The sequence below is a fragment of the Prosopis cineraria genome, unplaced genomic scaffold (genome assembly GCF_029017545.1).
Source record: "Prosopis cineraria cultivar Desert tree isolate PC_DT_omini unplaced genomic scaffold, ASM2901754v1 PC4, whole genome shotgun sequence".
In the NCBI taxonomy this organism is placed as follows: domain Eukaryota; kingdom Viridiplantae; phylum Streptophyta; class Magnoliopsida; order Fabales; family Fabaceae; genus Prosopis; species Prosopis cineraria.
The window spans coordinates 17,459,404-17,531,492 of record NW_026555335.1 but is presented as its reverse complement, the minus strand read 5'-3'; the positions used below and the strand labels follow the sequence as shown (position 1 = coordinate 17,531,492).

At 32.4% G+C, this 72,089-nt stretch overlaps 3 protein-coding genes across 4 annotated transcripts; 1 reads left to right on the top strand and 2 right to left on the bottom strand.

The window, feature by feature from the left end:
• The first annotated feature begins 30,319 nt into the window (after positions 1 to 30,319).
• Positions 30,320 to 34,642, top strand: LOC129308109 (heparanase-like protein 3). The gene is made up of 9 exons (XM_054949119.1): positions 30,320 to 30,770; positions 31,240 to 31,276; positions 31,390 to 31,573; positions 31,735 to 31,880; positions 32,245 to 32,475; positions 32,654 to 32,843; positions 32,949 to 33,074; positions 33,267 to 33,366; positions 34,070 to 34,642. The coding sequence occupies exons 1-9, from the start codon at positions 30,522 to 30,524 to the stop codon at positions 34,436 to 34,438; spliced, it is 1,632 nt and encodes a 543-aa protein (XP_054805094.1). The 5' UTR covers positions 30,320 to 30,521; the 3' UTR covers positions 34,439 to 34,642.
• Positions 34,643 to 36,594: 1,952 nt separating this feature from the next.
• LOC129308714 (probable anion transporter 6, chloroplastic) lies at positions 36,595 to 50,192 on the bottom strand. Its single transcript, XM_054950042.1, has 15 exons — positions 49,678 to 50,192; positions 49,205 to 49,350; positions 46,944 to 47,043; positions 46,645 to 46,697; positions 45,898 to 45,972; positions 45,738 to 45,818; positions 45,554 to 45,615; positions 44,772 to 44,839; positions 44,106 to 44,221; positions 39,839 to 39,875; positions 39,137 to 39,232; positions 38,673 to 38,814; positions 38,526 to 38,578; positions 37,143 to 37,229; positions 36,595 to 37,058 (listed from the first exon to the last, which is right to left on the bottom strand). The coding sequence occupies exons 1-15, from the start codon at positions 50,044 to 50,046 to the stop codon at positions 36,957 to 36,959; spliced, it is 1,587 nt and encodes a 528-aa protein (XP_054806017.1). The 5' UTR covers positions 50,047 to 50,192; the 3' UTR covers positions 36,595 to 36,956.
• A 7,607-nt stretch (positions 50,193 to 57,799) lies between these two features.
• On the bottom strand, positions 57,800 to 62,524 carry LOC129309186 (protein PHOX1-like). 2 transcript variants are annotated; one of them, XM_054950595.1, is made up of 3 exons: positions 59,572 to 62,522; positions 59,252 to 59,490; positions 57,800 to 58,234 (listed from the first exon to the last, which is right to left on the bottom strand). In XM_054950595.1, the coding sequence occupies exons 1-2, from the start codon at positions 61,607 to 61,609 to the stop codon at positions 59,342 to 59,344; spliced, it is 2,187 nt and encodes a 728-aa protein (XP_054806570.1). In that variant the 5' UTR covers positions 61,610 to 62,522; the 3' UTR covers positions 57,800 to 58,234; positions 59,252 to 59,341. The 2 variants fall into 2 exon arrangements, with proteins under 2 accessions (XP_054806570.1, XP_054806571.1); XM_054950596.1 differs by lacking the exon at positions 57,800 to 58,234 and adding an exon at positions 58,243 to 58,891 and having other exon boundaries at positions 59,572 to 62,524.
• Positions 62,525 to 72,089: the final 9,565 nt, after the last annotated feature.

The following is a 72,089-nucleotide window of genomic DNA, read 5'->3' as shown; positions in this document are numbered from 1 at the left end:
ACCCCTTAACTTCAAAAACAATAGGGGGAGGTAAATAACACTAAATTGCATCATAATTCTTTTACAATCATTCATATGATATATTCATATTTGCACCAATAAAAGTTCTAAATAGATATTTCAATCACAACTCATACAACCTAGGGCCCAAAACACAATCTTTCAACTCATCATTCAATTGTACAAGTATATGCATAAATCAAAATATCAATTCCTAGTTAGCAATATCAATCTCAATTACACATTCAAAATAAAAGCTAGAGGCCTTCTATAAGAAACATGAAGTCTTATGCGTTAGGTGCTTTCCCTCTTTCTTGCTTTGAACTAATGCCTATAAAATGTTAAAAAGAGGGGTGAGTACAACCACTCAGTAATTAGGTTAGTCTAATTAATGTATATGCATGTCAATCAATCATAGAAATGTAAAGTGGCTTACATTAGCAATATAATACATTAAAAACCATAATTCAACCCATTCACAAGACAAGATGTCCTGGTCACAAAATTATTAACCATCTAACTAATAATAATTATATGCATGATCAACACCTCCTTTATAACCTCTTAATACCTTTGACTAAAATTGTGAGCTATTTAATCAAACATGGTTTTGTCTGTGTGAATGAAGTACCCAAACTTATCAATCATTAAAAGCAACCTAACCAAAGGTTATTATACTATACTCACTCTTAGATCACGATTTCTCCCATTCTCTAATCCTTGAGATGTCATAATCCCTAAGCCATTTTCCTTAAAGAATAAGTAAAGAAAGCTAAGTTTAAATCCCTAACAAGTAATGGAACAGTCCCTTAACAAACAGTGAAACAAAGGCTAGTCTTTGGTTACTAAAAGGCGATCCTATTGTATGAATTTACACTACACCTCTCCCTAAGGTGAACTCTCATCAATATAATCGTGCAATGCATCATGTTAATATAAATAGCATGCCATAAATTGTATCATCATGCTCAAACCACAATATAGCATTCAACAAGCCATAATTAACCAATCATCATTTCATATATCTGAGTACATGATCTTATGCCATAAAAATCACCATGTCACAACATAACCATATTTTATCATCTCATTCATATAACCACTACAAACTTTTCTCATTGAAAACCACACTATCAATCACATACATGAATTATCATATAGCTCAAGAAAAAGTCTCAATTAACTTATTGTACTTAGGTTCGCTTCAACATAACTTTCATTACCACACTTGAACATATCACTTTTAAAGTATTATTCATATCATATCAACTATAAAAATAAGTTCATATTTTCAAATTGCATTCACAAGATTATAAAACCAATCAATACGCAAATGCACGATTTGTAATATCCTCCTCCTTCTAATCCATAATTAAACCCAATTCCTAAGTAATTAGGAAAAGAGACAATAGGAATCATCAACACAGAATTTTCATTGGTTAACAAAATGAGAACCCCAAGTTTATAAAACTAAAATCATTTCAAGTCTTGCAATGAGACAAATCAAAGTTCGTAAATATGTGAAAGTAAAGGATCATTGCATAACTGAGTGCATTGGTGCAAGAATTTGAAACAAGCAAAAATTTAAAAAATTTTAAGACATGCGTTACTGCTCTTTGAACATGCATCGCAGCATGTTTGCTCTATGACGTGCACCGTGGCTCGTGACACTATGTGTCACAATGCATTTGCATGAATTTTGACATTAAATTTCTGCTGTCAATTTAACAACTTTATGGCCAATTTCAAACATGCCCCAAAACTCCGTCCGAGTTTCAATTGATGCGAACTAGGAGTCTACAGAAAGCTCTTTCCAGACTCTAACTAATGGCATCGGTCTCAGACTCATATTCTTTTTAAAACAAGAATTGGAAAATCTTTTCAAAAAATTTATGCTATTACAACAAATTTTCATATTCCCAAGTGTCCAAACTAAATACCAAGGACCATATACCACCAACAACAATATGATTACTTACAAATCATCAAAACCAACTCGTGCAATACACCATAACACAAGGAATATTTTCAGATCATATTTCCACTACTTAACCCCTTAAACTCAAAAACATAAGAAGGGAGAGTTTGCCACAATTCTCATCAGGATTTCTAAATCATCACATAATATCTACCCCTTACTTGCATTAGTATTTTGGCCCTATCATTATAACACATAATAATCAACTCTCTCTCTAGGGCCCAAAATACTATTACAATTTACATTTCACTTAATACAAGTAAGTAATAAAAAGAGAAATCTTAGTTGGCAATCAAAATTGTCATACACATAATTACCTAAAATAAGCAAGCCTATTACAAATGGATCACAATCCTAATATAAACAGTCACACCCCCCCGAGCCCACTGCTGCGAGTGGTGGACTGGGCCGCGACCACCTCACGGCGAACCAGCCGGCTTTCCCCCTGGTAGTTCAGGGGTTATTCCCCGCACCCACTGCGCTAAGGGAGCCTTCCCAGGTTCGATCCTCCAACCTCTCCTACATAGCGAAGTTGAGGCTGAACCTGGTACCATTGAGTCACTTGACTCAATGGTACCAGGTTTCAGCCTCAACTTCGCTATGTAGGAGAGGTGTTGGAGGATCGAACCTGGGAGGCTCCCTTAGCGCAGTGGGTGCGGGGAATAACCCCTGAACTACCAGGGGGAAAGCCGGCTGGTTCGCCGTGAGGTGGTCGAGGCCCAGTCCACCACTCGCAGCAGTGGGCTCGGGGGGGTGTGACTGTTACATAAAAGACCTTTTATGTAACAGTCACACCCCCCCGAGCCCACTGCTGCGAGTGGTGGACTGGGCCGCGACCACCTCACGGCGAACCATCCGGCCTTTCCCCCTGGTAGTTCAGGGGTTATTTCCCCGACCCACTGCGCTAAGGGAGCCTTCCCAGGTTCGATCCTCCAACCTCTCCGACATAGCGAAGTTGAGGCTGAACCTTTCCCTGTAATATTGAAGATAAGGGTGAGTACAACTACTTAGTAACCAAGTCCGACTAACCCATACTAATGCATGTCAATTAGTTTAAATGCAAGTGGCAGTTAATATTAATACTTTAACCCATGTAAGACAATTGAAATTAGAAATTCACAATTTAACTCACATAATAGCTTCTACTTGGAAAACAATGCTTTTAGCGCTTTTCATATAAATAGAGTTGATCACGCAAATCATTGACAAGCATAATAGCAGAAATTAATACTCTACTGAAAATGTCATCATTATGGACTCAATATAGACAACAAGTGGCCTTTACTCACTATATGCATGATCATACCTCTATTGTATCATCTTTATTCCTCTAATATAAAACTGTGGGCTATAACTCAATAAGATAGTCTATATTCCTTAACTTTCCTAGCCTAAACACTTGTGAGGCGATTGCTCAGTCAAGGCATACCTAACTCACTTTTGGATCATGGTTTTTCTTATTTCTTACACCATGGAGTGTCATACACACTAAACTAGCTTCCTCATTGAACCGATGGATAGTTAACTAGGTTTGAGTCCTTCATTGAACCATTAGGATAGTCCCTCATTGAACAAGTGGGACAATATGAATAAAATCAATCTAGACAAACCATCACACGGATGGGACCTTACCACATGGATTTTATTGTCTACTCTGCTTCCTAGGCCAACTCCCGCCTCTTAAGATCATGTGATGCACATTCATACCATATTTCATGCATATACAATTTATAGAACCTCTCATTATTAATTTTTATTGAATTTCATCATTAGATAACCATTGGACTTCTCAAATACATTTCATGAAACTTCAAAACCAAATAAGTCGTTGAACTCCCAATTCAGAATCATTGTACCTCACATTTTTAAAATCATTGAACTTCATCATTTTAAGACATCATTAAACTTCCCTTGAACAAAGATTCATTTTACTTCTCAATTTACAAAATGATTGAACTCTCAATAAATATTAATATAAAAATTCATCACTATTGTTCTCAAGGAAAATTTTGGCATTACAAGGCATAAAACTCACAAATTTGATCTAGTAGATTTGTTCACAAAGTAAGCCACACTTGTATTTCTTTTTATTTTATACATTTCAATGATAAATCATAAATCAATAAACTAATAAGCACACACAAGCATAAGATAGAATCTCCCTGGTTATCTCAAATCATTGAGAGGTTAAAGGTTTCACTCCTCAACTATTCACTCCTAAAACTTCCAAAAAGCTAGAATGGTGTCAATGGTAGTTACATTACAAGCATTTACCAAGCAAAATATCAATATTTATTTTGATCTATTTTTCACTAACATTTCATTATTTCTTAATACTCAAAATTTATTCTAGATTCATGTAAAAGTACCTATAAGGTTTATTAGCTTTCTTTAACTCTCATTAATAACATTGAGCTCTTAAATGGGCATTAATGAAGCCACATTATTTCCAACCACCAAATTTATGGGAATTTTGGACATTTATGTCCTCCAAATACCAATTATCATAAAATCATAAATATCAAGTTTACTTAGCTCAATTTACTCTCATTAACTCTGTTTAAGTTAATGGGTTCGGGCCCATAACTTTCATGGACCAAAAATCACTATTAACAATCAAACCCTAACCTCTACCATCAAGAAAATGGAAAAAGAGAGGAATATTTAAGCAAGGAAGCTTACCTTTGGTGTTTATGAGCTCCAATTTACTTCTAATAATCAATTTCTTCAAGCCCTAGCTTAGCTTTTTTTGCGACTCTCTCTTTTTTTTTTGTTTTCTCTTCTTCTTCACTTCAGATTCGCCACTTAATATTGCAAAAATCTAATCATGTGCCGCGGTGGACGCACAATGCACCACGGCACATGCATAGAGAGCTTCTTTCAGGCGTGTTGTCACACATACACCACAGTGGACCAACCATAAGTCGCAGCGCATGGCACAAAATTACTTCCTTTAGAAATTTTTCCTATTCTATTCCTGAGTAACTCGATTCTCCTTTGAACTCATGTTTAGAATTGAAATCAAAACAAACACGCTCGTTAGGCCTCTCTGGTCACACAACTCATAGATACACTTAATTAGTCTATTTAAGCTTAATTAATTGGATTTAAAATTGAGGATGTTACATGATTTAGATTTCTCCTTAGTTACTTCAAACTTTTGAGGGGTCAAATGATTACCCCCCAAAGACAATCGCTTCAAGGCAAATCTCAAGCTCAAACAATGTTCAAAATGATTAATCTAAAATTAATCATGCCAAACACCATTATATCATCATAAATACACTTCTCACTCCCAATTCCAACACTTTGACTATCCAAAATTCACAATAATTAGTGTTTACTCACAAACATTAAGTGTATTAATTTCTTTTAGCTCTATCTAACCTCATTACACTTAATAAATACCATTAATGGCTTTCCAATACTTCAACCATCACATTTATGGCACCCAACTACTCATTTTCATTCATAAATGTGAGCCCAATCTCAAGGGCTTGTAAAATCATTAACGTTAGGTTAAATAACTTAAACAACTCCCATTAGCTCCATTTGAGTTAATGAATTTAGACCTATAGCACACTAGGTTCGAGAATCACTCTCCTAAAGAAAATCTTAACTTAAAATTGGATTAGAGAAGAAGAGGAAAGTTAATGGAAGTTTACCTTAGTGAAATCAAGCTCAAGCCATGCATGACCTTTTAAATCCTCAAGCCCTAGTAGAGGATGAAGTTTTTAGTCAACCCTCTTCTATTTCTACAACCCTTCCTTATATTTTTCTTGCTACTCTCATTTATTATGCAAAACAAAAAATGACGTTCCATCGCGATGCATGTAGCCCGTGCCACAGCGAATGCTACAAAGAGAATGAACTTTGATTTCCCTTCATTCAAGGCCTAGGTGGCCTAACTTCATTTTGGACTAGATCTAAAGGCTATATAACCAAAACCCAATAAGTCCATTAAACCTCTCTAACTATCTTCTAACCTAATTTTACTTAAATTTGCTCAATCATCCTTATTAACTTAATTATTCTAGAATTAAACTTCAAGAACTTACATTGATGATCTCCACATTTATGATATGATATTAAGTTTTATCATGCTTATTATGAGTGAGAAGGGTAATTTAATTTATTTTTGTTGTAATTTTCAATTCATTCAATTTCTATCATGTCTAACAGCCAAACAGAACCTAAATATCTTTCCTTCTTTTTCATGAGATAGTTGGAAGTTTCCTATGTTTAGCATCAAAGAGGGTGTATAATAGTTGATAATATTCCCTCTATTCCAATAAAATTAGTTAATTTATATTTCTTCTACTCTCATATATAAGTCACTTTTTAGAAATAAAATTAATAGTCCCTTTCATAAATCACTTTACATGAAAAGATGTACTGTTAATTTCATTCTTTAAGTTTTATCCATTTGCAATTTTCTAGAAGTAAGGTAAGAAATTGCATGAGAGATGTGAATTTTTAAAAATAATGAATTTAATAAAGATAATTGATAAAAAAATTATTTTGCGGGTGTATAATAGTTGATAATATCCCTCTACCAATAAAATTAGTTAATTTATATTTCTTCTACTCTCATATATAAGTCACTTTTTAGAAATAAAATTAATAGTCCCTTTCATAAATCACTTTACATGAAAAGATGTACTGTTAATTTCATTCTTTAAGTTTTATCCATTTGCAATTTTCTAAAAGTAAGGTAAGAAATTGCATGAGATATGTGAATTTTAAAAAAATAATGAATTTAATAAAGATAAACTGATAAAAAATTATTTTAAACAATATGATGATTCATTATTTTTTTGAAGTTCTAATGAGATAGTTATAAGTAACACAAAGAGAGTGCAGACTAATAAAATTTTTTAATTAATTTATGTTTAAGTTTTTTCATGATCAAGCCACTTGTACCGTCATATATTAACTTACCATTTGTTAAACGTGTGTCAAAGTCTTTTATTCAATATCGGTTAGGGAAATATAAGAAAAAATTATCAACTATTAATTAAAGCTAAAATTTTGTCAATTGTTTCCTACACAACAACACAACACCTTCCAAAAATTTATCTTAAAAATAGAAATAGAGGGAGTGGGAGTGTGGGTGTGTGGGTGTGTGTGTTTTTTTTTTTTTTTTTAAACTAGGATAAGTCATAAGTCCTCCATTTTGTATTAAGTTTGGGACTAGTTGCTGATAAGCACAAAAGCAACTTGTACAACAACACCACCACACAACACACCAAAAAAAGCAAGGCCGGAAATTTTTCCTGAATATAAGGAAAATTGTATTGAAAAGAAAACAAAAATATAAATAAATAAATAAAAATTAAAACTTGATGCGGAAGGAGTCACGTGTCAGAGATTGAGAAGGAAAATGAATCAAAAATTAACAAGGAAAAAGGAAGGGGAAAGGTCAAAAAACACAAGTTGAGCCCTTTGAGAAATATGGTGGGGTTGTGTTGGGGGAAACCAATATCTTTTAAAGTTTATGCGTTTATTGATGAGTTAATGCTTCCCCTCACTTATCATTGTCATTGATTGTCTTAACTCATAAAGTATTATCCAGCTTTTTAGTGGGAGGATGCTTTTCGGACACATTTTCTTAAAAAAAAAAGGTATATATTTAACTTTGTATAATAGAATAATTTATTTATGCTTAAATCAAGAGATGTCAATCCTTTGTATATTATTTATTCAATAACAAATTTTTATTAAATATTATCACATATTAAGCTCTACTTGTTTTGATTTGATAAAAATATTTAGTATATAAAGATAAGTGCATGAGTCTTGCCCAGTAATAGTTTCATATGTTAAAAATAAAGTAATGTATTAATATTATATACTAAATATACTTTTCCAATCAAATCAAGATATATAAAAATTTAATGTGTTAATAATATAAATAATAATAATAATTTGTTATAGAAAAAATAATTTATAAAAAAATACCTATGTCTTGATTTAATTAAAAATAAGCACATTAAAATAATAGACCCAAGTATATAGGTTTTTTCTAATATTATATATTATCTCCACTCAAGCTCTTTCTTTTGTTTTTTGACTTGAATCTCCAGAGCTCCTCTATATAAAGCATATTCATAAATTAATATTAATCAATATTGATTTAATTTAAACTTATAACAAAGTATATTATTCAGATTAAATATACTCCCTTTGTTAAATATATAAGACATTTTTTGAGATTATATATATTAAAAAATATGAGGTATTTTTAGTTTTTTAAAATATAATCTATGAGTCTTTTCAAAAATCTACCCTTGATAAATAAATCAATCAATACTTCATTTTTAAATGAGACCTCCTATTAAATAAGAGAAAATATAAAAAAAAAGGATAGGTCAAAGACAATTATCTAACTCATTAAGAGGCAATTAGTGAAAAAATGTCTCAAATTTTTAATGGAGGGATTGCATAATCTTTTTAAATTTGGGAAAAAATAAAATTACCAAATTCCAAAAAAACTTTACAATCAACCTCCTAAACTTTTATATTTATGTAAATATAAGGAGATTTTAGTGATTACAAATCCATGGTCTACTTTTACATATAAGACTACGCTCATGTGATTGGGACTATTTCAAACTCTCCAAATTTTAAGGATCACCCGATCAGTAGGTCTCACACTCACTCTCGAATCATAAATTCCTTTATCCAAATTCTAAATATGTCATAATGCCCGACCCACACTATTCCCCATAAGAACTGGTGACACTGAACAATACCTAACCTGCCACTTCTTGAAGGACAATGATAATACTGAGCAATTTATTTGTTATTCTGCCAACCACCAGGCCACTCATCGTGGGGGCATACCATGTAGACTTAAAATTTACTACTCTCCTTGAGGCTAATCTCCTACCCACATGATCTTGGGCAAAATTCACTTATTCAACATATGCATTATTTACATTTTCACATGCTTCTCAAAGCAATAGAACATTCAACTTGCTGAGAAGCACATTTATTGCTTAAACCCACTCAATTCACAACTTTGCCATTTCAATCCACTTCACATGATTTTCAAAAACATAATACATCATATTTTCATATCCAAATACATGCTATTCATTTCACAAAATTAAATACTCAAAAATCACAAAAACCAATACATACAAGAATTTAAATTCCCATTCACCTCAACTCTTGATTTAACCAACTCAAGAGTACTCGTGAAAACCAAATAGAGCCTCCAACAAGTACAAAATGCTCTAAGAAACGTTAATCTACAATCTACCATCAAACATCATTAAGGATAATCATCATTAATTAGTATTAATCAAAGTCTGATCACAGATTTCACATTGTAATCATTACTCATAACCAAACCCATTTGTAGGTTCCATAATTTACTTAGACTCCCATTAATATATTAAAGCTCTATCTAGAACCAAAACTTTAAAAAATCCCAGCCTTTAGAAAGTATTAAACCCTCTCTCTCAAATCCTCTTCTCTTCTTAAGTTTTTCATGCCAAAATGCAAATATGGAAACTTCAATTTCTAGCATAAGCCATGGCCAAAAAGGCTATAGGTCACGACCAACGGCCTAAAATAAAGGGTTGAATTTGGTTCGTCTAATTGAGCCTAATTGTGACCCAATACCATCTACAATCTAATTATAATCCCCAATTATGGTCGAACAGACCAATTAACTATCCATATACCATATTAACCTAAATTAACTCTCAATTAACTAATTTATTCTTAATTATCCTATTAATCTTAGTTAAATTTTTTAGGATGTTATAAAATTTGTCTAAGGGAAATCTTCCCTTAATTCTCTCAAAGATAATACAAGGAGTGTTTTCAAAAAAAAAATCTCTCACAAAGAGATAATTGGAACAATGGAGAACACTTAGATAACTCTCTCAAACAATAGATATGAGTATGCTAATAAATGCCTGTAAACTAAAATAGAAAGCTTCTTAAAAAAATTAATGCAAGATGGTAGAAATTAGTTAATGCATCATTAATTTATTATTCACTTAAATGAGGTTCTATATGTAGTGTTTGATCAATATGACTGCTAGACAACTCAAACTAATTGTTTAAATGTCATTGTATTGATTGTTTAAAAGAAGAAAATTATGGAGAAGCACTTTTTTGTGAAGCATATTGAATGCATGTTAGTGCTCTACTTCATGATTATATAAGCTAAAACTCATGTGTATGAATTGATAGAAAGGCTCATGTTAAGGTCATGCTAATTATTATGTGCATGCCTTCTAAAACTTGTGTGTTGGAGCCAACTAGAAGCATAAGCTTCTCTAGAGCTTAGATTATGCAATAATGGGATGGTAGAGATGAATGACCCATTTAAACATTTCATTTTGTGTGTCGGCAAGGTTTCACTACTTGCCAAAAAGGGTTGGATTGGCTTTTTAACACGAGACTTGGAAATTTTAGGTTACTACAAGTGTTCAAGGCTTCAATAGGTGAACTTGAGTGTTAGACTAAAACTTGTGTGTATAAGACTTATACTCATTTCTAAAACTTGTGTGTTGGAGCCAACTAGAAGCATAAGCTTCTCTAGAGCTTTAGATTATGCAATAATGGGATGGTAGAGATGAATGACCCATTTAAACATTTCATTTTGTGTGTCGGCAAGTTTCAATACTTGCCAAAAAGGGTTGGATTGGCTTTTTAACACGAGACTTGGAAATTTTAGGTTACTACAAGTGTTCAAGGCTTCAATAGGTGAACTTGAGTGTTAGACTAAAACTTGTGTGTATAAGACTTATACTCATGAAAATAGTATACTTATTTTCATGTGTATGGATGGAACTAGACTTTGTGTGTATGGGAAGTTTGGAACCCTGATCCTCTTTTTCACTCTAATACTTATGTGTTTCATCTCTAAAACTCATGTGCTTTAAGCAGACTGAACTAATGTTTTCTCTATCACTCTAGAACTGGTATGTTCAAGCAATAGAATAGTGTAGCATTATATAACTCTAATTCACACGAAGAAGCAAGCTAAAACTTATGAAGATGAGTTTAATACACAAAACCTAATCATAGGCATTTCATCTAAAATATGCATGTCTTAACTAGAACTCACAAAAACTAGTTTAAAACATTGAAATGTTTTTTAAGATGCTTTCTAAGTTAAAATCAAAGTGTGTGAGCTCGTAACTTGTCTTTCAAGAAGGTTTTCACCATTGAATGCAAATACATGCTCTCTAAAATGATTTTTAACAATTGAATTAAGATAAATAAAATGTAAAACCTATTCAAACTAATTTTTCTCTTGTTCCTTTTCCTTTACTCTTTTGGATAGTTTTATCATGATATAATTTGCACATAAAACAAAACATTTTCTCGAGTTTTGTAATTATCAAAACAAAGTGTATCCAACCTTGGTGAATTTCTTTTTGAAAATTAATAACTAATGTTAGTAAAATTATGTGTTCATGTAGGTAATAGACTTAGTTTTCATACTACTTGCTTACATAAAGTAGGCACATTACACCTAGCTTTCCAATCATTTATCAAGGATGATTGGAAGATCAAATGCATCCATTCAAGATTAGCCTGTACTATTTACCTTATCAATAGCTGTAAGACTAATTTTACTCAATATCTATAATAGAAGTGTCTATTAGATATGTTTGATCTTATTAGCTTGTAGTGGTAATTAGCTTGTAGTGGTAATTAGGTCACAAGACCCACTGTCACACAAGATCATAAAATGTCTTATATGATAATGGAACAATGGCCAATGAGCTCATGCTTGGAGAGTTGTTATAGCTACTTAAGCTCAGCTTTATCTCAATTCAATACATTGCATGCATGGTTCTTGTTATTAGATTTGCTTTTTGGTCTCTCCTCTCTATATGTTTAAGTGATTACTTCTCCAAGTTATTTATGGGCCCCGTATGTTAGGTACACATTTGATTCTTTCAATCGTGAGATTGCTCATCTCAATTGGAGTTCTTTGACTCATATATTGGTCTGTATTTACCATATTTGTCACAGATGCCGATCCCTGCTAACATGGGATGGCTTTGTGCAACATGTTTAAGAGACAGAAGTATCTCTTGTTTGGTGTAGGTAGCCACATAAACTAGCAATTGTTGTACCCTGTGCGTTAATGGCTTGCTTTTGTGTTGTCATCCATTTCTATAGATGATATGTTCAACTAAACCACTCCACTTGATTGCTTGAGGGGGATGGACGCTATTGCCTACTCATTAGATTTAAAGTCTACCACATATAGGTGGACACTTTAGCTTTCATGTGAGTTAGTGCAATGCCTCTTTGATTGATCATTTGCTTCTTTGATGATCAATTCCACCTTAGGGACAAATGTTTTTGACATAGCATTTGTGGGCTCAACTTCTCATTTTTACAAACTTTACTTATTAATCTGTCATGTTCACTTGTTAGCATATTTGAAAATATAGAAGACTCTTTAGAAACCGTAATTTAACTTGTTATTCTAATAGCTTTTACTTGTTAATACATGAAGTCAAATGAAAAATGAGAGGTTTGAAAATGTAGAACGAAATTTGTTATAACATCAACTAAATATGTCAAGACCTTAATTGAACTTGTTATATTGACAACTTTCACTTGTAGATCAATTTGCAAGAATCAATTGAAGGCATACATGAACATGTAGAAGTGACTTATTAAAATCACAATTAAATGACTAACTTTTATTTGTTAATCTATAAGGCAAGCTATAAATTGAGATATGTGAAATTCAATATGAACTTATGTCAACCTATTATTTCACTAAAATTTAATTTTTAATTTACAAAGGGATCTTATCAAATCATTGAATTTTTGGATCTCTCATTTTGCAATTGATCCATAGATTATCAATTAAACTTAGGCTATATTTGGATAACATCCTAACCTAGGTTAAGATAGCCCAAACTAGGTTGGGATACTAAAAGTCTATAAGCACTTGTTTGGATTTGAAAAAAAAAAGAACAGGCACTTATAAGGGAATAAGCATTCTTATTGAAGCTCATGAGGCAACTTTTCAGCATGCAGTGAGTCTGGCGTTAGATGTGGGGAGCATTTAATATTTTTTAAATTTTTTCTCTATCTTCTCTCTCTTCAATCTTCATTCATAAGTGGTTGATCTCTCCTCCATTTTCTTCACAAGTGTGCTTGTAATGTCTGTCTTGACATTTTCATTAATTTCCACACTTAGCACACAAAAGTAATTAGGAAAAATAAATATTTGAAGATAGTTGGGATCTCAAAAGCCATAGAAAATATGTTTATAACATCAAAATATAAGTATTTATGTACAACAAAGGCATACAGGAATGCATAAATACAACCCAATAGAAAATAAGGGCAAAAGAGTCATTTTGTCCAAATAGACATATGCTACGACATGTTATGTACACCATGACAAATAGTACTAAGAGGACAATTTTATGTCTATACTATGCACTGTGACGCACATTTGTGTGACAAAAAAAAGCTATCATTAACAGCTTTTCTGCACGAATTTCAAATGTATGCTATTTTCACATACAACATCCAATTAGAGTAATTTAAGTGCCCATACATAATTTATTTCATAATCTAACTAATGGCATAAGTTTTACCTCAATTTAATATTTTATTTGAGAATTGAACACCCAAATGAAAAATGACTGTTTTATATCATTTCACTATATCCGAGTGTATTAAACCACAACCTTATGTCATCAGTCACTACTAAAGCCTCAACCACATGTAATAGACCAATATACACCTGATAAAGTAATTATATCAACAATTGTTCACATATATATCAATTTGGTTAGCCAAATGCCTTGATTCACATTAAAATAGGGCTACTTTTTACATATATACACAAGATCATTCTCTAGCCAAATTTCATACACCATCTCATTTTAAATTCATATAGACTTTCACTTATCCTAGTGTAACACTTTCCCTAAATGTTATCCAAAAATCACGTAATTCAAATAAACTAAGTATGGTTAAGGAGTTGATCCTCTAACCAACTTAAGAAATAAATCATTTAAAACCTTAAAAAAATTTATAAATTCTACCTATAGTGTATGGAAGTAAGCTAGACGAAAGTGAAATAAAAAGATGCTATCATGACAGCATTATTGCTGTCATGACAGCCCTCCTAGGCTAACTTTAGGGAGGCACCATTCCGTCATTCGACCTTCGATCGAAGTGATTTTAAAGCTCACATGTCAAATTCAAAGGGTAGTATAAGTGTACTAAATTTTAAAAAGATTCAACGGTCGGATTAAAAATTAAATATGTTAAAAGATTGGCTATTTTTGCTGTCATGACAGCTAAAAAGCTATCATGACAGCACCTTCGAACTAATTTTTGGGGTGCATTATTTCATCATCCGACCTCTGATTGGAGCGATTTCAAAGCCCACATGTCAATTTTGAATAGTACTATTAGCATATCAAATTTTAAAAAGATCTAACAAATGGATTGAATTTCGTGCATGTTGCAACATTATCAAATATTGCTGTCATGACTTTTGCTGTCATGACAACTCCTCTGGACCAAATTTCAGAGTGTGTTGTTTCTCCGTCTGGTATCTAATCAACATGATTTCAAATCCCACACAAAAGCTTATAAAAGGTTTTACTTGTGACCCAAATTTTAGAGAAATCCAACGGTCGAATTAAGATTTAGACACCTGGATGTAAAAGTGCAAGTTTTTAGTAAAAACCATTTTTAAAATTGTCCAAATCTCATCCTAATGGTCACAAACTTGTGAAAACACTTTGGACACGTCAAATAGGACTAAAAACACTTGATAGAACATTTAAATAATAGAAAACCCCTTTATACCAAAATTTAACCACTCGGCTCAAAATGGATCCTAAACCTCCAAAATATACAAATCACACAAGAGTGGCCAAAAACTATTTCAAATATCACATACACATATGAATACACACGCTAAATATTTTCACTTGGCTCAGAGATCTTTGTAGGGCCCACGCACCCACTCTCTTTATCTAAGGTATATGTTTGCCCATATCACACCATTTGCAATGCAACCACTTTGTATTTGCTTGTGAAATCACATATATACCAAAATAAATATTTGCTTGTAGTGAAAACTTGGTCTAATAAATAAATCCATCAAAACCATATACCATAGCCAAGTTTTCTAGTCACAAGTCTACAAGCAAATAAAAATTCATACACAAGCCATACAATCCACACATACTCACGCACATATACATAATCATATCCTACTGGCACCTTAATTCTAAATACATTACAATAGATTTGCTCAAAGGAAGGGGTTGCAGTTTTTCACAATTCACAAACAACCCCTAGCTCTGCTCCTTTCCCCATCCTCTACTGGTTCCTTCGCCTGGACCTGAAAATATTGAAAAGAAAGGGGTGAGACAACCACAGTCTTAATAACAGAGAAATCTACATTGATTGTTACAAAGCAAGCCATAATTGAATAAATAAATAATAAATTCAACATAGTATAATTTAGACATTTAAAATGCATGAATGCGTGACCTAGGCCGGTATGGCCTTTCATGACCAGCAGAATGCCCTTTGGCACTCTTTAACTTGCAAGTAAACCTTATACCTCCTTATACCTCCACAAGCACAAAACATAATCTAAGGCATGATCTAATCCACCGAACCGCCTATGCCTCTTCGACGTGAATCCTGAGCAATCAAAGCTAACTCCCTCCCAGAGCCAGCCCGACTTACTCTCCATGTAAGGGCTACTTTGGCCTAAGCACTCAATCTCACACTTCATATATCGGATTCCCTCTCCCACTGAGAGGTGTCAAATACTCAATACACTAACTACTTTGGTGCACTGAGCCCACAATACGTAAAGCAACACTGAGTACTGGTAGTGTGCCACAGAATATTAAAAGTCCACACTTTCTCATTGGTGAACTCCCACCGAGATCATGTCTTTTATTCGTGTCAACCTTTCTCGAGTATTGACCACTTCAACACTCTAAGGTAGTATAACATTTATAAACCTCCCTTAAACGGTTCCTTAGCCTATCTAAGGTACCTTATTTAGTTACACTTCCTTAAGTATGACTTCTATTCTTTATGATTACAATACATGCAACAAATCTTATTTCCATAAAAATATTGTTATTAAACAATTAGAAAATATATTTGCACTATAATCAAAGTAGTACCCCATAACCCCTTATAAAGCATATTTAATCTTTTAAAACATGTAATGCATGATAGCTAGTAATATTTATTCAAAAATAACTAAAACAAAGTAATAAGAAATATAAATTCTCCTGTTACCTCAACCCTTTGATACCAAAAGGGTTCTTCGTGTACAAAATAGGATTCGGCTTATTCCTTAACTTTTGAACAAATTCTACCAACAATCCTACAATATATAAGTGATCCACATCACTTATCATGACAAATAGCATTAATGAAGACTAAAACTCATAACACATAACTTGAGTCAATAAGTCATAATCCATCGTAATAGCCCATATATTAAACTAACCATTCACATAATACTACTTAACCACTAAAACCATTTATTAGCCATCACTAGACTAATTTTCAATTTATATAATTTTTAATTAATTAAAAACCTTCAATTAGTGTCACCAACTTTCACCATTAGCCCTTACAATGAAAACCAAACCTTAATTTAAATCTTATTGGGCTCAAATAGCAAAATTATAACTAAATCAATAAGCTTAAACCATTGGGGAGCAAAACCCAATCTCTCAGAGTTTAATTTATGCCCAAAACACCTCTTTTCATCCAATTATCTACTCAAAACATTATATCACTATATAGAAACTCAAAACATCCTCCCTAGAATCCAAAGAAACAAAAGCTTACAAGAATAAAGCTTTTGGGATCAAAATCCAGAAATTATCTCTTCTAAAAATTTAAGAAAACAAAGAGGGAGGGAAAAGAATTGAAGTAGGGAGTTTATCTATCGCGTAGCCGAGCTCGCAACGGCTGCAAAATCTCCTAGATCTGAGCCTAACTCCCTCTCTTTCTCCTCTCTTCTTCCTCTCTCTCTCTCTCTCTCTCTCTCTTGTGCATTTCCTTTTTTTCCTTATTCAATTTCATTTCTACGTTCATTTGGCTCTTTAAATTGCTGATATAAAACTTTGGAGACAATTACAATAAAGAGCCCAATATTTTTTTATTATAATACAAAAGCCCGGGTCAACTTTGATAATTTTTCTCATAGTTAAAAATTAAATAAAACTAAACTTTTGCTGAGAAAAATTCAAACTCTGGACCTTTATTAAATTATTTTAAAATTTAATTTAATTATAGATATTTTATTTTATTTTTTAAAAATAAATTCGAGTCTTAAAATTTTTGAGATATTACAATTAGTATCTCAACCATCATAACACGTTTATCACATTTTCTCATCTTAAGGCTAAGACACAAATAAATAGTCATACAAGTGTAACCAAACATGTATATGCATTCCTATGATAACTTATAAACACACACACACAATACAAATTCATTACACAAATGTAAAGAAGGGGGAATTGTAGTAATCCTATTACTTTTGGACCCAATCTTTTCCTCTACTCATATTAGCATCTAAATTTATAAAATAGTAACCATAGGGTGAGACAAAGTCCTAGTAACCAAAAAAATCTAAAACTAACTATTAATAAGTAAAATCATAAATAAGTAAATAAATCATTATCCATTTACAAGCTAATACCTAAGCATGTAGTTATAGAGTATCACAAGCATAATCATATTAGCTAACTGAACCTCCACATCTATCTCTGATTGAATTCGTGGGCTACACATTAGACCAAGTTTGTATAAATTAATTCGAGCTCACTTTCCATGGTAGAACTACCTAACCAAAAGTGTTCTATCTCACTTATGAACAATGGATTCCTCCTATTACACACACAATAAGGGTGTCATTTACTTCATCACTGGATCTCATAGATGCTTAAGAACATAAGCTCCAAAACCGCACCCTTTTGAGCACTAAGAAGAATATAAGTTGCACCTAGCATCTCAAAATGTCAATAATGCCATATGGACTTTTACACTACTTCACCTGGGGTGAACTCCCACTCTCTAATATGATCATGACTTACACACATGCATATCACTATAAAACTACTATACTAACTTTAATTACATTTTATTTTCAATAAACCTGTAAAAATCACTAAAGTAATAATCATGTTTTACATTTCAAAACTATTTTTCACTTGTTAATTCAAAACCATATACTTTCTGATTCACACAACATGTAATATTATATTTACTTTTGAAAACAACTTGCAAATAGTTAAACAAGTTAATAAATAGAATTTGATTATTTCAATCCTTCTATTTCTAAAAAAAAGTCACCCATGGTACTTTTTTCCCTTTTTACTATCAGCTGCTCAGATAATAGTGAACCACATCAATCTACTTAATTAAGTACCATGTGTCAACTTCAAATTGAACATAAGTACATGCTAGTACAAATTAAACTAGCTTAAGCTTCTCATCACTTCATTAAGTAACTTTAAGTCTTATTCACCTTTCATAACCTTTCTATAACTTTCATCAACTTTCTTATTACCCATATAAGATTTTTACGCTTTAAACCTTTAAATTAAGGATAAGATTAAGCTCAAAGCTTCAAAGCTCAATTAATCACCAAACTAATTACAAATCCTTAATTTAACTTCCAATAGCCTTTTCACGACTATTGAGCTATAAAACAACCCCTCAAAACTCTCCAACTCAATTTCTCTGTATATCTCAAAACAAGAGAAAATAGAGTAGAATAGGAGAGTAGGGAGGTACAAAGCTTACCCGATAAGCAACAAGTCAGAATCAATTCCCAAGTACCCAAGGTCACAAGCCTTAACATAGCTGCCTTCCTCTCCCTTGCCTTATTTCTCCTCTAGTCCACAGGCTGATCCACCTAATTAATATTCAAATTCACATGCTATATCACAGATTGATCTACTTCCTTTGAATTCTGATCATGCAATTATCCAATAACCCAAAAATGTCAACTCACCATCCTAATTTATGATTAACATAATTAATTCACTAATTTATCCTTAACTAGCAGTTAATTTCTGAATTGAAAATTTAAGATGTTATAGTGCTTATCTATCATGTTGATATTATCTAATCCCTCATCACAAATCTAACTAGAGATTGTGCTCGCTGCCATTATCACTGTCCAATCTTCCATCAACTGTGTGTTGGTCATGTATCGTGTTTCATGTTGCCCGTTGTCATCCCTTCTTTCTTCTTGCATCAAAATAGTTGCGTCTATTCTTCCGTGTCTATATTGCTTGTCTACCATATCTATTTTTGACTTTGATCTTATATGTTTTTCTTTTATCTATTTTCATCATTGATGTTTTCAACGTCGAATCTATTTTTGTTATATGGATTTGTTTCATCTCTCTATTATGTGTCTAAGCATGTAATGCGATGTTTATTCTCTATGGATGAACTAATGCAAATTTGTTGCTCTAGTGTTTTAATGACTAAATAATAAAGATGGATTAGATGTTGATAATTGACACAGATATGGTGCTTAACTTAAAGCTCTGAAGGTTGTGGCAAGTCATGAGGATACATACATATATACATACATACATACATACATATATATAAAAGCTCTTTGATTGTCTTTTCTTTTTCATTTGACGTTGGTTATATGTGGGAGTGTGAAACTCATCAATTTATCTTCAAAATATTTTTGTTTCTTTTTTTTTCTGGGAGTAATTGAAAAGTGGTTCATTTTCACTTCTGGTTGAAATGAAATGAAATGAAAATGATAGTACTATAGAAAGTGGTTCATCTTTCATTATTACCATTCAACTTTGAGATACACTAAAGAAAAGACTTTTAGGATATGGAATAATAGGTTGGCAATTCTATAAAATACGTACAAATTTTGGTATAAAACACAAGTTGAAATAGTTTGTGCATCAATGACTATACATAACTTTATCACAAGAAATTCAATTACTAATGCACAACTCATACAACTTGGAGATGAAATTATACATTGATGTCATAAGTAGGATACATATACTAGCAAGGCATCCTTGTCAAATATATCTAGATCGTCAAAATAGATATATTGTCTTTGTGATATAATCATTGATCAAATTGTATATCATATGAATTGAATATTTTGTAATTTATGAATTTAGTTTAGCTTTTCATGATTGAATATTTTGAGTTTTATCATTTAATTCCATCATTTTTAAGATTTTTAATTTTAAGTTTTATATATTTTCCTAAAATATAAAATTAGTCACAAAATATACACAATAAAAACTCATGTTTGTTTTTATCATTATACATTTCAACTAGCTTTTAATTAGATCATTCAAACAAATTTCATCTTATTCAACTGACTTCTAAAAAATAGATATCCATAAATAAATTATGTTACAGTCATAGGCTTTTCTCCTAATCTTAATGTTAAACTTAGCTATGAATTTTTTAATCTAAACACACACTTAATAAAATGACAGGTTGAGTTAAGGGTATGATATGTCTATTTCGGGCCCATTTGAATTTCAATTAGGTATAATTGATTATAAAAATAATTAATTAATATAATTTATTTTAATTATAATTGATTATGTTATAACACAATCTATTTAGAAAATGAAATTGATTTTAGCTATACAAATAACCATAAAAGACATTATTTTTTAAAATTAAATTATTGACAAAATTGTATTTAATATTATTAATTTGTTAAACTTTATTTAAGAAGTAAAGTATATTATTTAACAGTAAAATTAAATATATAAAAAATATTTCAAAACTTATTTCAAAATGTAATTTTAGCTCAATAATTAATTATTAACTTAGGTGGCTGCTTGAATAAATTTTGCAAAAATTGATTATTTTGGCTCAATAATCGATTTGTGGCCGACTTCAAACTGGCTATTCATGCTGTAACAAGCAAGTAGTTTAGAAATTAAGTTTATTACAAATATTAATTACTTTTGCATTTTATAACTAAAGTCGTTTTGGTGGCTTGATAATCACTATTTTACCGGTAAGAATCATAGGTTAAAACCGCCTCAAGCACCTTGAGGATTAAATGGTCGCCTCGGTTCGATGGCCAATGATTGTGGCCAGAGGACCATTTTTTGTTTAAAAAAAAACATAATTTTAACTTCGTGTTCTTTGTTTACATTTTATTTTTAATTTTTATATTTTTTTTAATATTTTAGGTTCCTGTATTTTTATTTTTTTATTATTTTAGGCTTTCCAAAATCCTTACATTCTGTTTATGAAGTGATCTAAAATAATAAAAAAAATTGTAAAGATTTAGAATACCTAAAAAATATATATAAACCAATTACAAAATGCAAGAAAAATACAGGAATTAAAAATTATATTTTTTTAAAAAAAAGCAATTATACTTTTGTTGTTTCACATAATTTTAATTTTAGTTTTTTAAGTCCTGTAGCATAAATTTAAAATCTTTTAATCCCTTTTTCTGTACGTGAAAAAGTGCTTCGAGGGCCGTATAGTGTGATTTTTTTTTTAAACGACGAATCACTATAAAAGAAAACTCTTAAAAATAACATAGTTTAACCAATGAAAGTTAGGTCTAATAAAATGAATTAATTTCTCATAATATAATAAATTAAGATTTAAATTTTTATTGAAAGAGATGCTCAGATTTAATGCTTAACTGTAACTCCAATAAAGGGATACATGTAATCAATAAGGGAAAAAATAAAATACAGTTTAGAGCTTTTGTGAATTAACCAAATAAAACAAGTAATAAAAACAACTATGAATTTTTTAATGTTAACTTCTTTTAAGGAAAAAAATGAAAATTTTAATAAATCTAATCGACCGACCCCTAAGATTTATTATTCCATGTAACGTTTGGGTTAGAAATAAAACTGTTTTCTGCTGGCAAACAAAAAAATAAAAATAAAATAAAACTGTTTCCCAGATAAAAACGATTCCAAACAATGACAAAGCCGTATTCTCATTTCTTAACTTGTGAGTTTTTCTATTTCTTTAGTTTTTCTTGGTATGCGAAACAAAGTGTGGAAAAGTTCCTTCCTTTGTTGGGTAAGCAAGGTTTTGTACTTTTGCTTGATGAAAATATTCTTGTAAGTTGCAACCCCACTACCACCAACCTTCCTTCCTTATTCCTCAATTTGAAAAAGAAAAAAAAAAAGAAAAAAGTTAGAACCCCGCATCACTTTGAGAACTTAGTTTTGTCTTTTTATTGACCGTAAAGCTGATTGAATTAGATGCATTAATATACTCTGATTTGTCTTTGATAATTTTATTGTGTGAGATTTTCACTGCTTGTTTAAATCAGATAAAGTCAGTAAGCATTTTAAATTTTAAACTATTACGTAAAAGATATTTTGAACTATAAACTCTTGAGATGTGTAAAAATTTCTCTCAACTTTTTTATAATTGTAAGACCCGATCGCACGCTAACGTGTCACTCATTTTGACCCTTAAAAATAAGGGTTGTTTTTCTTCAACTTAATGATGAAGTTTCACATGCTTGGAATTTAAAAGTTGTCTATGATCCATAATTTTTGTTAGAAGCTTTTTTTTAATTTCTGATAAAATTTTCGTGAGAAAAAATACATTATTAAAATAAATTTAATAAATTTTAATAGAAATAAATTTAAAAACTTACTGGGCGGCTGATATCCTTGCTAATGCAACTCGTGAGCAGATGTCCAAGTTAGTGGTTCTGCAATCGCCACCGGAAGCATTGTCTTGTGTGGATGCTAATGGTAGTGTTTGACTGCTTACCAGTAGTGCTCTCATCTCATTTTGTTATTAGAGGGAGGAGGATTTTCTCATATTTCCTTTTCATCTTTTTAAATTTTTTTATTTTTAAATTATTAGATCAAGATTTGGATGATAAGAAAAGGCAAATAATGAAATTCAAAATATTAAAATTTAATTTAAATAGTTCAAAACTATAATAAAGACCAAGTTAAATTAAATATTTTATAAAGGATTAAATTTAAACCATTCAAATTATAAATATTAAATGTTATTAAACAGGATGAGGGGAAGATGATGTGAAGGAAAGAAGAAAGAACTTTTCTTTCATTTTGTAAAATATAGTAAAAGTGATTTTTGAATAGGATTGAACTGAATAATATTTTTTTAATTTTGTATAACACACACACACATGTGTGTAATGTAACTCATCAAATAAAAATTACTAGCATCAGTATCAATATAATTTTAAAATATAAAATATTTTTTTTATTTTAAATTATAAAATATTTTTGAAGGAGGATCGATGACTCAAAATATAAAGTATTTTAAAAAATTAATATTTTATTAAATAAACTTATTTTAATATTATCATTTATATCTTTCTATTTAATTTCATTCTTCTCTCTTTTCAATATATTAAATAAAAAATATTTTTATAAATTTATTTTTTATTTTATTAAATATATTTAATGAGATTTATTAGTATATAGAATTTTATTAAAAAATATTTTATAATTTTAGGAAAACAATAAAGTATTATATTGTTCATAAATTATGATCCCACGCCCATGAATACTGGGACCCATCCAAGTCAAATGATTAATGACAAACATAAAAAAGCATTAACAGGGGAATCACTCATTCAATTCATTAAATATACTAATTTAAATTTAAATAATGTCATTTTTGTTCGGTGGAATTAAGCATCATAATAGTTACATTAAAATTTACACCGAAACCATGAAGCGATTTTGAGTTTTCTATCTCTCTTTTTAAAATTTTTTTCTGTTTCTAAGTATAAAAAATTGTTAACATATTTTTTAATAAGTAAACTATTATAACCTTATTAAATTGAAAAATAATAATAAGTACTCTCATTAATTTATTTTAAAAAAAATTCATTTCTTATTTACAATAATTAAGGACAAAATTAAAATATTATTATATTTTTAATTAAATAACTAACTTTTATTAATTTGTATAATTCAATTAAAAATATTTTATATATAGGAATGGAGGAATCCGAATCAGCTGTAGTGAAACTGGGCAATGACTGAAAAATGAAAAATCCTCACTGAGAATTTTTATCCAATGGTTGATAAGAAATAGGTGTATAAAAAGACTTTTTATTTGTAATCACATAATCACATTTTATCTAAAATAAAAATTTATAAAAATATAATATTTTTATTAAATATGTTAATTACTAATTTAGACAATACAGATTTTATTTAGATGATTCAGTTTAATATTATTTTTTATTTTTTATAAGTTGACTATCTAGATATACTCTAAATAGTTTACATTTAATTTTGATTTATATTTAAAATTTTTAGTTTGTAAATTTTTTTAAAAATATTTTTTGGAAAGTGCAAGAAATATTATCTTTATTTTTAATATTGTATTTACCAAAATAAAAATTTATAAAGATTATAAAAAATTTAATATTAACTATGCACCATCCAAAGTGTATCTTGATGGTCAATTTATAAAAAATAAAAAATAATATTAAACTGGATCATTTAGATAAAATTTATATGGTCCAAATTAGTAAATAACAAATTTATTAAAAATGTTATATTTTTTTATAAATTTTTATTTTGGATAAAACATGATTGTGTGTTTGTAAATGAGAAGCTTTTTAATACACTTATTTTTGATCAGTCATTAGATAAAAATTCATGGTAAAAACTTTTCACTTTTCAGTTACTACATGATTTCCTAGTGCACTTGATCCGTATCTAGGGATGGATGGAGTGTATAGGGCTATTTGAAACTGTTTTTATTTTATTATTTTAAAAATTAATATTTTGTGAAACATGTTTTGAGAATAAAAAAATAATAAAAATAAGCATTTTTTTTATTCTTTTTTATTTTTCAGAACAATAATTTTAAAATACCTGAAAGTTGTTTTTCTTTTTCCATTCTTTAGAATAATATTTTATTTTTTTATTTTTTAAAATACTTTTTAAAAATACATTATTAAATAAATTTTTTTATTTTAAAGGGTAAAAAATTATTTTTAAAATAAGTTGTCAAAAGAGCCTTATAAGTCCGTTCCATTCAGTGCCTCCCCAGTAAGCAACTGTACAGTCATAGACGTACCTTTACTGCAAAGAAAATTTTCTCTCGTTAAGTTGTAACCTCACTGCCACCAAGCTTCCTTCATTATTCCTCAATTTGGAATAATAATTAAAAAAAAAAAAGTTAGAACCCCGCATCACTTTGAGAACTTAGTTTTGTCTTTTTATTGACCATAAACTTGATGGAATTAGATGCATTAATATGCTCTGATTTGTCTTTGCTAATTTTATTGTATGAGATTTTCAATACTTTTTTAAAATCAAGTTCTTATTTTAAAGAAGAGTTGGTGAGCTTTTTATACCCTAAACTATTATGCAAATAACATATTAGATTTTAAACATTGAAATGTGCAAAAAATATTATCAACTTCTAAATTCTAAGCACCTGAAACATCGACGTTAACTTAGAGAAAATGATTGTTACTTTTGTAATTGTGTGAAGCCTAGTTGTACATTGATATATTACTTATCTTGACCCTTAAAAATAATGGCTATTTTCTTCAGCTTAATGATAAGGTTTTATACACTTGAAATGTAAAAGTTGAAAAAAATTTATATACATTTTAAAAGTTTAGGGTTAAAGATGATATTCGTGTAATAGTTTAGAATGGATATTCATTGAATCTTTAAAGAATTTTGAGCTGGATAAACAAAATTTCAGTAATCATTTTTTATATTGTTTAATGTTTTAATAAATTTAAATTTTTCCTTATATATTGTATGCATTGAAATGTATAGTCTTTTGTTTTGAGAAAATATTATTCGAATTATTATATATAAAGGTATCATTTAAAAATATTATACAATTTTTATGGTATCAAATATCATAATTAACCTGTTCCTATCATGCAAGTAGCATAAAAAGATAAGGCTTTTTATGAATGAGGGGTGATGCTATAAATTTAGGATAGGACCATTATGTTCTTTAATTACGACAAAATTACTATGAGATTATTCGTAAATGTAAAATTATTTTTTAGTTTTAAAAGTAAAATTATTATTTTTAGTTTTAATATTATTATAACATGTTATTTACACAAAAAGCTAGAGTTTAAATTGGTTTAGACTGTAATATTGAAATGATCATTTAACAAAATATCAATCTTGAATAGACAATTTATACACCCCACTACCTACCTATGGTCGACAAGGGAACCAAATTTTTCCCCTTAAAATGCTACCAATAAAAAAAATCCCCTAAAAAGGGATATTTTAAAATAAGCCGAGTAAATAGTACTTAAAATCCTTTAATTTGATATTATTCTTGTCAATGTACTGAAAATTGGACAAACCAATTAGGGCACCAGTTTAATTCTAAGTATCAACGTCTTAGTTAAAATCATTGGTACAAATAATTAATTGATAAAATAAAATTTATAACAAATCATATTATTAAAAATTCCTCCATTTCTTATTTATAAAGCAAAGAAAAGGAAATTTTTTATTTCTATTTACAAGGCATGTTATTAAATTTTTATTACAAAATTTTTCTAATTTCTTATAAAGTGTTGGTGAAAAAAAATAATTTATTAAAATAAGTTTAATAAATTTTAATAAAAATAAAATAAAAAATTTATTAAAATTTTGGACAAATGTAATCAGAAAACAACTCGACAGGCGAATTTGGGGGCCGACATTGTCATGTGAGCATTGTCGTGTATAGATGCTAATAGTAGCGCTTGCTGGTAGTGGTCTCATTTTGTTATTAAAAAAAAAAGTTTTGAAGTTTTTTTTTTTCTTCTGAGGAGGATTCTCTCATATTTCCTTTTCATCTTTTTCTATTTTTTTCCTCTTTTTTAATTATTAGATTAAAATTTAGATGACTCAAAATTAATTTCCTACAAAACTCTTATTAAATTGTTAAATGACAAGAAAAGATAAATAATTAAATTCAAAATGCCAAAATTTAATTTGAATAGTTCAAAATTATAATAAAAAATCAAATAAAATGATATATTTTATAAAAAATTAAATCCAAACCGTTTAAAATATTAATTTTCAAGGTTATTAAAGAAAGATGAGGCCAAGGTGATGTGAAGAAAAGAAGACAAAATTCTCTCCCCTTTTCTTTTATTTTTGTAAAATATATTAGAAGTGATTTTTAAATAGGATTGAATAGAATAATATTTTTTTATTTTTATATAATATATGCAATGTAACTCATCAAATTAATATTGCTATCATCAATATCAATATAATTTTAAAATATAAATTATTCTATCTATTATAAGTTATAAAACACTTTTGAGAGAGATTTAATATCTCAAAATATAAAATACTTTGGGAAAATTAATATTTCATTAAATAAAATTATTTCAATATTCTATCTTTCTATTTAATTTTCATTCCTATTTATTTTTAATATATTAAATGAAATATCTTTTTCAAAATTTATATTTTTATTTAAAATAAATAAAATTATTAAGTAAATGGGTATATGTAAAATTTTGTTCAAAAATATTTCGACAGAAAGTGTATAATAATTTAAATTTAAATAATGTCATTGTTGTTCGGTGGATGAAGCAACATAATAGTTACATTAAAATTTATACTGAAATGATGAAGCGATTTTGAGTTTATATAAGTCAGTCTCCTGTAGTGCCTTCCCAGTAAGCAACTGTACAGTCACAGACATACCTTTACTGCAAAGAAAATTTTCTCATTAAGTTGTAACCCGACAACCACTGACCTCCCTTCCATTACTCCTCAATTTGGAAAATCACTTTGAGAACTTAGTTTTGTTTTTTATTGACCATAAACTTGATTGAATTGGATGCATTAATATACTCTGATTTGTCTATGATAATTTTACTGTATGAGATTTTCACTGCTCGTTTAAAATCAGGTTCTTATATTAAAGAAGGGTTAGTGAGCTTCATATACTCTAAATTATTACGCAAATAGTATTTTGGATACCAAACTTTTGAAATGTATAAAAACTTTCATTAATTTTAAATTTTGAGCATTTCAAACCTTGTTGATAAGTTGAAAAAATTGTTGTTGCTTTTATAATTGTGGAGCCTAATCACATGTGATGTATTATCTATCTTAACTCTTAAAAATAATGATTGTTTTCTCCATCTTGATTGTGGGATTTCACGCACTTAAAATTTAAAAATTGAAGATTGCTTTTTCATATTTTAAAATTTGTAGTAAAAGATGCTATTCGTATAATAGTTTAAAGATGATGTTCATTAACTCTTTAAAGAATTTTGAGCTAGATAAACAAAATTTCAGTAATCATTTTTTATATTATTTAAAATTTTCCTCATATCGAAATGTATAAACTTTTGTTTTGAGAAATATTATTCAAATTTTGTTGCATAAACGTATCATTTTAAAAATGCTATACAATTTTTATGATACCAAATATCAAAATTAACCTGTTCCTATCATACACGTAGCATAAAAAGATTAGACTTTTTATGAATGTGGGGTGATGCTATAAACTTAGGATAGGAACATTATGTTCTGTAATTATGACAAAAATATTATGAGATTATTAATAAATGTAAGATTATTTTTTAGTTTTAATATTATTATAACATATTATTTACACAAAAAGCTAGAGTTTTATTGGTTTAGACTATAATATTGAAATGATCATTTAATAAAATATCAATATTAAATAGTTAATTTACACACACCCCCCCTACTTGCTGATAGCTAACAATGCAACTAAATTTTTTCCCTTAAAATGTTACCCGAAAAAAATTCCTCTTAAAAGTGATATTTAAAAATTAAGCCGAGTAGATAGTACTTAAAATCCTTTAATTTTATATTATTCTCATCAATGTACTGAAAATTGAACAACCAGTTAAGGCACTATTTAATACTATGCATCAATGTCTTAGTTAAAATCATTGGTACAAATAATTAATTAATAAAATAAAATTTATAACAAATCATACTATTAAAAATTCCTCCGTTTTTTATTTATAAAGCAAAGAAAAGGAATTTTTTATTTCTATTTATAAGTGATGTTATTAAATTTTTATTACAATTTTTTATTTCTTATAAAATGTTAGTGAAAAAAATATATTATTAAAATAATTTTTATAAATTTTAATGGAAATAAAATTAAAAAATTATTAAAAGTTTAGACAAAATTAATCAGAAAACTACCAGAGGTGAATTGGGCGGCTGACATTGTCATGTAAGCATTGTCATGTATGGATGCTAATGGTAGTGCTTGCTAGTAGTGGTCTCATTTTGTTATTAAAAATAATAAGTTTTAAGTTTTTTTTTTGAGTGGATTCTCTCAAATTTCCTTTTCGTCCTTTTCTATCTTTTGTCATTTTTTTATTATTAGATCAAGATTTGGATGATTCAAATTTAATTTTCTATAAAACTATTATTAAAATATTAAATGATAAGAAAAGATAAATAATCAAATTCAAAATGCTAAAATTTAATTTGAATAGTTGAAAACTATAATAAAAACCAAATAAAATGATATATTTTATCAAAGAAATTCAAATATTAATATTAAATGTTATTAAAGGAAGATGGGGAAAGATGATGTGAAGGAAAGAAGAGAGAATTCTCTCCCCTTTTCTTTGTTCTTATAAAATATATTAGGATTGATTTTTAAATAGGATTAAATGGAATAATAATTTTTTAATTTTATATAATATATGAAATGTAACTCATCAAATTAATATTACTATCATCAATATCAATATAATTTTAAAATATAAATTATTTCTTCTCGCCCAAATTTGTGAGACAATTTTGAAGGAAATTTCACATCTAAATATAAAATATTTTAAGAAAGATTAATGTTTAATTAAATAAATTTATTCTAATATTATCTTTCTCTCTTTCTATTTAATTTTTATCCCTTCTTTTCAATATATTAAATTAATAATATTTTTAAAAATTTATATTTTTATTTTAAATAAATAAAATTGTTAAGTATATTTAATAAGATTTATTAGTACATGAAATTTTATTCAAAAATATTTTATAATTTTTTTAAAAAAATGGAGTACTATATCATCATAAATTATTATCCCACACCCATGAATACTGGGACCCATCCTAGTCAAATGATTAATGCCAAACATTAAAAAGCTTTAATGGGGGAATCACTCATTCAGTTCATTAAATATACTAATTTAAATTTAAATATTGTCATTGTTGTTCGGTGGAATGAAGCATCATAATAGTTACATTAAAATTGATACCGAAACTATGAAGCGATTTCGAGCTTATATAAGGAAGTCCCATGAAGTGCCTTCCCAGTAAGCAATTGTACAGTCACAGACGTACCTTTACTGTAAAGAAAATTTTCTCTCGTTAATTAATTACCAACTTACTCACTTTATATATAATTATATCTCCTCCCTCTCTCTCTCTCTCTCGTGAAACCTTACCTCTCTGCATTTCCTTCCATGGCTTCCTTGGCCGTTCAATAAAGCAAAAGCCTTTAAAGATATTATTAGCTTTTGCAGGTTCTGAGAATGGGTTGGCTGATTAAGCTTTTGGGTTTCTGCATATGGGTGTTCTTCGTGACCTTCAGAATCAACACTGTCAATACACTGAACGAAGAAAGAGGACATGAAGCTTCACAAGGCATGGTTTTTATCAATGGGAAATCTTCAATCGGTAATATCGATGAGGATTTTGTCTGTGCCACTCTGGATTGGTGGCCTCCTGAGAAATGTGATTATGGAAGATGTAGTTGGGATCATGCTTCTCTGCTTAATCTGGTATTCATTCTTCTTCCTCTTCAAGATTTCAAATGGTTTTTGAATGAATCTCTGTATCAGAACTTGTCTGGTTCATGCTGCATTTTGCAGTGCCGTTTTTCCATTTCTCGATGTCGTCGGACTTTGTGTCTATCTAGGATCTCGTAGCTCAGCTCCAAAACGATTCCAGTCAACTTTTTTTCTGTTTCTTGTTTCAGTTTTGCTTTTAAAAGTAACAATGTCATTTTCTTCTCATTGCTAAGTAACGTATTAATAACTTTCTGACCTCGTAATGTTGAAACATTGTATCGATTACTTTCTTTTCAGTTTTTTTTCTGTCTTTCTCATTGCAATAATCTAAGACCCACCATCATCCCTAGATTCTGTTTCAGTAGGATTTAATGAAATCAATATATCAGTACATGATCTAAACTTTCTCTGTAAATTGCTTCGGATTCTAAATTCTCATCTCCTTCATTTTCTTGTGCAGGACCTTAATAACAGCATTTTCTTAAATGCCGTAAGAGGTACGGATGAATTTTTCATCTCATCATTCTCATAAATTGCAACATCTTCTCTTAAATTCTGTACTGAAGACATTGTACTCTTGTTTGAACCATTGTTTATGATTGTTCAACAGCATTTTCGCCGTTGAAAATAAGATTAGGAGGCACTTTGCAAGACAAGGTCATATATGATACTCCAGATAATCGACGACCTTGTACTCATTTTGTTAGAAACACTTCTGAGATGTTTGGTTTCACTCAAGGGTGCCTTCCAATGCCCAGATGGGATGAGTTGAACAGCTTCTTCAAGAAATCTGGGTAACAATCACTTCTTATTCCTATAAAATTGTTTCCTCTGTTTTTTTTTCCCCTTCTTTTTCTTGCTCATTTTCTTGGGGCTAAATAGAAAATGATTTTGTTTACTAGGGAACCTTTTTTTTAACAATTTAACTTTATTAATAATAGTAGGCTTATTTCAGGGCTAAGATTATATTTGGATTGAATGCTCTACAAGGAAAGTCATTAAAATCTAATCCTGCCAAAGGACCTTGGAATTACACAAATGCTGAATCCTTTATCCGTTACACTGTCAGCAAGAACTACACCATTCATGGCTGGGAGCTTGGTAAGTATTCACAGTTTTCTGTAATGCTTGTGTTATAGAAGAATTTCTTTCTTTCTTTTTTGTTTAATAAATCAAGTGTTGGTGAGTTGGATCATAGCTGCTCACAAGGGCTAAAGCAGGCCTCAATACTTACAGATTACTAACCAACAAGGTCTTTTTATAAACAGTAAGACTTGAAGTCTTGAACCAACAAGGCATATGGAATTGTTCTTTTACATGCTAGGAAACACCGATTCAGATACCATGACATAACATAATCTCAAGTGTTCATGTATCCAACACGTGTTTGATATTGACACGATGGCTTCTTCTGGTCGAAGGGATAATTTAAAAGAAGGAACACATTTTCTTTTTCTTTTGCCAGGCAATGAACTGAGTGGGAATGGAGTAGGGATAGGCATTGATGCAGATCAATATGCATCTGACACAGCCTCTTTAAGAGACATAGTTCAAAGGGCTTACAAAGATATTGAGCCTAAGCCACTGGTCATTGCACCTGGAGGTTTCTTTGATGCACATTGGTTCAAAGAATTTATTTCCAAATCAGGCAAATCTCTGGATGTTGTCACCCACCACATTTATAACCTTGGTCCAGGTACTTCTCACCTCATCAATCATTATCAAACATTTAGAAATTGTTTGTTCATAAGTTTTATCTTAATGCATCATTGGCCAGTGATTTGTTGACTGCTTTCAAGTCCATCGAATTTTTATGTGAAGGGATGTGCTAGAGATTATACTAAACTATTTATGGCTCTCCATTGATCATACAGGTGTTGATGATCACCTTATAGAGAAGATTCTGAATCCTTCATATCTTGATGGAGAGGCTAAGACCTTCAGCGGCCTCAAAGATGTACTGAGTAGCTCTGAAACCTCTGCTACTGCATGGGTTGGGGAAGCAGGAGGAGCTTACAATAGTGGCCATCATCTTGTGTCTGATTCATTTGTGTACAGTTTCTGGTAATTAATTCCTCATCACACACGTGCTTGTGCGTGCATACACTTTTTATACTACCTGGGGTTAGTTATGAATTTCTTGTTAATGTTACAACATCTTACTTGCAGGTATTTGGATCAGATGGGCATGTCAGCTTCTTACAACACTAAAACATACTGCAGACAGAGTTTGATTGGAGGGAATTATGGTTTACTCAATACTTCTAACTTCATTCCCAATCCAGATTACTATAGGTATTAAATTTTGCAGATCATACCTTTTTCCTTTCTATTTTTACATGTATTTCTCCTGGTTTCTTATTTATTATTCAGAGAATAAATTATCATGAATCTTAAAATGTTAAGATGCATCTAATATTAAAAAAAAAAATGTCAGTTTCAAATTTAGAATGTTTTTCAGTGGCTATGTGTTTTTCTTACTTACAGTGCTCTGCTATGGCACCGACTCATGGGAAGACGAGTACTGTCAACTAGCTTCTTGGGGACTAAGTTTGTAAGAGCTTATGCCCACTGTGCAAAGCAATCTGTGAGTGAAATTTCTTCATCAGTATGATTATGAAGTTGATTTTCTCCTTACTGAAAGAAAATTTCATAATCCCTATTTACAATAATTAAATACCACCTAACTGTAATGAAATAATTCAGTATACTCACTAAGTGTACATGGCTTTGTTGGAACTCACTTGTGGTTATTCTTAGGTTTCAAATCATGATTAGCTCGATTGTCATCAATTCTGAGAGACATAGAATTGAAAGAGACAATGGATGTAGAGATGAGGTGTGGGCTTAACGCCAAGTCACATTCTATTATATCATTTTCTCTCTAAATGCATAATTGAATGAATGTAGAAGACCCGACATATATTTACACCTGATGGTGACTTGGTGATAGTATGGAAGATACCAAGTCTCACACTAAGTAGTACAGTATGGGATATCTAATGGGATATTTAACTAGGTTGGTTTTCCTACCTCAACAGCCAGCTTTTGGGAAAGCTCAACATATATTATATCTGAATAATTTTTTAACTTTTACAAAACACCAATCATATTAGTGATTGGCTTCGTTATAGAACGAATCATCTACAAATCAGGAAGTTTGTCTTTCTCTCTCTATATGGGGAGAGAGAAAATTTTATTTAAATTTTAAATTTATCAAGAAAACTGAATCTTCAGGTTAGATATGTAGATGACTTGCAGAACTTACTTGAAACTACATTGTGCTGCAGAAAGGGATCACAATACTGCTAATGAACCTGAACAGCACTGCAGTTGAAGCTGAAGTGGGCTTGAACAAGACAGTGAGTTTATGGCACAGAAAGAGTAGTCAAGTTCAAGTTGAAAGATCAAGATTCATTAAGGTGCATCACAATAAACAAAATGGAGCAGCAAGAGAAGAGTACCATCTGACAGCACAAGATGGGAATATACAGAGCCAAAGCTTGGTGCTAAATGGCAACATTCTAAGTATAAATGAAGATGGGGCCATTCCTGGTTTGAACCCTCTTTATGTAAACACTTCAACACCAATAAGGGTTGCTCCTTTCTCCATTGTATTTGCCCATTTACCATATCTTATTCTTCCTGCTTGCAACTAACTTGCTTTCTGTAGGGAAACCAAGAATTTGGTTCCTCTTGCATTGCCCATTGATTCAAATTTCGAGATAGAAACGAATGGAAAATAACTTGTTTTTCATTTTTCTTGGAGAAGAGTAGAGGGTTTAGTTTTTTTTTTTAATTTTTAAAAAATATTCTACTTTTGAGTGAACTGTAGGGACTACCCTATGGATTTTTTTTTTTTTTTAATGCCTCCCATTGTATGATTTCAGTTCATTCAGTTTCTATATTTAACTTCATGCTTCTTTGCTTCTAACAGTTATCTTTTCTGCGGTTAAAGTTGTGAAATTCTAGAACTTGAGTGAATTCATAAGCACGAAACAACGTCATATATAAAATTCTTACTTTCTCTTAATCACAATATAAATCATTATTAATTAATTTATGTTTCTCAACAAATATTGATTAAAATCTTGATTTTATAAAAGTTTCTACATTTTTCCAATCGTGCCTGAATATAATAGATATAACACATTTGATTTATGTAAAACATCCTCATTAATTACTCAATAAAATAAGGATATAATTAATATATATATATATATAAAACACCTACTTAATACCCCATATTGTGGATAGAACAAAGCTTCTAGAAAACGACATATATTATTGTCCAAAGTGATTATATATTTAATTTTTATACTTAAAAGTGCTTGTTTCCTTCAAGATATGCAGATTTTTATATATTATATAATATTAATAGTCAATGACCTTGAAATCTAGTGGCATGTAAGCTCTTCCATAAGTGGAGGATCGTAGTTCAATACTGTTTATAATCTCAAGTTGTTAGTGCCTGCTTCTCTAATTAAAAAAAAATATTATTAATATATTAAAATTTACTTATTTTGATTTGATTAGATAAAATTATAAAAGTCTTTCCAAATATAATCATGCCATTCATATAATTCAAGGTAAGAATATAATTAACATGATTTTGATTATAATAATTGAAAAAATTACTTGTCTCATTTTATAATTCATGACATTCAAGATAAAATTTTTCATAAAATTCATATATAAGTAGTTTTTAAATATAATCAAGTAACTAGTATATGTATATTTTGTTTTATAAATTATCATAGGCTACTTTTATTTGAGATAATATTTACTATAATGTTTATTTAAGTATTTTAGGAAATTCCTAAAGGTTCCAGATTTATACAAAGTTTTTCAAGTATATGATAGAAAAGTTGTGGTGAAATTCTTTTAAAAAGAAAAGAAAATATCATTAAATCAATATGTATGAAGCGCATTTATTTTTGAAATAATCTGCAATATTAAATTTAAAAAAAAAAACCCTTTGATTTAGAAACAGTACTTACTTCTATATCCAAAAATAAAGTACTTCATCAAAACACATATAGCATCAATATATCAATATATCATGCAAAATTTATATCAAACCACATCATTTATGCTATTATAATTTATAACCACTTTTCAAACACTGAAAGAAACATTAAAAAAAAAAAACCGTCTCAATTATATGATAATTATGTAATAGGAAGTTTTACTTTAAATTGTTCACGATCTTTTTAATACACTTCCATAAAACAACTCAAGTAAGAGGGTGTTTGGACTTTGAACCAAACCACATTTCTCTTGCATCAAAACGCAAAAGCAACTTGTGTTTAATTAAGTCTCTTTGATTTGTAAACCTGTCTAATTATATGATAATTATGTAATAGGAAGTTTTACTTTCAATTTCTTAGTGTTGATTGAAATTATATTTCATATAATCGTTTTAATACACTCCCTCAAAACCACTCAAGTAAGAGCATGTTTTGGACTATGAACCAAACGACATTGCTCTTGCATCAAAACGCAAAAGCAACTTGTGTTTAATTAATCAAATTCATTAAAAAGAGAAACATAAATAAATTCAATTTGGCCGCATCAGATTCCCACCCTTCAAAAAGAAGAAGAAGAAGAAAAAGAAAAGAAGGGCCGTTTAGCGAAACCTTTTCACATGTCCCTCTGTTATTGCCAGTTTGTCACTGGCTTAACGTACGTACACAGAATCTAACGTCTACCCTAAGCTACGGCGTTCCACTCGTAATTTCCTATTAATATATAAATAAATATTTATTTATTTCATCAACCTTGAAACCTAAAACACACCAAATGGAAAGCCCGGTTGATGAAGAATAACACCTAACATTGATAAGAAAATCACAATATATCTTTGACTTTCCAGAGATTTGCAACACCTAACACAAGATTTGGTGGCCAAATCATCGTCATCATTCATCTATTCAAATGCTGCTACAAGCTTAAAGCCGGGGAAAAAAAAATCATTCACCAAGGGAAAAAAAAATACACCTATATATATATATTAATGCCATTTCCCTTTTCCGCCATTTCTACTGGACGAAAATCAGATGACCCATTTGTACAAAAAGCAATATACGCCTTCTCCATTGCCAAAAGCTCAGGGAAGATTGAGATTTGCTCTATTTCTGAAGCTGTATTCAGAACTATGAAAGAATGAAAGAAGTATCATTCTTGCTCTGAAAAATTCTGAGGCTTACTGCTGGCAAACACCAACCATATTAACGTGCCAGTCAAGTAGAAGAAGATTGATGGCGCAAATAGTGATATCTACAAGATGAACTTTAGATCAAACACAGAATATATTAACACAACACAGTAAGGGGAAAAAAAATCTAGTGAGGGGAGACTCACACTCCATGAATGAGTTGAATCTAAAAGATAACCAGTGAGGGCCACACCCACAATTCCAGGTATTGCCCCAACAGTGTTAGTGATACCCTGAGGAACAGACAAAAGGAATGATTAAGGAAATCAGATATTAATCTCAAACCAAATGTTCAGTTATTTTACTAATGAAAAGAATGAATTAATCTTTAGTAGTACGCAGTAGTTTAGATGTAGCAACATGCATATGCCAAAACCTTTCAAGGGGTTGCTGTTAATTGATCCCAGGTTTGAAACTAATTATGTTATGGTTGGCCTATAACTGAAAGTAGAAGAGTTGAAGTGGAACGTTGTCAGCTGGAAAAAGTAGACACCACCAATAGGTGTTGGTCCTAGTGGAAGAGGTTATAGTTGCTTAAATACGAGTTTGTGTGAATGCATAAAACGCCCTTGGAGAGCTATCTCTAATTGGGCCCAACGATGCTCACATTTGACCCAGTCAAATGGCTATATTCAAAATACATATACATATATATAAACCCCTCAATCTTGCAATTGGAGCAAAACTTCATCTAACAGGTAGTTACAAACCATCACTACCAAGGCCTTCATGTAGTTAGCTAAAACAGATGTTGCTTCCCTGCAGGAGCTGCACGGTGTTGCAATGTGGGGGGAAAATTTTGATGGGCATGGGTGGGCTCCACAGCCCATCTTTCTCTCACCATTGCACCGTGCAGCTGCTACAGACAATCAATTCGTAGCTAAATCGTTTGATATGCTTCACAAAGGAGGGAAATTTGTTGTGTTTTCATGATTACGTGATACGTTTTCATTACTTCTTAAAGTAGGGACAAAGTGTCATTCCACACCCCACCAACCTACGATGCCACCCCCCCCAAAACATTCCTTTCCACCATATGAAGGATGTTAGGAGATGTTTGATACATGAAATGAAAAGGAGAATGAACTGACTAAAAGTAATTTGATGAAAAGTTACGTTTGTGTCCCTACTTTTAAAAGCATTAAAAAAGATATAACAGTTCAGTAATAATATCAAGTACATAATAATTAAAAAAACTTTTCCTTCCCCATCTTCTTTTCCATTGTCAAACGAAAGTACCCTCAAGTAATATGAGAACCTAGAGAAGGCAATTTTAAAAAGGAAGAGAATCATATCGCGTCTCTTGACAGCATATGGTCTCTAGTTAAAAAAAAAAAAAATTTACAGGGCAGCATCTTGCTAACAATTCAAGAATAAGGATGGATGCGCGTAGACTAATGAGTATAAGAACTTGAGATAGCATTGCCAGAAAAGATATTTATTTTTAGGAATAGGGATCATTCACTGAAAGCACCATCTCATATCCATTAATTTTTTGGTACAAGAGATGAAGAAGTGTACGGACATACCAGAAGAATACTCGCATATTCAGGTGACATGTCTTGATGGGTACAATAAAGTCCTGCATAAGCGCACATATTTAAACAGTCCAAAACTAAACGGAGAGAGACGATCAGACTAGTTATATGAAATAAATTTGCAGGATTCTTGGGTACCTGACAAGGCAAAGCTTGAGAGGGCTAGGCCAACCGTTAGAATGCCCACAATCTCCCAAGGTGGTAACCCTAGATCCAGTGAGGACAGAGTCATGCAGATTGCAGGAGACAAAAATGCAATTGATTGGCAGATCTTTCGAACCTTTTATTTAGAAATTCAGACAGCCAGGAAATTATTATTGAAGTCAAAATCTAAATACTACTAAGTTGTCGCTGACATGTCTGCAAATCAAGTAATAAGTCACAACAAATGCTATTGAGAAGTGCTTGGTCAGTATGGCCAAAGCTAAGTAATTTCTCCACAATAAATGAAATTGCACTTCTGTTAAATTTATGCTGTCAAGCATATATTGAGGAAATATATTGATATGAGAAATGTGATTTCTAGTTCTATACCAATCAACTATCGAAGTTTTAGAAGATAAACAAGAAGTAAACTAATAATCTTGTAATCCCTCTCATACCGTTGTAGTTTCAACTCCTCTAGAAATCAAATTGTCAGCTAACTGAGCTGCAGCATTAGTCACAAATATTGAAGCTAATGGTGGAAGAATAGACACCTGAAATGATCAAGAACTCAAAATTGTTGGAAACCAAGTGATAAACAATGGTACCAAATGGAAAATTATGTCCCTAATGATGGGAAATAACTATGTTACAACTGCAACACTATTAAGATTGAATTCTCATTACGGCATTTGTTTAACATAAACTAGCCTGCCTTCTGATATGTTTCGTAATTCTATAATCTTTAGCTCCCTAAATTGTCTTTTACAGGTAGATCATTAACCTCTAAAACGCTAATTATATCTCTGATGGCTAGATATAGCTCAGGAAGTGCCTCTTGTGCTCTCTCCCTTCCTCCCCCCCTCTCTCTCCTCACCACTTCGTCATCAAACTGGCAGTTTTCTGCCAAGGGCATTATTAAACGGCAGCCATCTAAGCAGTACAAATAAACATAGTTTCAATTGAACTTTTCACATTTCAAACTGTATACCAACAGAATCATGATCTTCTTTGATCTCTATTTCAAATTTGATTTACCTATTTCAAACTGTATACCAACAGAATCAAATCCCAAGAATAAAAACTGAATTTTTTTCTTCGTGAATGCTTGAGGTGATTGTGTTGGCAGAGAGAAAAATAAAAATTCCAATCAGTCTTACCCATGCAGCTTCGGTAAGGTTTAGATTCAGCTCCTCACTGCATCACATATAGATAGTAGAATTAAAACTTCCATGGAGGAAAAGTCGAAAAAAATAGAACTAAAACGCTCTGCACCAGTTTAAAATTATAAAATTTATGTGTGAAAACGATGATCATGTTTTAAACCATAAAATGTAAAATCTCTAGAAGGATTCTTTCTTCATTAATTACTAAGCAAAAGAAATGGCAAACAAATAAAAACAAAATTAAGCTTAAAAGTGTTTGTCAGTTATTTGGATCAGTGCCATATCTTCAAGCATACATTAGACCTTTCCCAAGGCCCTTGGGTGGGGGGAGCCAAGTAGGCACAAACAGGTAGTTCCAGCTCTTGCCAAGGCAACAACGATTAGCAGTGCAACTAGAAAGCAGTTTGGAACTGACGCATTTTATATCACAGCCCCATCAAAGCACCACAGTGATTGTCAACTTAACACTTCTTTCACATGGAGTTTTTAACAAAAAATCAATAACAACAACAACAACAAGCCTTTATCCCACTAGGTGGGGTCGGCTACATGGATTGCAAGACGCCATTGTGCTCTATCATTTATCAAGCTTTTAGAAATATTATTAATTAAGAGATCACGTTCAACAACTTCCAAGAGTGTTCTCTTAGGCCTTCCTCTACCTCTCTTAATCGGACTCAAAGTTATATGTTCCACTCTTCTCACTGGTGCCTCCCTTGGTCTTCTTTGTACATGCCCAAACCATCTCAATCGATTTTCTACCATTTTTTCCTCAATAGGTGCCACCCTCACTTTTTCACGTATGTGCTCATTTCGAATTTTATCTTTACGTGTATGTCCGCACATCCATCGTAACATTCTCATCTCTGCTACTCCAACTTTATGCTCTTGCTGTCCCGTTAGAGCCCAGCATTCACTACTATATAACATTGCCGGTCTGATAGCAGTACGATAAAACTTTCCTTTAAGTTTATTAGGCACCTTACGGTCACAAATAACTCCTTTAGCTTTTCTCCAATTAAACCACCCAGCTTGAATTCTATGTGAAATATCTCCACTGATTTCGCCATCATTTTGAATAATGGCCCCCAAATATCTAAACTTTTCCACTTGAGGTATAATTTGATCTCCCAATTTCATTTCCAAATTATTTTCGAATAGTCCTTTACCAAATTTACAATATAAATATTCCGTCTTACTTCTACTCAGACGAAAACCTTTCGACTCCAATGTCCTCCTCCATAACTCAAGTTTGCAATTAACCTCTTCTCTTGTCTCTGCTATAAGAACTATATCATCCGCGAAGAACATACATTTCGGGATTTCCTCTTGAATATGTTCCGTCAAAACATTTAAAATCAAGTTGAACAAATAAGGACTCAGAGATGATCCCTGATGTAGTCCAATCTTTATAGGAAAATTTTTTGTTTGACCACTAGGTGTTCTTATACTAGTTTTTACCCCCTCATACATATCTTGTATGGCTTTAATATAAGCAATCCGTACTCCCTTTTTTTCCAACGCTTTCCAAAGCACTTCTCTTGGTATACGGTCATAAGCTTTTTCCAAATCAATAAAAACCATGTGTAGATCTTTATCTTTACAACGATACTTTTCCATTAATCCCCTTAGTAGATAAATCGCCTCTGTAGTTGATCTACCTGGCATAAAACCAAATTGATTCTCAGAAATACTTGTCTCCAATCTCAACCTGTGCTCAATTACTTTCTCCCACAATTTCATTGTGTGGCTCATGAGTTTAATCCCTCTTTAGTTAGTACAATTCTGAATATCTCCTTTATTTTTATAAATAGGAATTAATGTACTTCTCCTCCACTCATCAGGCATTTTCTTGGACCGTAAAATCATATTAAATAACTTAGTTAACCATCTCACCCCTTCTTCACCTAAACATTTCCATGCTTTGATAGATATACAATCAGGTCCGTTGGCTCTACCATTTGTCATTTTCTTAAGAGCTTCCTTTACCTCCTTATCACGTATTTTTCGATAGAATGACAAATTTTGTTCTCCTTCACCAGTTACTAAATCCTCCAAGTTACTAGATGAATCCTCTCCATCATTGAAAAGTTTAGAAAAATAAATCTCCCATCTATTTTTAATTTCATCATCTATAACTAAAATTCTTCCCTCTTCATCCTTAATACACCTTACCTGTTCTAGATCTCTTGATTTTCTTTCCCTACTCTTGGCAATCTTATAAATATTTTGCTCTCCTTCCTTCGTCTTAAGGTTCTTATAAAATTCTTCAAAAGCTTTAGAACGAGCTTCACCCACAGCTCTCTTAGTTTCCTTCTTAGCCATACGGTACCTCTCCCAATTTTCCTCATTGTTACACAAATGTATGGCTTTAAAACAGTTCTTCTTATACTTGATTTTGTCCTGTACACTATTATTCCACCACCAAGACTCCTTATCTCTCGGACCAGAACCTTTCGATTCTCCCAAAACTACTTTTGCAACCTCCCGTATCTTTTTAGCCATATTCTCCCATATGATGTTAGCACTTCCTTGAGAATCCCAAATTCCTTTATCCAAAAGATTTCGCTTGAAAATATCTTGCTTCTCACCTTTTAATTGCCACCACCTAATCCTTGGTGTTACTACTTGTCGACGTTTTTGGATTTTACTCATAATACACACATCAAGGACTAGGACCCTATGTTGTGTCGTTACAGCATCTCCGAGGATCACCTTACAATTTTTACAAAGTTTTCTATCTGTGTTCCTAACCAAAAGAAAATCAATCTGCGACCTTGAGGCTCCACTTTTGTAAGTGATGAGATGCTCATCTCTCTTCTTGAAACAAGTGTTGGCAATCTTAAAATCATACGCCAATGAGAAATCAAGAAGAGTTTGTCCTTCATTGTTTAGCTCTCCAAAACCAAAACCACCATGCACCCTCGCATACTGACCAGCTTCCCTCCCGACATGCCCATTAAAGTCTCCTCCAATAAAAATCTTTTCACTCTGTGGTATGTGTCGAATCAACCCCTCCAGATCCTCCCAAAATAATTCCTTAAGACTGGCTTCTGTCCCGACTTGCGGCGCATAAGCGCTAACAATATTAACAGTCTCACGTCCAATTATCATTTTTAAAGAAATAATTCTATCTCCAATTCTGCTAACTTCTACAACGTTCTTCTTCCACTCCTTATCTATAATGATGCCTACTCCATTGCGTGCACTTACTTTTCCTGTATACCAAAGTTTGAAACCTTGAATATCCTTAGCTTCTTCTCCACGCCATTTTGTTTCTTGCAAGCAAAGGATATTGATTTTCCTTTGAATCATAACCCCTACAACCTCTACAGATTTACAATTTAATGTCCCAACATTCCAAGTACCAAATCTAATTTTGCTCTTATGGACTAACTTCTTTAGCCGCGTGCGTCCAGAATGACGCGGTAGCCCTTGCTCATTTAACACTACATCCGGGCGCCGATGCTGCGGCTCTAACTCACTTATCAATGTACTCGAGCCATGCAGCGCGTTACTTACGGGCAACGACCTAGCATTAACATTATAACGTCTATTATCCATGTTCATGATAGATTCAACAAATTTTTACATTGGCTGTTGATGGCCTAACACAACCCTCCTCCTTTACCCGGGCTTGGGACCGGCTATAAAAATAGGCGGAGTTTTAACAAAAAATCAATACTAAGCTGAAATCGGTGCAGTCTAAGAAAAGGAGGAACCTAAAAATTAAATTAAAAAAAAAAACTTTATCATTAAAAATATACAGAGGACAGCTACAGGAACTCCTAATTGAGAGAAGTAGATTCCATAGCATTTTTCATCATTTATTATTCACCAAGTCACCTTATTATCCATTCAAAATTTAAAACAAATGAAAAGGAAATTAAAAAATGATTAAATAACCAACACTTATTAAAAGCAACAGGACTCAATTGCAAAGCCCTGCAAGTTTTAAGATGTAAAATACAAAATGCCATCAAGTAGCTTACTCATTTACATAACTTAGGTAAAGAATATGCAATTCCAACTTCTTATATTGATTATTACTATATTAAAGATATTCAGCAAAGCTCCTGAAAATGAAAGATATCAATGATCAATTTTAAGATAAAAAGAAAAAAAAAAGTAAAAAAGAATATAAATAAATCAAATACTTATTGCGGAAAATCTCCAATATCTCTCTAACAACTATTGACAGTAATTCTGAGACATAGGAAACAGGTAGAGAGAGTTAAAGCAGTAGATGTCAACAAGGTACCTAAAATATGTGGGAAGCCATGATAGACAAGTGTAGTGACCCCAGCTACCACAGAAGTGAACATATATCATAGCCCATACAGCTGAACTTCGAAAAAAAGTGCTCCATGGTACATCCTACAGTAGAAAGCATAAAAATGAAGCAAAGGTCTAATTTGGATAAAAGTACCCATTCAAGAAAGGAAGGATTACACCACAAAAAAATAACTGCTGTTCTGCAGTTTAAGAAAGATTTTTCCCCCCTCACTCAGTAATTAGTAATTAAAGTAAAAAGTAAAACTGTCTCAAGTTTCAATGAGATAATTGAATAATGTTGTCATATCAGCTTGACTTCAGAAGAAAAGCCTTCCACGGTAAGTATGGTAATACTCATTCAAGCAGTGAAGGACTTTACCAGAACAGAATTTTTTGTAAAGGCAAAAAGTAAAACCAATAAAATATATCTGGATTAAAAACAACTGCTGTTCTGCAGTTTAAGATTTTTTTTTTTTTAACTCAGTAATAAAGGGCAAAGTAAAAGGGTCCCTAGTTGTTATCAATCAAATAATTGAACAACACTAACATGTCAGAATCGAAGCCCATAAGCAGCATTAATATGTCATTTCCTCTCTGAGAAGGCACAACAATTAAATCCAAATATGCATGTCAAAAAATTATTGATCCATACCTTCCAAGAGTCACTAAATTTTTCTAGAGAGTCATTCCATGAAGGTGGTGGGGTAACACTGCAGGCCACTGAGATGATCAAAGACAAAAGAAGTGAAAAACCAACAGTTAAACCATAAGTAAACATAGGATGAAAGCAAGAATTGGACACTAAAGCAAAAGAAATTTTTCTACAAACAATAATGAACAAGTGGCCTACAGGCTACCCTTCAAACATAGCCCATGAAGAATATGATTACTAAAGTATAGAATGATAAGTCCAATTATATACTGATCAATTTAATGGAGACAATGGTACAGTAGAACAGTGTAGGATGGAATGATTCAGAACAATTATAAATGAAACTTAGATGAGCCAATTCTACAGCCTATAGGGAACACTGAAGTCCTAGTGAAGGCCATACTGTGAGACAAAATTAGCAGCAACAGTAGATAAGTTTGCGCAGGTGATAGATTAACTGTTGTTACAAGCAACGGTATTGGAGGAGAAAGCAAAAGTGATGCATATACTAAGACAAATTCACATCAGTAGGAAGTCAGTAAGAACGAGTTTGAAAGAAATTTCCAAGTCCATGGATTAAAAACAAAAAATAAAAATACAGATTGGATGATAATTAGGACATTAGCTTAATCAAAATCTAACTCCAGCATCCCTTGGCATTTAGCATTAAAGAACTTGATTCTTCAATTAGAAAGGTAGTTGGATCATGAGTTAATTCATAGGCCGCTACTTGGCAGAAGATTGATAAAGCAGATAAAGAGGTAAACAGATTAAGTGCTCACATGAATTAGATTCAGCCACTAAGTCTGTGTCTCTTTCTTCAAGAAATTGAAACCCCCAAAACCTTTGAAATTTATGGCAATAACACACATCAATTTTTCATTAACAGAAGAACTTTACTACGTTAAACCAACTGATGCAATGAAAACCATACAAGTAATTAAGTAATTAATCTTTTCCACTTACCAAGAAATCCCTAAAAGTCCAAATATGTAGAATACTGATTCCCAGCCAAAATGTTGGATAAGGGGAGGAGCCAAAAGAAGCCTGATAGCTAATAATGTGTTAAAGGAGAATTACAAGTTTTTTACTTTTCAACATTAGACTACATGCTATAAATACAAACCCCATAACACTTCCTACACTCAAGCCACCAAATACAAATGCTACAGCCCGTGAGCGCTCCTCCAATGGTATTGTCCTGCAACTCATAATGAATAAAACAAATTAGATGGGGGAGATGTTAAATAATGCAAAATAAAATCAAATTTCTGTCAAAACCACCCCTATTTCTATAAACTTAAAAGATCAATTGCCAAGATTGTGAAGAGGTGGAAAAAAGAAAATATACTGAAAAAATAGTTTGCAAATGCAGCAACCTACTATTTTACAGAGAAGTTTTATATTTCCAAATCATGAGAATCACAAATTTTCTCATTATCTTGAATCAGAGTTTGCACAAGGGCTTCTATTTGGTATAGTATACCCTTAATAGTGCCAAATCAATGCTCGCTTAGCAGGAAATATTAAAGTAGATTTTTCTTTGGGGAGGGGCTGTGGTGGAAAAGGGAGTAAACTGGTTGAAACTACTCATCAAGCTTCAAAGAATTCTTCATAGTGTCCTATATTTCTTGATATTCTGCTTCCAACTAACACCTCCAATGGAAAATTCTCCTTTTTCACAAGGGTTTCTCTAGTCCAATAAATAATTATATTTCAAAAGTTGCAGTACAAGGGAAGTTATAACGGAATGCAGAATAGAGAATGAAGCAGACCAAAAATTATAAATCAAATAAAGGGAGCACTAATCAACCTAAATCATCAATATAAACCAAAATGCACATTGCTTAAGAATGAATACATATAAACATGCCTAGCAATTAGATCAGTGGCTGCTGATGGCGAAACGCCTTCTCCTATCCCAACCTATAAATGAAATGAAATGAAAACAATTAGTAATTGAGAAAGAATAATATGTGCAAGAAATATGTTAAACAACAATTAACCCCCAGAAAGAATCAATAAACAGACCCTAACCGTAGTAAATAGAAAGCCAAATGGAAAAATAAATTTAATGAAGCCAAGACCTTTTGCAAAATTAATCAAGGATCCATGAACATATATTGACACTTGAATATCAGGTAAAAAGGGTAAAGAATTAAACCTACTAACCAAAATTCTTGAAAGGACTAATCCAGGCATATATCCAGCAACAATAGGAACAAGAGCCGTAGCAATTGACCAGGCTAATACCCCAAGCTTGAGAACTTTTCTGAAACAAAAAGAAGGTAGAAGTATAACATCATAAACCTAGAGACTCAACTGAAGTTTTGAAACTTCATCTAAATTCCTGGGCAGAAATTTTATATCAAATTACCTAGATAGTTTTCAAAGTTTGCTTACTTTGTCATGATAATAAGAATAGAATTTTCTAACAACTGACGTAAGATTGTCATCTATTGAGTATCCAGTTTACCAAGTAGATCTTTGCAGAAACAGTACTAAGCAGTTTCCTTATTTCAACAATCATGCTTTTAGAATGAGAAAAGAAAAGAGTCTGGGTTGCCTATATTAGAACCATACAAGATAAGTACGGGGGGCAACAATTAGTATCAAAACGTCTAACGGTGAAACAAAGGACTTTCGTATAAGGATTGGACTATATAAGAGATTATCTTTGAGCTCTTATTTGTTTGACCTGATTCTAGATGTTTTGACTAAAAATATTCAAGAAAAAAAAATCTCCAAATGCATGTTTTTTGTAGATGATATAGTTTTTATTATGAAGACAAAAGAAAAGATTAACTGCAAATTGGAGTTATGAAAGAGGACCTTAGAGTCAAAGGGTTTTTGTCTGAGTAGGAGTAAGACAAAATATTTGTATTGTAATTTTAATAAGAAGTCAGTTAGTAGTAACTTGAAAGTGAGATTGAGAGATCAAATTATACTTTAAGTGAAAAAGTTAAGATATTTGGGAGCTGTTATTCAACATGATATAGAAATTAATGAAGATGTTGTATATAAGATACAAGATGGGTGGTTTAATTGGAGAAACGTTAAAGGAGTTATTTGTGATCAAAATGTACTTAATAAACTTACAAATAAGTTTTATCAAACTGCTATAAGACCAACTATGCTATTTGATAGTGAATGTTCCGCTTTAAAAGGACAATAGGAGCAAAAAGTTGGAGTAGTAGAGATGAAAATGTTGAAATGAATGTGGATGAATACAAGAAGAGATAAAATCCAAAATAAGTATATACAAGAAAAAGTGAGTGTGACATCTATTGAGAGAAAAATAGTAGAAAATTATTTAAGATAGTTTGAATATGTACAAAGAAGGTCGCAGGAGGCACTAGTAAGGAGAGTAAAAAGGATAATCTTGAGCCTAGTAAAGAGGCGTAGATGAGGACCAAAGAGAACACTTATAGAAGTTATTGAATACGACCTTTTAGTTTACAATATTCCTAAGCTTAGTTGATGATAGAGTACAATGGCATCGTGCAATCCATGTAACCCATCCCTCTTAGTGGGATAAAGCTTGTTGTTGTGCTTTCAGAATGAATAAAATGGTCATTAAATCATTCTCATTTATTTTGTCTCAAAACCATAAAAGGGGGGGAAGTGCTTTATTTTTCTTGAAGAATTATATGAAATTTTCCACATTAGATTTCAAGATTCCATTCTGGAACATCAATAGCAAGTTTCTTCTAATGGTTCTCTTTATCTTGATTCTGTTCTCTGCGAACTATTTCTGGAATTAGATCAACTTGAATTTCATCTGCTATACTTTATAGGCTCAATCTTCTTTTTAACTATATGAAACCCTAATTCTAAAAACATACTCACATTTTCACTAATGTTCTATCATCTAGCCCAATTTCTCACATAGGTACCTTCTCAGTGTTTGACACACAAGGCTGACAGAATTATGTCTGACATTGGCGTCCAGAATCCAAATTCATAGAATCAGATGTTATCCCTGTCCAAGACATATTCTTTCATTCGTATATATCATCATAGCACATCGAAAATTCCAATCCATAATTTACAACTTTTATGTAGATTATGTTATGTCTCACAAGCTCCACATATAGTGCATCCTAAGTTGATTGTAGTGTAAGTAAGCCACGTATAACCCTCAATTGAGCACCATCTATTTCTTGAGTTTATAATTAATTTTTACAATTTCATTAAGCCCTATCATTGTCAACACAGCAGAGGATTTTGGATCTGAAAAGTATTCAATATTCTGACTGGTGAAGCACAACGCTAGTTCAGTGCGTTGACATAAGACACCGAACTCTATGCTCGTGTAGGATCATGAGTTGGGCCTAGGCCCACAAGTTTTTATTTATCCGTATATACAAACAAGTTGCAACCCAGCTCCAAAGGGAAAGAAGAAAAGGCTGTTCTTGCTTCTGGAAACTAACCTCCCACCAAATATTTTGGCTAACCAACCCCCAGGCAATTGACTCAATGCATAACCCCAGAAGAATGATGATTGAACCAATCCGGCCACTGATGAATTCCACCCAAATTGATGAGACATTGGGATTATAGCGACACTCAAGTTCACCTGCCCAATCAAGTAACTGATCAATAAAAGCCAGACCCCATAAACAAATGACAAATGAGCACTCTTCTGTAACCTACATATGATAATTCCAGTTAACCCATAATAAAGGGGAAGGCCAGCAACTCACATTTCCAGCAAATTAAACTAAGGAACTATGGGGAAAGATCAATGAGAATGGAGTTCACAAAATTTAGCTTGTGCTTTTAAGAAAAGATAGATGTAAACGAGTGTCATAGCAACCAGCAAAGCAAAGCTTCTAGTTGCCTGCTAATTAACTATAAAACTTACTTGCGGAATTATAAAACAGAACTACAAAAGAGTGATAACCTTATCCATGTTGCAGATAACGAATGCCAGGGACGTCGTACCGATGAGCTTATATCGTTGGGGAAGATTCTTCCAAGGTGGCCAATGGCCATCAGAAGTCACGGCAGACACATTTTGAGCTCCCGAAGGACGCTCCGAATCCAAAACAGAAGCTTTCTGCTCCACTTCGTCGACCCGAAGTCCAGTGAGAACCTTGGCGGCAATTCTATCACTTTCTTCGACATTTTGTTGAGAGCTGGACAAAATTCTGAACTTTAGGCCGTGCTGTGAAGACAAACGGTGCAACTGGCTGCGTCGAAGAGAGGTTTTGCAAACTCGATTGTGCGAAAGGAAGCACGAATGATCTGTTCTGAGTGTAACTTTGGCCATTTTTTTGGTTGACAACTCAAAATTCTAAGGAGACGCGCAGACTAAAACTGGCATAAGTAAACGAAAGAGAGTCTGATTTTGTTTCTGGGTGAAGAAAAATCCAAGGGTGCTTTCGGTTGCCCTGCTCACCAAAAGAGAACCTGAATTCGCCACGCAGGAGCTCATTTGTGGCTCAGACGAAATGGGAGTATTTTAATTTAATATTTTATTTCCTCCCGTTATATATTTTTTTTTTCCGATGAAGGAAAAGAAAAAAAAAACTAAAAACTAAAATCTAACATTCGAGATTAAATTATCAGAGATAAAATCAGGAGGAGATGTGAAGAAGATCACGTCACCCATCTACTTCAAAGCCTCCTTCGCTAATGAATCTACAATGGAGTTGGCTTCTCGGTTGCACCAAGTCAAATCAACAGTCCAATCTCATTGTCTCATGCTCTGGATCTCTACAATGAGGTCACAATCAGGATATTCCGGTTGTTCATCATTCTGTAGCGTCTTGATAGCCTCCATGCAATCCGTCTCCATCCTATCCTTCTCCAACCCATGTCCCAAGCTCTTTTAAGTGCCTATGTGACACCTCATAATTCAGCATTCAAATTGCTCCCATGCCCAATATGATAGATAAACCCATTAAGAAAACGCCCTGTGTGGTCTCTAGCAACACCCCTACATCCAGTGACAGCACCATCCTGTCCACTTGCACCATCTGTATTGAATTTAACAACTTCTATTTCCTGTGCTCTCCATCGTACTCTATCTCTTTCCATCTTAGTAGATAGGGTTCAGAATTTGACCAAGACACCAACGCTTGCACTTGAGCCAACACCTCCCAACCCCACACTTCTTTTGTTGAAAGACTCTTAAGTTCCTACTAATCCATAACTATCAGCAAAGAATCGCAAACCAAATATCCCATCGACAGCCCTTTAATATGAGCCCTTGAGCCAGATTCCAATCAATCCATTCCACAATATTATTAAAAGAATCAAATGCTGCTTTCATCTCCACCAAAACCAATCTAACCCAACAATTTGTTGCAAAACTACAATCTTAAAGGACATGCATAATAGTCTCTGTATGGGAAGAGCACAAAGAACACTTATCATCAAATGATATACCTCTATTAACACAAAATGAGTTTGTCATAAGTTGCCCCTCGCGCTCAACCAAAAGAAGGTTCTGTTATGCTGGGAAATTGGCGCTTTCCACACTCTCCTCCAAATACTAATTTGCATTCCATTAGTATTTAGGCAGAGACTTTGATAGGCTGACTTCATAGTGAATTCGCCGTTGTTAGACCACCTCCATCGTGGCCTATCATTTCTTTGATTTCCCCTGATGCGATAAATTTCTCTCAGAATCATATCGAGTAGATACTCCTCAAACTTATCCCTAAGCCAAGCACCAGTTGAAGAGAAATATTTCTCAACCAAGTCATCAGAAATCTCTTCCGGGACCTGCTTGATAACATAATTTAGGAGAGAATCATGGTGTGGCAACCAACTATCTTTCTAGAATTGTATTCTATTTCCCTTACCAACCTACCAAACAATACCTTTAGTAGTGTCAGTCCAAGCATCAAGAATACCTTTCCAATCACTTGACACACTTCTACGCACTTCAACCTTAAGGATAACGTCTTCACCACACTTGTATTTCTCTCTCATAAATTGCACCCATAGAGCATCTCTACGATAAACTAAGCCCCATCCCAACTTCATCAAAAAAGCTTTGTTTTGTCTGTAGGCATGTCTCAAACCCAGACCCCCTTTATCTTTTCTCATGCACACATCCTTCCAAGCCACAAGATGTAACTTTCTCCACTAGTTAGAGCCTCCCCATATAAATCTTTGACATTTTTTATCAATCTCTTTACAAGTATGAGCAGGTAATGGTGTAGGTTGCATAGAATAAGAAGGAATAGTCGCAATAATAGATGATACTAGCATATGTCAAGCCGCCAAGGATAGAGAATGAGCTTTCCAAGAGGCTAGGCGATTGTCCATTCTCTTAAGAATATTTTGATAGGTAGTCTTAGTAACTCTTTTATGGTGCAAAGGAACACCTAAGTATCTACCTAAATCAAAGGTGGGTGTAAAGTTTAGAAACTTACTAAGTTCAGCTACTTGCATCCGCCTTACATTCTCAGAGAAGAAGATTTTGGATTTAGAGTTATTTACCTTTTCTCTAGAAATAGAGCAAAAATCATCTAGACAAAGCCTTTATTATGCCAGCTTGATCCATACTAGCTTCTGCGAAGAGTAGCAAGTCATCAGCAAAGAAGAGATAAGAAATGCCAACCCCATTTCTTCATAATTTGAACAGCATCCAATTCTCATTATTTACCTCCCCTTGAATCATATGACCTAACTTCTCCATTACTAGGACAAACAGGTATGGATAAATAAGATCACCTTGTCTTAGACCCTGTAAAAGAGAGAATTTCTCCCCCTTTTCCCCATTCCATAACACTTGCATTTTAGCTGTAGAGAGACAATTAGATATCAAATCAATAAAGCTAGTAGGGAGGTTCATTTCTTCAAGACATCTGAGAACAAAGCTCCTTTTCACCCTATCATAAACTTTTTCTAGATTGATCTTTAAAGCCATGAAGCCACGTTTTCCCTTGCACTTGTGAAAAGAGTGTATAATTTCCTGAGCCACTATAATATTATCCGTACTCTGCCTTCCAGGAACAAAACTACATTGATTAGGATCCACAACCTTATCCATGATTCCTTTCAGTCTTATTGCAAGAATTTTAGTCATCACTTTATACACCACATTGCATAGGCTGATGGGTTGAAAATCCTTTATAGATATAGGAACATCAATTTTTGGAATGAGCATAATAGTCGTGTCATTGATGCTATCCGTGGACTCAGGATTTTGGAAAATCTGCTGCACGAGATTGAACATTGATATACCAACCACACTCCACTGATTTTGAAAAAAAAAGAGGATTTAAACCATCAGGTCTTGGAGCTTTGAGAGGTATAGAAAAAATAGCATTTTGACTTCTTGTTGAGAAACATCTTTTCCCAGCCATTCTAGGTCATCCTGATCTACCGATGGATAACTTTGTTCAAAAATAATGTTACTTTGAGTGTGAGAGTCATCAGAATAAAGACTAGTGAAGTACTTAGTCCCCATCTTTTTTAATAAAGCTTTATCATAGATCCACTCACCATCATCTCCTTTCAAAGCTTCGATATTCTTTCTCTTCTTTCGACAATTTGTCATAGTATGAAAAAATTTTGTATTTTTATCACCCTGAGTATACAAGTTACATCTTGATCTCTGTAGCCACATAATTTCCTCTTGAATTAAGATACTCTCTAAATTGCGCTAAATAGCATGCTGTTCTTCCTCCAATATTAACAAGTTTGGATCAGCTTGCAAACATTGATTGATGCCTTAAGTTTATGCAGTAACTCAAATTTTTGTTTATTAATATTTCCAAAGACATTAATGTTCCAATCTAAATGTTTGAAACAAACCTTGCAACATTCTCTTCCCATCCTGAGGTGATACTACACAAGCTTTTCATCAGATCATTGAAATCATTATGAGTCACCCAGGGAGCGAAAAAGCAAAAGTCTCTTACCTTCTTACCAATGTTAGTGCCATTCCATAGCTTTAAGAATAGAGGGAAATGATTAGACTTCATCTTAGGAAGATGAATAACAGAAGCTTCAAGAAAATGTTCGAACTATAAAGTATTAGCACAAACTCTATCAATTTGACTTCGAGATCTCCCATTGCCCCATGTATACTTAGGTCCTTGGTACCCTAAGTCAATCACCTTAGCTTCCTCAAACCATTTTTTGAACATACTATCAATTCTTGAAGGTGATGAAGACAAGGAAAAACTCATCTTCACACAAAGTAGCATTAAAATCACCACCAATACACCATCTTTGTCCCCTATCTCCTTCTATTTGACGTAAAATTTGCCATAGCATGTAGTGTCTTGCATAATTCGGACTACCATACATTATAAATAAGTCCCATTATTCTCTATTACCCTCATTGAAACAACCATGCAGTACTTGATCATGTTTCAACTTTACTTAAAATCAACTCCCTCTCCCCAAAAACACCAAATGCCACCACTATGACCATTTGCCTCAACACAATCAAAATTTGTGAGACCAATCTTACATGCAATGAATTGAGCTTTAGAGCTATCATGTCCTGGCTCCAGGAGAACTAAGGAACTAAACTTATATCTCTTATGTAGCTCTGAAATCAAATTTGGAAAACCATGTCCTCCAATACCACAAATGTTCCATAGTAAAATATTGAATTTATTTGTACTATCCATAATTTTTTTTTAACGAAACTCAAATGGGCCAGTTAGGACTTCATACCATTAGCATCATTAGCCACCAAATCAGCCATATCCTATTCATTCGAGTCTGTGGATAAAGGATTGGAGCGAATCACCTGGGTCAATAGGGTTGTCATCAATTCTCATAGAGTCTTTGTCCAGTTCATCATTATCATCATCAATTTGTCGCTCATACTCATAACCCATCTCATCAGTCCCTTCTTGGTTCATATCTGAATCCCCCTGTGCTGTGTGTATGTTCAAGTTGCTAGTGCTTTTATAGTCCAATCTAATCTTAGCTTGTGTTAACTCATGCATTGCAGACTCAATGTTCAAAAATTCTAGCCCATTCTCTATATTCCTTCTACTCAGCCCATTATTGTCCCCTTTTCCATTGGCCCCATATGATTGTTTTGATCTAATTGTTTTTCCAAATTTATTTGGCCCAGTATTGTGCTTTAGCTCATTAAAAGATGCCATTCTATGTGTTCGCCCCTCCAGCTTGGACCTGGTCAAATTCCTTTTATTTGTAATATCTTTTAATGGATCACATGTCGCCTAATTCTCCACATTATTCTCTCTTGCATCTGCATGTTATTCTCCGCCGTATCTGCCTCAATATTTTCCAAAATTGAGTAGCGAGATTTCAGCCCCCCATTCTGATATTTTCCCCTAAAATCACACCTAGGAATATTTCCTTGATTCTCTGACCAGCCACCTCGTCGAAACTAATGACGGCGTTGTACCAGCATCCACGAGTCATAGTGCACCTCAAATTCTTGTACTTCTTCTTCACCTTCTAATCCTTCCCGCACAGTGGATGAATTATCAACATACTAAGCTACCTCCTTACCCATCAGCTTTTCCTTATTGTCAGAGTTTGATCCTCCATTCTTAGATTCCTGCGTTTTCGATTAACAGTGTTCAGCATCATGCCTATATGTTCCGCATCTCAAGCATATAAGATGTATACTCTCATATTGTATCCTTTTTTCTTTCCTATTAATCAGAATAATAGGTCGCAATGGAGCATTAAGGTCCAGTTCGACACACATTCGTGTAAATCGCCCCTTTTTCCAATGCATCATGGTCATATCTACCTTCAGAACTCTTCCTACTTGGGATCCCAACACATAAAAAATTCCTTTATTATAGTAGTCGAGTGGTCAGTTAGTGATCCAAATCCAAGCTGCTATTTTCGTGATCTTCTCTTCCTCAGGCTCAAAATCCTCCTTCCATGGTTGCATAGCCAAGTAGTGATCAAACAACAACCACAGACCACCTGTAAGAGCAGACTCATAATCCTACAGGTTCTCAAATTGCACCACAAAGAAGCCCGAACCAACATCTATCATGGCAACCTCACCAAAACGTCCCCACATTTGTGGAAGTTTCCTCTGGTTATATTTATAAGATATCTTTCAAAAATAATTTTGATATAAAATATAAAGCATTTTATAATAATTAAATTTTTTTTAATTTTATTTCTTTTTAATTAATGTAGAGATATTTAATATAGTTATATTATTATTTAAAATTAACAGTAAAAATGAAAATGCATCTAACTTTTTTATGATATAAAGAATTAATTTTTTAATATATTTAAAATAATTAAAAGTGTTTTATAATAAATACAGGAGGGAGCACTATCATCCTCATCCATGCATAGTTTTCAGCCTCATAACCATTTTGCTTGTAGCGGTGCAGAATGCAGCTTCAATTTGTAAACTATTTTTAAGACAAAAGCGACTGTTGACGACTAAGATATACTTCCTTGACCAAAAAAAAAAAAACTATACTTCAGAAAATACAAATTTGAAAAAAAAATTACTTAGATCATACAAACTATATTTTACACAAACTTTCATGTACTCTTTTCATTCAAAAAGATAAAACATTTTTGAATAAATCACACCTTTCAATAAAATAGTTACTTACTTTTAAACTAACCTTATTTTTTCATATTTACCTTTATTAAACACTTTACAATAAATATAAAGACATTCATTAATAGGGATACTTTTGAAAAAAAAAGTAATAATTACATCAAAAAAGACTAAAAATATTTTATATTTTTGAACATCAACTTTTTAAAAATATTTTATATTTTTGAATGAAAGAAGTAATTGTATGGGAAGCCTTACAGTTATTACAATGGAACAATAATTTCATAGTGAATAAATTGGATTAATTAAAATATTATTTCACTAGATTTACTCCATGCTTGTACGAGAAAATATTAGCATTGTGACAGTCACCATTTGAGATGCTCTAAAGACAATTTTTTAATAGGATGATGTAAATGTCAAAAATGTTTATCTAAGTGAAAATAGGAAAATAATTAACAATATTTGTTCATCTTTTTTTTTTTTAAAACTAATCAAGTTTTTAAATCAATTTTTTCACAATAGCTTTCTGACAAAATAAATTTTGAACCGGCCCTTCACCTACAGACACGTACATCTTAATTGATTGAATGGATAAAACTAAAAAAAATGTAAAACAACAAATTTTATGAATAAAATATGAAGCTAAATGTCACTTATTGAATATAATTACTCTGGAAGCCATCTCCTATTAGTGATTATTAGGAAAATCAAATATCTCCCATAAAAAATTAAATGATTACTTTTGACTATATTTATAAAAAGTAAATAGATACACCGATTTATTGGCTCACCAAATATTACATGATAATTTTGATATCACCTTAATAAGTAATAACAAACTCTTGCAAAGCAAAGGTGCTGAAATTAATTAGAAGAGTTGTTCCATTTAAGAAGTCTAAATCGATGTAAGATCTCAACAAAAACATTCTTGAAAAGGTACAGGAATTTTTGAATATCAGCAACGACACCTTTCATTTGCACATATTGATCGGCTTTTCCAAAAATAAACCTTGCGTGTTTGGGATGAATAAAGAAAATGGTCATATCTGAAAATCCAGGTGGCTCAAAGTCTGTGACTTTATAATATGTTGGCCTAAGATTCTCCAGCAGGAAGTACACAAGAGAGGTGACTTTGGCTAGCGGACAACAATTTTTTTTTTTTTTGGTATCAACTTGCCGTGAGTTATGAAACAACATAATTTTGCAGAGTCCATTCTTGGGAATCCTTCGGGATGGATTCTTTTAACTTCAATGAAGATAAACCACATAGCTCTATAAGAAGCCCTTCGAAAGCCCATTATTCTTTTGTGCCTCTGATCTGCTTTAACATTTATGGTGCGTTTGGATTAATAAAGATCTCAATTTGATTCAAATCCATTTTTTTATTACAACTCCTTTATAATTTCAAATTTCCTATACATCCTAATCATTTAAATTTCCAATTACTTCAAACATCTCATTTTCTTCAAACTACATAGCTCTAAATTTTGTTATTCTTGCAGGGTCCTAAAAAATGGACAAAGGAGAGTATTAACAGCATATCAGAATAGAAACCTGCAGCTTTTTTGTTTTACATTTCTTTGACATTTAGCAGTAAAATAAGTTGCATTCCGTAAATTCAATAGTCTACTAAAAGGAAATTACACCTAGCAATATTCACTCAAGAGTGAACAGTTGCAAATGGAACAAGTTACACTACATAACTTTCCATCGGTTTCTGTTACAAATTTAATATCCTACCCCCCCGCCCCCTAGAAAACTATAATCAAAGCAAGTCAATGTGTTCAAGGCTGGAATTGAATTTAAAAAACAAAAATTGCTGCAACTCCACCTTCCCAAGGTGTATAGTAAAGGAAGTCATAAAGACCTTTGTGGTCATAGAACGTCCAAGCACAATGAAAATGAATAGTGGCTTCCACGAAGTACATTGTTGAGTTCAGACACTTCAAGTGGAAAGAAAGACCTGCAAAACAGGTGAGCCAAGGTTGTGTTTAAAGAGGGTAAGCTACAGTCTTGTATATTTTACGAGCAAAAAAAGTAAAGAAAATACAGGAACAAAAATGTATATGTAAACAATCACGAAAATAACTAAAGGTTGCTGAGCACAGTATTGAATGGCATGGACTCGAAGCAATTTCAAAGTGCTTTAGATACGAAGGTCCAAAGCTATAATTAATATGTCCATGAAACAAATGCAACATGTGATTATTAGTCCCTCTGCTAACTGCTGAAACTGAGCCATGTACAATGATAATCATAGAATTTCCCAGTTTCTCAGTAGTTGTACATGGTCAAACTATTGTTAGCCATAGTTATCAAATGTAGGAAGCTAATACCACTCTCCAACTCAGAAGTGAATCACAATAGAAGAATCCAGGAAGTAATGAAAATTAGGTTCTGCAAACCTAATGATAATCAGCAGTCATTTTTGAATCAATCCACGCAGAACCTAATAATGGAAAATGGTTTTGTGAAAACCTATGCGATGTATGCTCCACCCAGGTGCATTCTGATCAAGGACCAAATTGCACTCAATTTTCTGTACACTTGCCCAAATCAGAACAGCACGATGAATGGACGGCTATGCATGTTTTTGGGATGAGGTAGTCACTGACATTATCTGCCATATATTTATATATGACATTGTGATCAAGAATGAAAATTTAACTAAACACACTTCTTAATGCAATGCATTATCGTACCAACTGCATGTGCAACACAATCATCTTCGTAATTAATCTTTATAGGAAATGGATTATAAATATATGCTGAAAAAAAATTCTTTAAGGGAAATGTCAAAAGCCACAGCTTCTTACTTGTGCTCAAACATAAGAAACCTTTCTCAAGTAACAAATTCTCATTAACAGAAACGCAATATTAGATGACAAATCATGAATATTATTGTGTTAAAATGAAGAATCAAAGTCACAACTAAAATCAAGAAACAGCAGATTTTATCAGTGTGGTGGTCCTCAACTACCTTTAGCTGTAGAAATGGCATTACAAGCGAAGGGGAAATATAAGGAAGTATTGGCTCTGTTGTTCTCCATCAAGTTGCACAAGAAGCTATTCACACAAGCTCCAAGGCACGATAAAGTTTTGAAACTCGCCTCCTAAATAAGGTTTCCAAGCGAAAGGAAGGAACTCCATGCTGCCACTTTTTAGCTTCATACATCCCATTCCATGCTTGTACTATTTCATCCATTTTGAACTCTAGACCTGTAAGTTAATATGTCAGTATATATAGCATATACATCTATTCAGCTACAATTTTTTATATTTATTAGCACGAGTGTGTACCATCTGCAGCACTATTATTTGAACAGTGGTTCTTCAACATCACGGCCATATCTGTTGGAGAAGCTCCAGCAAGTTTAAACTTCTTGACAGCTACTTCCAGAGATTCATGCCATTCTGGTAACCCTACTTTGAATTCCACAATTGAACGCTCATATAGCATGGTACTCCACAGCAGATTTATCTGAGATCTCATATTTGCAGCCTGTGCAGCAATTTCATCCGCCGATATATTTTTCAACATGCCATCCAATCCCATCTCATGCAAAAGTAATTTGATATCCTTGGATTTGGAGGCTTCAATCAAGCGATGCTCCTCTGACTGTTCCCATAATTGCATTCCTTTTTCCATATTATCTTCAGCATTGCTGTAAAGCTGAAGAACATGAGCAGAAGGCCATGTCGCTGAATCAGCACCACTGCTGATTCCATTATAATACCAAGAAAGTTTTGCTCGCTCAAATTGTTGCTGCCCCAGCGCCAGAAAGCCTTCATAAAAATCTGATTTTATTTGAATGGCAGCTTCATATTTTTCTGCTGCCTTTTTATATTCATTCTGTGCCCAGTCATATGCACTTTCGATTTGTTCATACAGATGCTTCTTAGAAGAATCTTCAGTGAAATACACTTTCTTCCTTGCCCTAGACATGTGAACATTTCCCCAGCTGAACAGTGCTAGCGCTGTCATCTCTTGGAACTTATCTCCTGCCATGTCAAATAAACCTTGTGCTTCTTCACTTGTAACAGTCTCCTCCATAGCCTCAGAATAGAGCTTCATCCCAAGTTCATGAAAATTCAAATATCTGTCAGATTCGAATCCAACATGGTTCTTGAATAGCTGGGCAAACCGGATTGTCCAATCCTCGATGCAAGATGAGTTTATCACTTCGTTTTCTTTCAAAACACAACGATTCTCAGGTGCTTTACTAACAGGAGGCTTTTGCACCTCCATTTTATTAATTTTCTCGAAGAATGGATCCTGCTCAGGAGTAGCTTCTACAATGTATAGCCGGATTGAACCTTGTGATCCTGCTGAAGTTTCAGCCCATCTTAATTCAGAATCAGAAGTGATTGTGACCAAATCACCTTCTTGGTCTCTATACTTGACAAGAACTGCTCCTAGGCTTGGGAAGCGGTCACAGATAACTTCTCTTAGCTGCAAAAGGCTGCAATTAATTGGCAACTCAGCCCATCTTATGTCCTCACCAAAAACAAGTTTTGCTGTTTTCTTCAGCATATCATCTCTTCTACCATTAATTGTTTCCTCCACAACCTCCTTAACATCGGCCTTCTTCTCATCAATTTTTTCCTTCGCCTTCCTTTTAGATTTCCTCCCAGCCTTCTCAATATTGTCCTCAACCTTCTTCTCTTCCAATTTCTCCTCAGCTTGTTTTACTACAGTTTTATTATCCACAGCATTCACCTCAACTTTGTTGCTCTTCTTTTTGCGTATCTTCTCTTTCACCACTTTTTCTGGAATTAAAGCATAAGAAGGTTCAACATAATCTGGAGGCAACTCGATCACTGTATCATTCACTCTCAATCCTTTCTCCTCAAGTGTTTGTTTAACCCTTTCAGAGATCTCCAATGCCATGATATTATTTGGTTCCATCTTCAAAACGGTACTAACATCTGTCAAAGCTAAATCCGGTCTATTTAAACCTTCATAGCACCTTGCCCTCTTCAACAGTGCCTTACTGTATTTTGGTGTAGCCTCAAGGGCTAAATTGCATTCATCAATTGCCCTGGAGTACTCACCAAGTCCCATCTGCATGTAGCATGCTGCCATGTTACTCCGTAGATACGACACATCTATATGATTCTTTGGAAGCAACTTGAGAGCTTTCTCATATTTTATCAAGGCCCCTTCATGGTCCCTCTTTTGGAATAGCTTGTTCCCCTCATCCTTTAAATCTTGAGCCATGGATATGAACACCATAGTATCCTTGTCATATGCTTTGGGGCTACTATCTCCAACTTTGCTTTGACTCCCACCATCCTCGCTTGATTTATCTCCCACTTGTTCCTTTTTCTTCCCCATTTTGAACCCCGAAATCACACAGCAAGGAAACTAAAACAAGAAAAAGCCAATGGCTACTTTTCTAAATAAACTACGTGCACCCAACAGATAATCAATGTAAATCAATAGAGAAGACCTTATACGCGAAGACTACAGGTTAATAACTTCAAATAACCCTGTCAGCTTGATACAATACACCCAAGTCAACAATTTGATCAACTCAACAATAAAACGGTATAAGAATATGAAGCCAAGCTGAGCAGCTTGATAGAGCAGAACCCTATACTCAAGTTGAAGAACAAAATCTTAAATTTCTGGTTGCAGGTTTATGAAAATAACCTCAAAGTCCCCCTCTTGAAATTGGTTGATAAGGTTGCCCTCTGATCGACAATGGTTGAAAGTCAGAGATTTACACACTGCCTATGAGAAGTTGCCCTTGGCTTATACAGATCCCAGCTCAAATTCAAAGAAAAACGGAGAGAGATCCACAAACAAACCAAAGATCCCCCTCTGCTTTTACCAGAACAAGAAATAAAAGATTCGAAAACTTGATAAGAAAGAGAAACTTATCCGGATGACTAGAGAAGCTTCAAATCTTACCAGAAGACCCCAGAAACGACGAGAGAGCTAGAATATCCGGAGGGAAATGAGAGACGGAAGAAACACGGACCACGTTATGCTTTAGACCTTTCGCAAAGCACAAGGTTTGAAGGCTTCCCAAAACCTTGCCGTGAACGCCACAAAAGCAGAGACAACTCGGATAATGTCATAACTTGGAAATCTGAATTTCCCGAAATGCAAAATATTCCCCAGTTGAGAAAAACAAAACGAGAGAGATGGTGGGTCCCATAAGTCCGACGATTCCAATTTGCCTGTGGAAAAACTGCCAAGTGTGACGAGACTAATCAGCAAACGTGACTCACCCAGATGCCAAATCCATGCATTTGGAAGTGTTTTTAATGTTTCTGCGTTGTTTCTGAGTTGTTTCGCTCAGACGATAGTGGGGAGTGAGAGAGAGAATAATCATTCATGATTCATGAAATTAAGGCTGTACAAAAGTCTTTTTAGTCCGGTCCAATTCGGTGTAACATGAGACAACTCAAACCTTATTCGATACAAATAAAAATTAATCTTTTAGTATTAAAAAAATTAGGCTCTTCCTTTTAATTAAATTGTATATGAAACTAAATATCTGGACTACTTAATTTAATTTAGACCTGTAAATTTATTTAATATACTTATAATTAATTTATTAATTATTATTATAATAAGTTAATTGTAATAATAATTACTTTTTTTGTGTTTGATATTTATAAAGTCATAAATATTGAGTAAAATTTTAACATTGACCAGTTTCAGTCTTTTACTTTTATTAGTAAAATTTGTTATTAATTTGGTGTTATGGACTTCAGACATGTTGAAGGTTGTTTAATGTTATTGAAGGTTATTTAACTTTAACCATTTGTGTTGTAATTGAAATACTTTTTGTTGTTGTTGGATATTGTTATGGATTTATAATTATTGTTGTTGTGATAAATTTTATGACTATAAATGATTTTATTATGTTAATTAAGTTTATTATGTTGAAATAAATTGCTATCTCTCTATATGAAAAAGGAAAAAAAAAAGTGTGGTGCTGGACAAGAGCAGGACCAGTCTCTTACTTTTATGGACTAGTCTAGTCCTATTCAGTTTCAGGTTATACTAGGATTAGATTAGACTATGAATTGTTTAACTTGGTCCTTTTTATGAAAAAAGATTAAACTTTGGGTTAGGCTGAAATTTAATCGGATCAGTCCTTTGTGCAATCCTATATGGAGGCATGATGATTAGGGTTTTCATAAAGGGAGTGATTGGATTTTTCCGCCAAATTAGTTGAAAATAACGACTTCGTTTAACCATCACCTTTTATACGTCTTGATATGATTTCCAAACTAAATTGAGCGTACTCATACATAATTTGTTTGATGTGCTTATTTCTAGATTGGATTTGGATATAACATTATGTAATCATGTCAGTTTAAAAAAATCACGTAATGTGATGGATAAGAAAATATTTTTATTTTATTGCATTAGATAGGGTAAATGTGCAAGTTTGGCTATGTATTATTTTTTTTAGCAGCATCTGGTAGCTTAAATTATCAAGTGATGTAAACTAAATTATCAACTTTTAAAAAAGGAGCATCTAGTAGCTTACCATTATCTTCAGTTGATGAACATTATGTAAAGTTTACAATGACACATAACACTCTACGTCAACATGTGTAAATGTGCAAATTTAGTTTCGAACTATTTTTCGAGTAATATTGGGTAATCTCTACTATAAAAATAGACCATCCAATATTTTTCTATTAATTTTGACCAAACACAATTTATTTTTACACTTATGAGACCCTTAATGCATTAATATCTTTAATCTTTTTGCCTTTGTTCTTATTCTCAACCCAAGAAGAAGAAATTCAAAGAGTTATTATTTGAAATCATTCACGAACACAACACTAATAAAGTAGAAGAAATAATATGTGGCTAAATTAAGCTAAAATCAAGCTTCTCCTATACTTATAAAATCAAGCTTATATTTCATTAGCATTGTCCTTGTGAATGTCTTCAAATAAGAATTCTTTGAACCTCTTCTTTTTAAGCTGACATTGAGAATGAAGGTAAGAAAATTGAAATTAATGCCTTGTGGGTCTCATAAGTATAAAAATAAATGATGTTTGGTCAAAATTGAGGAGAAGGTGTTGGATGGTCTGTTTTTTATAGTAAAGACTACCCAATATTTCTTAGTAGCCAAAATTTGCACTTTTACACATGATAATTTAGAGTGACCATGGAGTGTCACGTGTCATTATGAGCCCCCTATATTGTCTGTCAACTAAAATTAATAGTGGGCTACTAGATACTTCATTTTTGAAAGTTATGATTTATTTCGTACCACCTGATAATTTAGGCTACTAGATGTTCTTGAAAAATAGTATATAGCCAAATTTGCACATTTACCCTATTAGATAAGGTAAGAACTAAGATCATGTTTGGTAGTGTGGAATCTTTAACATGGAAAAGGAATTGGGTAGGAATCCAATTGGATTGATGTTAGGTATAGAGGCAAACTCCCTAGAATCCATCATTTTCTCTCTTCTCCCTAAAGTTGAGAACATGGATCAAGTTATGAGTTGACTCAAATAATTGATCATAAGGGTTGGGTTAGGTTAGAGAAAAGTTGGCCCAAATAAAAATAAGTTTTTTCTATCCTAGACCAAATAACCCATGAACTATATGGGTTAATTCTAATATGTTTAACTCATATTATTTTAAAAAATAAAAATAATAGAAAAAAGTGGTTGGACAATATGACTTTTAATAAATTGATGGGCAGGGCTTGGCTTGGTTGACTTAACTAATATATTTTGGTGTGTTTAGAATGAATTATGAAGGAATATCGTATTAGAACTCATTATCATTTAGATTTTTTTTTAAATTGATGAAAGATAAATAAATGGGTTAACAAATTAGCTAATTTAACCCATCAATCCTCGAGGGTTGGGTTGGGTAGTGATTTTTTCAACTTGTGAAAAAATGGGCTAAACCTAATTTGACCTATATTTTTTTCCAACATATATGGGCTAACTCATATGATTTGAGTTGGCCAATATTCCTAACTCTATTTCTAGCCTTCAACTCTTCATCCACTGCCGTCCAACTTTGCAACCATTGTTAATTCATTGCCATTGATCCACTGCTTCACTTTGTCATAGGCAATGATGAAGGAAGGAAGCATTGTCACGATCTACTGTCGTAAAACTTTGCCACCATTGTTGAAGGTTGCCATGGAATTATGACGACAAGCTTCTTTGATCTCTACCTTCAATCTCCATCAACGGTGATGATCCACCTTCTTCTAGATCTATCATAGACCAACACCCATTATAAACCACTAAGGAGGATTGAAGATCTTTAGTGACTTATCGAGCTTCTCACCATCACAAGTTTTATAGATCTTGGGTTTCTTGACTGTTGAGTTGCTCTCCACCTGCCTCCTCGATCTTCTTTAATGATTTAGGACGTAGTTAATTGAATAGGTTAGGATATGATTATGGTTTGTGGTTTAGTTTGAAATTTATGGCTATAGGTGGTTCCATTTTTGGTTCATGTGTGTCAGTGATTAGTGAGAGGTGGGTCATGATCTTGGGGAAGTTGCAGACAAGGGCTTTTTTTAATATCAAGGGTATTTGGGACTTTTGTTAATACAAACACATTTTTTAAATAAAATTATATTAGGATTCCATTCTATATTAAACATAATTTTCTAATTTGATTTTGATTTTAATTCCATCAAAAAATTTTTTGTCATACCAAATGAGGCCTAAGAACATCCTTCGACAGGCAAAAAAAAAAAAAAAAAGAGAAAGGGTAAAGAGTAAAAGGTTAAAAAATAAAAACCACTCAAATTTGGACTATCTCATCTTAGATTATAGTCTAAATTTTTAATTTTTAAAATTGAATTTTTAATTTTAATATCCACCTTGACATTACTAAAACATACTATACAATAACCATTATGATAATTGGAATTAAGATACCCTAGATTTGATTACCATAACAATCAAGAGTTTAGAAATCAAGTTTAAAAGTTTGGGATTTCAAGAAATCTTTTTAGAAAGATGTTTGAGCTCAAATAAAAGTTTAAATCATATACACTAAGGAGTAGTGGAAGCATGGAAACAAGAATCATCACATTTTAACATAAAAAAAACGAACAAATTGAATAGAGCCCATAGTGCTTTGTCCGTTATTGTAACATCCTAAAAATTTTAAGACTCAAATTTATTTTAAAAATAAAATAAAATATCTATAATTAAATTAAAATTTAGAATAATTTGATAGAGGTCCAGAGTTTGAATTTTACTAAGCAAAAGTTTAGTTTTATTTGATTTTTAACTATGGGAAAAATTACCAAAGTTGACCCGGGCTTTTGTGCAATAATAAAAAATGTTGGGCCCTTTCTTGTAATTTTTCCCAAACTTTTTGACCAGCAATTTAAAGGCCAAAACTGATGCAGAAATGCAGAAATTGAATTGGAAAGGAAAGGAAAGGAAACGCAGAGAGAGAGAGAGAGAGAGAGAAGAGAGGAGAAAGGGAGGAGTTAGGCTTGGATCTAAGAGTCTTTGCGACCGTTGCGAGCTCGGCTACACGATAGGTAAACTCTCTACTTCAATCCTCTTCCCTTTCTCTTGATTTTCTTCAATTTTTGGAAGAGGAGATTTTTGGATTTTGATCCCAAAGGCTTTATTCTTGTAAGCTTTTGTTTCTTTGGATCCTAGGGAGCATGTTTTGAGTTTCTATATAGTGATCTAATGTTTTGAGTGGATAATTGGATGAAAAGAGGTGTTTTGGGCACAAAATAAATCCTGAGAAATTGGGTTTTTGCTCTTCAATGGTTTAAGCTTATTGATTTAGTTATAATTTTGCTATTTGAGCCCAATAAGATTTAAATTAAGGTTTGGTTTTCATTATAAGGGCTAATGGTAAAAGTTGGTGGCACTAAGTAAAGGTTTTTAATTGATAAAAAATTATATAAATTGAAAATTAGCCTAGTGATGGCTAATAAATGGTTTTGGTGGTTAAGTGATACTATGTGAATGGTTGGTTTAATATATGGACCATTAGGGTGGATTATGACTCATTGACCTAAGTTGTATGGTATGAGTTATAGTCTTCATTAATGCTATTTGTCATGATAAGTGATGTGGATCACTTATATGTTGTAGAAAATTGTTGGTGGAACTTATTGAGAAGTAAGGAACAAGCCGAGCCCTATTTTGTACAAGGGGAACCCTTTTGGTACCAAAGGGTTGAAGTAACAGGGGAATTTATATTTTTTATTACTTTGTTTTAGCTATTTTTGAATAAATATTACTAGTTATCATGCATTACATGTTTTAAAAGATTAAATGTGCTTTATAAGGGGTTATGGGGTACTACTTTGATTATAGTCCAAATATGTTTTCTAATTGTTTAATAACAATGTTTTTATGAAAATGAGATTTATAAATATTATACTACTTTAGAGTGTTGAATGGTCAATACTTAGGAAAGGTAGACAAGAGTAAAAGACATGATCTCGGTGGGAGTTCACCAATGAGAAGGTGTGGATTTTTGATATTCTATGGCACACTATCAGTACTCAGTGTTGTCTTACGTATTGTGGGCTCAGTGCACTAAAGTGGTTAGTGTATTGAGTGTTCGACACCTCTCAGTGGGGGAGGGAATCCAACATATGAAGTGTGAGGTTGAGTGCGTAGGCCAAGGTAGCCCTCACATGGAAAGTAAGTTGGGCTGGCTCTGGGAGGGAGTTAGCTTCAACTGCTTAGGATTCACGTCGAAAGGGCATAGGAGGTTCGGTGGATTAGATCATGCCTTAGATTATGTTTTGTGCCTGTGGAGGTACAAGTAGGTATAAGGTTTACCTACGAGTTAAAGAGTGCCAGGGGGCATTCTGTTGGTCATGAAAGGCCATACCGGCCTAGGTCATGCATTCATGCATTTTAAATGACTAAATTATATACTATGTTGAATTTATTATTTGTTTATTTGATTATGGCTTACTTTATAATAATCAATGTAGATTTCACTGTTACTGAGACTGTGGTTGTCTCACCCCTTTCTTTTCAATATTCTAGGTCCAGGCGAAGGATCCAGTGGTGGACGGGGAAAGGAGCAAAGCTAGGGGTTTGCTTGTGATTTGTAAAGAACTGCAACCCCTTTCTTTTGAGCAAATATATTGTAATGTATTTAAGATTAGGGTGCCAGTAGGATATGATTATGTGTGTGTGTGTGAATATGTGTGGATTGTGTGCTTGTGTATGAATTTTTGTCTGTTTGTAGACTTGTGGCTAGGAAACTTGGTTATGGTGTATGGTTTTGATGGATTTACTTAGTAGACCAAGTTTCTATTATAAGTAGATATTTATTTTGATATATATGTGATTTTATAAGCAAATGCAAAGTGGTTGCATTGCAAATGGTGTGCTATGGGCAAACATATACCTTGGATAGAGAGAGTGGGTGCGTGGGCCCCACAAGGAGCTCTGAGTCAAGTGAAAATGTTTAGCATATGTATTTATATAAATACATGGTATTTGGATTGATTTGTGACCACTCTTGTATGATTTGTGCATTTTGGGGGTTAGGGTCCATTTTGGGAAATGGCACCCGGGTGGTCAAATTTTGATGTATAGAGGTTTTCCATCATTTGAATGTTCTATCAGGTGTTTTTAATCTTATTTGACGTGTCCAAAGTGTTTCCACAGGTTTGTGACCATTAGGATGAGATTTGGACAATTTTGAAAATGGTTTTTTTACCAAAAAGCTGTACTTTTACATCCGGGTGTCCAAATTTTAATCCGACCGTTGGATTTCTCTAAAATTTGGGTCACAAGTAAAATCTTTTATAAGCTTCGTGTGGGCTTTGGAATCACGTCGATCGGATATCGGACAGAGAAACACGTACTTCAGAATTTGGTCTGAAGGTGCTGTCATGACAGCATTAAACTGCTGTCATGACAGCTACAGTGTTGATGTTGTAACCTGCATAAAATTTAATCCGTCCGTTAGATCTTTTCAAAATTTAGTATGCTAATAGTATTCTTTAAAAGTGACATGTGGGCTTTGGAATCACTCCGATCGGAGATCAGATGATGAAATGGTGCATTCCAGAAGTTGGTCCTGAAGTGCTGTCATGACAGCTTTTTGCTGTCATGATAGCAAAAGTAACCAAATTTATAACATGTTCAATTTTTAATTCAACCGATGGATCTTTTTGAAATTTGGTATACTTATAGTACCCTTTGAATGTGACGTGTGAGCTTTAAAATCACTTCGATCGGAGGTCGGATGGCAGAACGGTGCCTCCCAGAAGTTGACCCGGGAGGGCTGTCATGACAGCAATTTAAATGCTGTCATGACAGTATCTTTTTATTTCTCTTTCGTCTAGCTTGCTTCCGTGCGCTATAGTTAGAACCTATAATTTTTTTAAGGTTTTAAATGTTTACTTTGCAATCGTATATTTGCTTAGTGATTTAAATGGTTTGTTTCCTAAGTTGGTTTTAGGATTAACTCCTTAACCACACTTAGTTTATTTGACTTGTGTTGATTTTTGGATAACACTCAAGGCAAGTGTTACAGTTATGCTACATTGTTGCTGTGATATAATACTCCCAAACTAACTCTCGGAGTATGCCTTTCACCATCTAACATCCAATTCAAGCGATTTAAATGTCTACACGTAGCTTTTTAAGCCATCTAGCCATTGGTACTAGTTAAACACCAAAATACTTTACCATTTATAAGTTGGACATTTAGGGTGCAAAAAGACCCGTTTTCCTTTCAAAATATGCTTAGAGGTGTCCAAACCAACCAAGTGTCAATAGCCCTAAGATTACTTAAATTGACTCAAATGAACTACAAGGCACTTAATTAAGCAGGCAATTACATACACAAATATCTCAAACTTATTTTCATCATCAAAACCATGATTCTACAACAATTAATGGTATAAGCATAATTCCACATATCTAACCAATAACCATCTATACATATACAGTTATCACAATATGGACAATTGCACTAGTATTTCAGCCTTTTGCAATAATTTCCAATACTAATACAATATCCTAAGTCGAAATACATAAAATAACATATATCATCATGCAAATGCACCCAAAACAACATATGTCCTAAATTTGTCATACATGTGTGTGTATATATATATATAAATGTTCTACTAGATATCAAGTAAAAGAGCTATATACTAGCTCCTCAATTCCTAATAGTGTCCTTCTTCATTTTTCCTTTATTGAAACTTTCACTTGTAAAATATAACTATAGGGGTGAGACAATGTCTCAATGATCAAATAATCTAATCTATTCACAAGCATACTAAAATAGCATATGAGTGTGTGCAATAGCAATGTAAAACATTTATCAAATACATATAATGCACATGATTATCAAATTCATTTCATATAATGCTTAATCTATACTCTCTACCTTATTTCCTTTGACTGAATTTGTAGGCTAATCAACACAATAGGATCAAGTTCATGTGACTGGACTAATCTAAACTCATTAATCATGCGAGGCAGGCTCGGCTAAAAACACCTGCACCCTTGTTTTTTTTAGACCATAGATTCCCCCTTTTTTGAATATCTAGGGTGTCATATGCCTAATCTACCACCAAGATAATACTGGGGCTTCCAAACAAGAAAGACTATGCATCGAGGTCTCTATAATGTCAGAGTACCATATGAATTTCAAACAATGTGCCTTTACAACACTAGAGTAAACTCCCACCCTTTCATAATATTTATGCTCATATAACTTCTATCATGTGTATTTTACTTGTTAGGGATGATCATATCACAAATTTCTAGTATTTCACACATGCATCCAATTTCATATTTATTTACAAATAAACATAAATGGGTTTTAAACATATAATAATATATTAAATTAATATCACTTCACATAAATTTTGAAAACACTAGACATTCATACCAATAAATCATTAGTTTTTCATAATAATTATATTTTTTACAAAACCCATAACTATCCAAATACACAAATAAAAGGATTAGATTATCCGATTACCTTAACTCTTTTTTCACAAAAGGGTTACCGTGGCAATTTGTCAACTTTTCTAGATTTTGCTAGCTCAACAAAGCCCGACCAATATTTAATCTACAAGATAAATCCTGATCATTAATTTTCAACTCTAAATAACCCTTTTTTAGCCTAAATTTGGGTATCTACATAACCTAAATTCTCTCTTTAGCAAAATTCACACTTCCAACACATTTTATTAATTTTATTTTACACATAAATAGTTAGATAAAAACAAATCCTCACCCACATTGCTCCCAATCTTCAAATTTTCAATTAACATCATCCAAATCCTTGCTTAAAACCTCAAATTATTGAATAAGGCTGGCACCCAAGAAGGAAGTAAATTGAGTGAAACTTAATTTTTCTGGAGAACTTTAAAGAAAGGAAGACAGATGCAAGGAGTTAAAAGATTTGATATAAGAGATTTATCCTAGCTTAGTCTAAATCTTGGCCTAGTCTAGTGCTCAAGATCACCTTTGATATTTTCAACTACAATCATAAGCTTAAGTGAGTGTTTACAATCTTAGTACAACTCATAAAACTTGACTAGTCTTGTTTCAATTAACCAACCTTGCTACAACCAGCAACTTGTTACAAATCACTTGAAAAATCTCTTTTTAAGATTTCAACTTGTATACAAAGTAAAATTCTCTCAAAAATAAACTCTTTGAAAAAGTGGATTGAGTACAATGAAAGCTTAAATACCAATGAGAGATTTTTCAAAAAATTTATCAAGAATGATGAATGAATGAATGCAAGACTTTGATGCACAAATTTAAAGCTTTTAAGGATGTTCAAATAAGGAATAGTTCACTCAAAGATCAAAATTCTTGTTCTA

Excerpts from the sequence above, each read along its gene's own strand:
- LOC129308109 (XM_054949119.1), top strand. The coding sequence starts at position 30,522 with ATGGGTTGGCTGATTAAGCTTTTGGGTTTCTGCATATGGGTGTTCTTC. Across the intron at positions 31,574-31,734 it reads AGCTTCTTCAAGAAATCTGG|GGCTAAGATTATATTTGGAT; the intron begins GTAACAATCACT and ends GGCTTATTTCAG. Across the intron at positions 33,075-33,266 it reads CCCAATCCAGATTACTATAG|TGCTCTGCTATGGCACCGAC; the intron begins GTATTAAATTTT and ends TCTTACTTACAG.
- LOC129308714 (XM_054950042.1), bottom strand. The coding sequence starts at position 50,046 with ATGGCCAAAGTTACACTCAGAACAGATCATTCGTGCTTCCTTTCGCAC. Across the intron at positions 49,351-49,677 it reads TTATCTGCAACATGGATAAG|GTGAACTTGAGTGTCGCTAT; the intron begins GTTATCACTCTT and ends TTGATTGGGCAG. Across the intron at positions 45,819-45,897 it reads AGTGTAGGAAGTGTTATGGG|GCTTCTTTTGGCTCCTCCCC; the intron begins GTTTGTATTTAT and ends ATTAGCTATCAG.
- LOC129309186 (XM_054950596.1), bottom strand. The coding sequence starts at position 61,609 with ATGGGGAAGAAAAAGGAACAAGTGGGAGATAAATCAAGCGAGGATGGT. Across the intron at positions 59,491-59,571 it reads AAATAATAGTGCTGCAGATG|GTCTAGAGTTCAAAATGGAT; the intron begins GTACACACTCGT and ends ATTAACTTACAG.